The sequence below is a fragment of the Haemaphysalis longicornis genome, unplaced genomic scaffold (genome assembly GCF_048455015.1).
Source record: "Haemaphysalis longicornis isolate Haplotype H1 unplaced genomic scaffold, Haemaphysalis longicornis Haplotype H1 scaffold_796, whole genome shotgun sequence".
NCBI classification, from domain to species: Eukaryota; Metazoa; Arthropoda; class Arachnida; order Ixodida; family Ixodidae; genus Haemaphysalis; species Haemaphysalis longicornis.
Genome location: NW_027526443.1, coordinates 1 through 70700, shown reverse-complemented (window position 1 = coordinate 70700; position 70700 = coordinate 1). Strand labels below are relative to the sequence as shown.

Genomic DNA, 70700 nt, shown 5'->3' with positions numbered 1-70700 from the left:
GGACTACTCGCGCTGGATGCAGAACCTCATCGGCATTCTCCAGCTGGACATCATCCACAGCGACTCGAACCCCATGAGTGAGTTGTCACCCCTTCTATTCGGCCATGCCGGAAGCCTGGCTCGTCTGTTGCTCCCGGCTTTACTGTGTGTCTCTCCTAGCGTGGCTGCCGCGAAGTAGTGGCACCTGCATTTATGTGGCACGTTCTGTAAGATTGTGCCTTCGTAAAATAGTTGGTTTCTTTTATTTAACAGGATGTAAAGTTTATTTATTTATTTATTTTAAAAATACCTTACAGGCCCTTGTTGCAGGGCATTGTGTAAGGGGGGTAACAAAGGGTGAGTGTCGCGACAGAATTGTAAGGAAACATCAAACTTTGAATGAACTTTGACTGAACGGAACAACAAATAACACGTTAAGGCCGACCTCCATGCAGCGAAGTTTCTCGGCGAACTTGGCGCGGCGGACGCCGTGGTTTGACGCGCCGCTCAGTTTTCGTCCACCCAACCTCCATGCAACGTGACACGGCGAACGCCGCCGACGGAAGACAGGACAGGAAGTACAACGAAGTACGAGGCTGTGATTGGCTGCGGCCTCAAAATGCAGTTTGCCGCTTCCGGTCGCGTTCGCCGCCGCGCGTTCGACATCTAGCTCGCGTAGATCGCCGGCGAACAGCCGTATTTTCGACGCCGGCGGCAGAGCGGCCGCCGCCGGGCGACGTTCGCCGCCTTTTCGCCGACATTTCGCTGCATGGAGGTCGGCCTTTATATGTCACTAAAGAGAGAAAGAAGAGAATGTACAAAAAAAAGTCATTTGAAGTTACACATCAGAACATTGCTGGTGGGAAGGAATACAAAGATGCGCAATACAACTTAGTAAAAACACCTGTACACACGTTGCCAAAAATATTCTATAACAGAGCGCAAAAAGCAAATTTTTCTTGTTTTGAAAACACAGTTGCACAAGTTGGTGTTGATTCATCTTGAAAACAGGCGCGGAAAAGACGTTGACCAAGAAAAGACATACACAGGATGTGTATTACATACACAGGAAATACACAGGATGTGCATACATATCTTTTATTTTCCTGCCCAGAGCAGTTCCTGGGCAGCCCAGAACTGCTCTGTTGCGAAGGATGCCAGATTGCAGACCCGTGACCATGAAATTAACGGACGTTTATTTTCGCTACATCCTAACAAGCAAGGCCGCGGGTGTGTCGTCCAGACGGGCGTTCATGGACAACTGCTCTCTCCCACTGCCTGAAGGTGTCCCCTGGTTTTTCTCTTCTGTTGAGGTCCCTAGTCGCTCATACCACCACGGCAGCGCGGTTCCGGGAACTCGACCGTGGTCGCAGCTGAAGCCTGGCCCGCTGCCCCCCTAATTCAATTATTCACACTAAAAACAGTGCAGGGACAAGGACAGAAGAAGTGACAAACTAGAGCGCTCTAGTTTGTCTGTCACTTCTTCCGTCCTCGTCTCTGCGCTGTTTTTAGTGTGAATAATGTGTACCCAACTAGCCCAACGTCAAGCCTTAGTAACCCTATTTCAATGGCGTGCACACATGTCCCGTTTTTTAACAGCAAAACTGTTTAGCAAATAGTAATTTTTCGTGTCCGCAGTTAAAAATACCAAGAAATTGCTGAGCACGCACACATGAGCGCGGACCTCCTGGTAAACGCGCGGCAGTTAACAAAACCAAAGAAATGCCCAGCACTCATAAGTGCATGCCTCGCGACGACCACCCAGCATCCCCTTCACACGTTTGTCAAGCCAAGCATACCCACTTTTAAGGAGATTTGCCAAGATTGGCCAAAAAAACTCCAGCGTTTGCCATAATCGTATCGGCACTTGCTCGGAACAAGAAAGACCCCAGCGTTCGCCGTAGTCGTTGCAACACTTGCTCGCAACGAGAAGTGCACTTCATAGCGTACGCCCCTCCAAGGTGATGTCCAATGATTATCACTTCTAAAAGGTGAAAAAAGTTCACACTTATAGTGACAGTGATGGAGTAAAGTTCGCTGTGGCGGCGAAGGTTAAGAAAATCGGCTGCAATAGTGGACTTAAACCTTTGTGATGGTCGTGAAGGCTGCGTGCAGCTTCACTACCTTCAAGTCTTTCGTGTTAGTGTGAGCTTCCTTCTTTTTTTTTTCTTTTAAACGACCAGACGCACAGTGGGCGGTCAAAACACTCGTTGCACTTCGGCGTTGCCTCCCCACCCAATATCTCTCTCTCCGAGGTGACCAAGGCACAGAGGTTGAACATTTGGCACGCGGCCCAGTGCTTTTAAGCAGTAGTAGAGTCCCACATGCAACAGCTCCAAGCTTTCGTAGACACTCGATGGGTAAATGAAATACAGAGCTGCTCTTAACTGCTCCGAGCAGGCAAATAAAAGAGACCAGGGGCAGGCACAGTGCAAATACATACTCTGAAAGTGTCCATAACCAGAAGGGCAGGCATGCTTCTATTGCTTGGTGCCTTTGTATGCCGTGTCTTGCGTTCAGTATACTTAAACGGTAGTGCATAAGGACAAATATGCGGAGGAGGAAGAGAAGGCGGGGAGGATGGGTGCTACTTCCGTAGTCCGTAAAAGTTGCGGCAAGAATGGACAGCTCGACTTGAAAAGCTGCCGTTCTAGCTTCGAGCACGCATGTATCCCATGCCTCTACTACAGCGGGCTTGAATGGGCTAGCAACCCTTCTGTTATCTTTCATCATCATAGTTTTGCCAAAAAAAAAATATTTTTTACCTATCCAGTGGGGGAAAACTACCAGTACCCACAATAGCAAGAACAGCGTTGCATGATCTCGGGAATTCATGCTGCTGACCGTATCATTGTCCATGGTTATCGGTCATCTCTTCTGGTCAAATACATTGCGCTCTTGTGATCTTACACACCACCGAATCTCGCTTCATTGAGAACTGTGCTTTGTACGTCTCAACTAAGATTAGGCCTCAGTAGAATATAGAAAACACCTTGCTTGTTTCTCACGCAACTTTTGTAAAGCACCACATCACACTTTAAAACATGCCTTTATTGGAAATAATTAGCACCCACTTATATGTGGTTACACTATTTGTTGGAAGCCACCTACTTAAGGGGAGACGCGGGTCGAAAAGTCGCGTTTTTTTTTCAAATTTCACCTTTTCTGTTTTTTGTTGCTTTATCATCTTTATACATTATATTTTGACATCTGAAAATATCACATCGAAATTCGCATCAGAAGTCGGTGAAAAATGCGTCTGAGTGAGTGGCAGTGACGCGCGGCATCACGAAATTTATGCAAAACTTGGTGCTGTTCGCGTGCTCGCGGGGCCGCGAGAAGAGCTGTCCGCCATATTGCGGCCGCTGGCTCGTGTAGAGTTGTCCTTACTCTCCACGATCCCGGTTTCTGAAGTCTCGTACGTTCACGAAAATTCTCAAAAAAAAGCAACAAAAACAGTCTTTTCCTGCCGTTTCAAACCGCGCGCCACTGACGCGGGGCCGCCATTGGCTGACAGCGCCTGTGTGTTCTTGCCGTAGTTCGCTTCACTGTTTTCCGGAGTTATTTTCCGCTGTTTTCGAGCGATGGCAAGCCCGAAAAAGGCCATTTCCGACCACCGGAAATACAGAAGTAGGAACAAGTTCAGAGGGAAGCGGCGGAAGACGTACAACAAAGTCACCGCCGACAAGAATGTCCCCGACGGGCCAGCGGCCGCTAGGCCTAACATCGACCACGGCAACGTCGACCATGGCAACAGCGACGACGAGATCAACGCTGCAGTGAATTTTGTGAGCGCATCGGAGAAAAAGATCGCGTTTTTCGAAAACGACGTCAGGCCGAATGCCGATCGTGCCGAAAGCGTAGTGCTGTGCGAGCTGGGTGGATTGACGGCTCTCGTCGCAGGCGCGGCATGCCCCGTTTGTCACGAGCGGAAACTAGCAGTTCGGGCGCCGAATAAAAAGCGGAAAGGCCTTTCTGTGTTTCTGGAACTACACTGTGAGAATGTGGAGTGCTCGGAGAGCATCCTTTCGTCCGCGTACTCGTCGAAGCGGGTCACGTCAGATGGCGGCCACGGTGCAAGCAGAAGCTACGACAGCGGCAGTTCGCGTGACGCTTTTGCCGTGAACCTGAAAGTGGTGCTTGCAGCGCGGGCCGTCGGCATCGGGCATGAGCAACTTTCGAGATTTTGTGGAGTAGTTGGATTGCCAAACCCTATGCACCATAAGACCTTCCATGCTATCGGCAAAAAAATTCACAGTGCGGCGGTGAAGGCTGTCTGTGAAAACATGCAAAGGGCACGCAGCGTGACCAAAGAGGTGGCTGGTAATAGTGACGTGCCAGTCATGTTTGACGGCACATGGCAAAAAAGAGGCCACAAAAGCCACAATGGTGTGGGAACTGTGGTGTCTTTGGACACTGGTTTGTGCCTGGACTATGAAGTGCTTTCTAACTTCTGCCTGTCGTGCAGTTTACATGAAGACATGGGAGGCGAGGAGGAAACATGGCAGGCGTTTCATCATCCCGTTTGTGAGAAGAATTGCGACTGTTCTTCCCATGCCATGGAGGCCGAAGCTGCAGTGCGGATTTGGCAGAGGACTGCAGACTATGAGACGCCCTTGCGGTTCACCATCTTCCTAAGTGATGGAGACAGCAAGGCCTACAACGGGGTCTGTGATGCCAACGTGTACGCCGACACCTCAATTGAAAAAGAGGAGTGCACCAACCACGTGGCGAAACGTCTGGGCACCGGCCTGCGGAAGCTGCCAACGCCACTTCCACGAGGGGAGAAGCTGAAGGAGACCACCATCCAGAAGCTTCAAACCTACTTTCAGGTGGCCATTGTGAACAATCGGGGAAATGTCCGCAAAATGTACACTGCCATATGGGCCTCATATTTGCACTCGTGCTCAACAGACGGTGCCGGAAGCCACAAGTTCTGTCCTGAAGGCCCAGACTCGTGGTGCAAGCACCGACGGGCTGAGGCCCAGGGCCAGCCTGCACCCTGCCACACCCCCCTCCTGACCAAGGCCCAGGGTTTGGCAATCCTCCCCATCTACAAGCGTCTCACAGATGCGAAGCTGCTTTCCCGGTGCCTCCACGGCAAGACACAGAACGCGGCCGAGTCCCTGAACAGCAAAATATGGCTGCTGTGTCCAAAGACCCGGTTTGCTTCCCGGACTGCTGTGGAAACAGCCACAGCCATTGCAGTCCTGTGGTTCAACAGGGGCCACGCGAGCTTTGAAAAGGTGCTGGAAGAGCTTGGGGTACTTCCTTCCGAGGCCCTGGTTACCCTCAGCGACCGCCGAGACAGCATGCGCATGCACAAGATGAATGTGCGTCAGACCGCTGAGGCGAGGGCACACCGCCGCAGTGCAGCCAAGAGGGCCCGGGTGGAAGAGTCCTGCCGCACCAGCCGGGAAGGGAAAACCTACGGCGCTGGAGAGTTCTAGACGCTCAGTATTCCCTCTGGACATGTGTGTCTATATTCAGCACAAGTTTCGTGCTACTGTGTTTTTCATTTTTGTAAATACGCACTTTCAAACTTTCAAACGTGTTTTTCTCATTTCGCAATTTTGGCCGATTTGCATTTTTTGCGGGAAGTGTTTCGGGCACTTAGAATGGTCATACGACAACGAAATTTGGCACACACATTGAGGAGAGTGCGTAGAGTGCCGATATCTACTTGAATGAGCACTACCTCTCAGCCGTAAATATCTATTAATAAATTAAATTGTAGTTTAGTGGCAAAAAAACAGTACTTTGCTACGCAGATATTTTTTTCATAGTTTCAAAGTTTCAGTACAATTTCTAGCTAGATATCGGCACTGTATGGCTAATAGGGAGCAAAAGGAGCTGTTGAACAACTCTCTGCATGAACATTTAGTATGCGCGAAAGTTCCCGGAAAACTTATGAAGTTTCACCATTACTTGCAACATAACTCACAAACTATTGCACTTATGTAAAAACTGATTACAGATTTGGAATCGGGAGGAAAAACTACATCAGTGGTCTAATTTCTGAAGCTTTAAGTTGTATAACAAAAAAAAAGTGTTTTCGAGGAGCGTCTCCCCTTAACGGAAAAGAAACGGCAGAAAAAAATTTCAGCTTCAATTATTTATTTCTCAGCAAACGAGGCTTTGTTGGCCTTCTAACTAAATACGCGTACAGAATTCATGATCTTTCACTCAAAACAAGGACACTGACAACCACAAACTATGCTACAAAAACGGTTTATTGTGTAAAAATGCCTCACATCAGCACAGACACGTAATGCATCAGTTTCTTGTATTGCAGGACGCACGGAAATATCAAAACTCGTACAGAAACAGAGGTTCGTTGGACAATTTTGTGCACATCACCTTCAAATAACAAAACACTGTAAAACAATAAAGGGTAGAATACTCGCACAAATCAAATTCCACAATCAATCAGTGTAAAACTTGGTGTAAATCGCTTTTGTAGATTGGAGTTGAGTAACAGAGTGTAAAATTGCATAAAGTAGAAAATGTGTAAAAAAGACATGCAGTATACGATAACATTGCACTGAAAGAATTCGGACAGTACTCAACACTAATAGGATGCATGAAGCTGCTAAAGCTGCAAAACGCTGCAAAATAGCTGCACAAGCACGCGGCCAGGGAAACAAAATCTACATGCTTCAAACACGGCACAGTAACTACAGACAACTGGACAAGCTAGTAGCTAAAAAATGTACAGCAAACATTTTTTCACAACACTCAAAAGGGGGAAAAAAATCACAGTTCTCGTAAACGTGAACGACAAAGCCGTCGCTGATTTTTACCATTCAAAGCTGGTCTTCAAAATCCGGGAACTCGCTTTATGCCAAGACCACACTCGCCACCCACTTCAATCGCCCCACAAAACCCTTGCTTTTCTCCTTATGGGTATATGCAGGAACTAATGTTACTGTGGAACACCATGTAAACATCTCCACGTCAACCCTGACGCAAACTGTTAGCTCTGACTAAGATACTAGCAGCAACCTTCATATGTGAAAGAGTATTGTGGGCTGCAGGGCATCTGACAAGGAGAGCAACAAAAAAGGAAAGCTCCAATGTGACACGATGATTCAGTCCCTTCATGATGGCTGTATGAAGCCACCGATATTTTGGCCACTGGCTAGGAACCATTCTATTAGAATGCCCGCTATGAACACAACGTTAGAAAAACAGCACAAGATCAAACAAGAAATGCAGTGTTGTATGGCACAAAGCCTGGCAATGCAACGCAACAGACAAGTCACGCTACGCCTACGTTAGGCCTAAGGCCTAAGTTAGGCCTACGTTAGGCCTAAGGAATAAATTAAAGCCGAGTCCTACCAAGCCCGGAACTACACATACGGGCTCTGTGCCACCAACTAAAGTTCTAATCTCCACTCAAGAGAGATTTCTCCCCAACAACGTGACTTCCTAGAGCAACAAGGGAGGAATACCGTAAACATGACCAAGGCAGAAAGAATACATAATCCCTGTAGAACAGGGTTCCGTGCAGTCCCCAAACCATTGGCCACCTTTTAACGGTCACCTGGGTGGCTGTGCCAGTCGTGGTCGGGCGACCCTGATTGTCCTGAACGATTGGAAACGGAAGATATGCACGATGCAGTTGGTTCCCCTGTATGCGGAACAGTCAGTGCGGTGGCTTAGTCCAGGGCAGCCTTTTTGGCAAACTCCGTCAGGGAGGAGGACTCCGTGGGTTCTGTGGGCACTGGCTCAGTGGTGGTCAGTCGGCTAAACTCGATTTCTTCCTGGCTTGTGGAGTGATCTGGATCAGAGGTTCGGGGAAGAAAAAAAAAAAAGCAGCTGTCACTAACGCGCAAGACTTGAAGTTAGACAAGTTGTACAGAGCTTTCACGACCATCTCGAAGGTTTAAGTCCACGATTGCAGCCCATTTGCTTCTTCCTCGCTGCTGCAACGACCCTTACTCCATCATTGTTGCTGTAAGTATGACCTTCTTTCATTTTTTTGGAAGTGATAGTCATTGGACATCACCTTGAACGGCCATACACTATGATTCGTTGTTCTCGTACCGAGCAAGTGTTGCCACGATTACGGCGAACGCTGGAGTTCTTCTGACCAATCTTGGCCAACGTCCCAAAACGGGTATGCTTGGCTCGACGAACGCGCGCCAGGGATGCTGTGTGGTTGCCGTGGGGGACGCACACATCAGCACTCGGCATTTTCGTGGTTTTTTAACTGGCAGGCGGTCGCTGCAATCTTAACGAATCTCCCTAAGTGGGTATTCTTGGCTTGAAAAATGTGAGCTGGTGACGCTGGGCAGTCGTCACGAGGCACGCACACACGAGCGCTAGGCATTTTCTTGGTTTTGTTAATTGCCGGACGGTCGCCGCGAGTGTGTGTGCACTCGGCAATTTACGAGTATTTCTAACTGCAGACACAAGAAACTACAATTTGCTAAACAGGTTCGCTGTTAACGAATACGACTTGTGGCGCCACAGCCCAAGAAGCCAGATGGACTCGAGGGGTCCTGGAATGAGGACTCTTCCCCAGGGCTGACTGCCTCCTCCTCAAAAGTGCACGTGTGCACTGTGCTAAAGTGCCAACCGCGCTGCTTATTAAAGAGATGGGCTAAAGTGCCAACCATGCTGAACAACAGCTGAACCACTGCAGGCGCTCCTTTTTGTATGTCATGGAAAAATTGGACAATCCACAGCGTTTTGGTAGCACACAATGTAAACCTTGTACTGTTCTTGTCGGTAGCGTCACGCCTAATGTCCCCGGCTGAAAGACCGGAGGATACTTTTGCAACATCCCCACCTTTAATGACTCCACATCTTATTCTCTAAGTGTGGCTAAAATGCTATAACACAGCACAGATGAAATAAATAACCTGCGTTGTGGTCGAGCATGGAAGCAAGCAGTCAGGCCCAACTCACAAGGCATCTACCCGAGGCAGAAATGACTGGTGAAATTAAATCAGCGTGTAGTGCACTTCGCTAACCTTGCTCAGTAGAAGCTGTTGATGTACATGAACATGCTTTACCATCTACGCCCTTATTCCTAAGGCAACCAAATCTGGCAATTTCTATTTCACTATATGCCACCACTCACTTCATGCTCACGCATCCCACATGATGTTTCATGACTGCTAAGCTAAAGAGACAGCATAAAAGTTTGGTGTCCGTACTTTTTACAGCTTGTTGGCTACTCAGTGTTTCAATTGCTGCCAATCCTGTTCAAATAGCGACCTACCGTATTTTCGCGCGTATAACCCGCACCAAAAATGTGAAAATTTCAGTGGCAAAGTAGGGGATAATGCACAGGTTTTTCCTTTAGTGCAGCTTCACAGCAATGGGTGTTGTGCCGTGAAGCTCCTACGCAGTAACACTGACTAAGCCTTCCATGGGAGCAATTGCCCAAAACATACAAGGACAGGAAAGAAAAAAACAAGGACGAGCGCACTCTAACAACTGAATGTTATTAGTTGATTGCGATTTCCACCTTGCAGTCAGTGTGTTCTACTTGCTAGATATATGCTTTTTCTGTCTACATAGTATGTGATGTGTTGCTTGAACAGCAGCTTTGGTGCAGCCTTTCCTGTATCAAAATTGCGGGCAATACGCGAGGATTTTTTTTTTCTTTTCCGACGGGCTGAAAGTGGGGGTGCTGTTTATATGCAGGGGCGGGTTATACGCACGAAAATACGGTAACTTGCTCTCATTGTCACCTGCATTAGTGAGCAGGTGCTGGACGCATTTAACTGAGAGCTGAGTGCTCTGCACAGTCATTATGGGCTTGAAATGGGACCCCAGTCTGGACGGGTGGCACGAAAGCGGGGCAGCACTCACCAGCAGGTGTAGGGTAGTACTTGTGGGATGGGGCATACAGCACCAGCAGCATGAAGACGTAGAGGTTCCACATGCCGTAAACGCCCGTGAAGAAGGCTGAGGTGAACTCGAGCTTGATGTCATCGTCCCATTTCCAGCGGCCTTCGCTCACCTGGTGCGACAAAAACGGTGCCCCAACAGGGGGCCACACGCCAAGCTTAGAGAAAGCACTGCTCTACTACGGGAAAGGCTCGGAAAGTAGAGCAGATGTAAATTCAAATTGATTCAAGATTCAAATATCGATTCGTGTTTCAAGAAAGTGACCTAATTGTCTAGAATTGGCCAGGTCATAAGCTAAGATGGCCGCCAACTGCATGGCTCTCACCGATGCACGTGAAAAGATGTCCACCAGAGTTATTCAATACACGGAGTTTCAGAACTCTCCATTGGCCCGATGTGCTGAAAACTGCTCAATGGTTGGCCCCAGCACTGGCGGAAAACGGAGGCAGCCAGATTAGCCTGCCATCATCTCCCAGCATAAAATTCTGAGCTGCTTGTGGCTGTTCTGCTGCTGCTGCTAATCATAGAGGAAATGTCACGCGAACATAAACCCTTTCGCTGTCACTAATGTACCGGTACGTTCTCCATTGTGCATTCAAAAATTTGCGCCTTAGTCCAAAGCTGGCCTGCCTGGACTGTTCACGCCATCTGTCGAATCTTTCTAGTAGCTTGTATTTTCAATCGCTAGCTCTCAGCAATAGTATATTGAAGAGTAAGGAACGACCACGCCCACCCTTCGTTGCTGGGGGGCTTGGTCGCTCCACGCACTGTACTCTGTCGGGATGAGTGACCATGTGGCTTGCGTGCGATTACAGGTGCAAGGGTTGTGCCATCCGCAACGGATTTCTAGTTGTTTTTTTTTTATTATTCTGTTCCCGCGTCTGCTACAACGTGCCAGGTTAGCCCAGCGCACTGTTGCCTCTCCAATAGACTGAAACATGACTCAATCACGGCTTTCGCTCGCTTGCCGTGCCCTCACTTGCCGCTGTCAGCAGCAAACGAGGTTGTTGTATCAACGTTGTATCCCCTTTTTATCTCTATCTGCCATCATGATTTTAACCCGCCGCGGTGGCTCAGTGGCTAAGGCGTTGCGCTGCTGAGCACGAGGTCGCGGGTTCGATTCCCGGCCGCGGCGGCCGCTTTTCTGATGGAGGCGAAAAGCAAAAACGCCCGTGTGTACGAGATTTCGGCGCACGATAAAGATCCCCAGGTGGTCAAAATTCATCCGGAGCCCTCCACTACGGCGCGCCTCATCGCCAGCGTTGCGTCGGCGCGTTAAACCCTACAATCAATCATCAAATCAATCATCATGATTTTACAACAAGCCGTTTCTGTGCGTTCTGAGGGCTGCTGACAGTACTCCCTCCTTGTGCGCGGTTACTTTCGGATGGCTGACTGCACGACAGGAGCTTCGACTGCGCACAGCAGCGATAGTTCTTCCGATTCCGATTTGAATGCGAGCCAAGCTCGGATTCGCATTCGGAGAGTTTCTCATCCGAGGAAGGGGTACGAGTTCCACAGCGTCAGATTCTGATGTTGAAACGGTGGGGTCATCGTCCCGGAAGCATGCACGGCAAACTGAAAACATTTGGAAGAAAGGCTATTTCACCCTCGCCCTTTCCTTTCGATGCGTTACGTTCCGGACGCTATCATAGTCAAATAAACCACTATGTTCCTTCCCTGATATTCCGGAAACCAAGCCGGATCTGGGGGTGCGTCACGGCCAGAAACAACCGACAGGGAAAGGGTTAAGAAGCATTTCCGCATTTGATGTTTCCCAATTTGAAAATCAAGTATTTCTTTATTAGCTGTGTTATTAAAAGTGAATGTCCAAGCCTAGTGAGGTTTTCCTCCCCAAGATACTACGCCACTCTGCTTGCTACAAAGGGGGGTCCACGAAGCGGCCAGATTCTACAGCGGAGTTTTGCAACTGCACAGGCCACGACGACGGGCCAGACAGGCGCAGGCAGCCAGCACCCACCTGGCCGATGATGTAGGCGATGACGGTCAGGGCTGCACAGATCTGTGTGGCCAGCAGGAGGAACTTGAACCTGTAGATGATGCCCTGCGAGGGGGGGGAGGGAGGCCGGGTGAGCGGGGCCAGCCCTGTGGCCGGACAGGGGCCGAGCGCTCACCTCGTAGTACATGCGCCGCGCCTGGCTCATGCTGGGCAGGGCGCTGCGCTTGAAGCTGATGTTGCGAAGCACCCGGAACAGCAGGTACGTCAGGAAGACCAGGTACGTGCCGGCTGACAGCCCTCCGGCTATGATGAAGGCCAGCTAAGAAGGGGGAGTCAAGGCTCACAGCAGGGGTGGGGCACACATGGGGTGGCACATCTGATGACAATGCTCGTGGTCTCATCCTCCATTTCTGTCCCTCTCCTTTCTCTTTCTCTTTAACCCAATGGAAACTGTGGGGTTGTCTGACCAACCAAGCAGCTTGAAAAGCAGAGCCAGGACACGCCATTCTGAGCTCTCAGGTATACCGTATTTTCGCGCGTATACCCGCACCAAAAATGTGAAAATTTCAGTGGCAAAGTATGGGTGGGGATAATACGCAGGGTTTTTTCCCCTTAGTGCAGCTTCATAGCAATGCCCGTTGTGCCTAGAAGCTCCTACGCAGTAACACTAAGCCTTCAATGGCAGTGATTGTGCAAAACATACACGGACAAGGAAGAAAAAAACAAGGACGAGCACACTCTAACTGAATTTTATTGCAGCCAGTTCTTGCTAAATATACACTTTTTCTGTCTACATAGTATGTGATGTGTTGCTTGAGCAGTAGCTTTGGTGCAGCCTTTCCTGTATCAAATTTGCAGGCAATACGCGAGGATATTTTTTTCTTTTCCAGCGAGGTGAAAGTGGGGGTGCGCATTATATGCGCAAAAATACGGTAGTTTCCTCAATAAACAGCCAAACCATCGCGACGTCCACTTTCAAGGGTTACCTGTTGGCCAACTAAATTTACCCAGCCAGGGACATATCGAATGCATGAACCCCTCTCCAAGCTTGTCCCAAGAGAGACTGATCACCAGCTATGCGAGAGACTTTGAAGATGTGAAACACAGGAACGTACATAGTCAACGAGTGTTATAAATTGCATGAAAGAACCAGAGTCATCTATTTGTATGGACATTTCTTGGCCTTTATCAGGAAAATGAGCCCGGTAGACCAGTTCCAACCAACTAGTCCCTTGGCAGAGGTACCTCTTTGCCACCACACCACGTGGACGAATAATTCAAGCACAGTCAATACACCAATCTCCATAGCGCCGGGGGGAAAGGATACAGCAAGGTTGCTCCCAACTCGAGATGCCCAGATGCTGTAGAAAGGGTTCTTCAGCTGAATCCCCCTGAAAGAGCATGAACGAAACATTGTTGTGTCACCTGCTACGGCACTCCTCCGTTCAGGGCCTACCTTTCACACAGGTCAAAGATGAAGAGGCACACGCAGCCTGTAATCACGGCGCTCAGGTGCTTCCAGTAAGACCGCAACCGGTTACGCTCAACGTCATCCTGAAAGGCCACAGGCTGCCGTCAACCCGACCCACACATCCAAGGGAACTGGCACCACACTCAACCAAGGGGGAACAAGCCATCCTCCAAACGTTGCAATGACAGCTGCCATGCTTGGCAAGAGAGAAAGAGAGAGCTTACGTCCACAGAGCTCCACAACCTACCCTGCGGCCCTCCTGTCGGGTGAGCATGAAAGGCAAACACAGAAGCCATTGGAGACGGGACCGACAGCACTGGACACAGCATTCACGCACAGAGGCAGAGGACACAACTCGAATGCGGACAGGCAAACACAGGAGAAATCACCGTGGCACTTAGTAACACGCAGCGTAACGAAACTGACAGTTTCAAAAAAAAAAAAAAAAAAAAAAAGAGAGAGAGAGGAAGTAGTAAACCTCACAATCATGCCACACAGCCAACACAAAAAAAGTCACCATCTTGCCCTGCGAAAGTGGATGTCCAGCAAAGCTGTTGTAAAACACTACACATGGTGATGGAGGAGGGTGTGGAATGTTTCTCGTCGTCTCGGCGGTCTTGCCGCTTGCGCTCGGCTAGTGTCACTAGTTAAGGTCGGTACAGATTATCGGCCCTCTTTTCTCCTATTGTTCCGCGCCGCTGCCATGATCATTGGTCACTTCGTATTACGAGACATTTGTTTACACTACGACGGTTTCTGGGCGCTGCCGTTTTGCTTTTTGTGTTTTAGTCGGTCAACTCTGGCAGGCTTAGCTTGTCCTCCATGCTCTGCGGCTGCGCGCGACTGACGTCGGTCTGAACGCAAATAAAAGATAATGCATGTAACAGCATTTCAGCAGCAGAAGTGTGTCCAAAGATGCCGTTTTGATGCATCTTCAGTAGTGTTGCTAACAAACGACCCGGTCGAAGTCAACGGCGAGGCCGTAGATGCTGCAATCTCGCAACATTGATGAACGACAAAATGGCCACCATTGCCGACTTGCGTGTCTCAGTGGCGCTACTCTAATACCTTATCTACTGACACTTCGCTCAACCTCTCTGGCAGCAAATGCTGGGTCCTGCCTAGCCTGACGCATGCGCTCGGCGTCTTGGGCAAGAACTGCCCTCTTCAGTGACACTAGTCCTGCCTAGCCTTCACACATAATCTGCAAACATAATCTTTACCACGAACACATGGTGAGGGAGTCGCATTGTTCACAGGCACCTATCACCCATAATGCGGTTTCGATGCTTGTTTTGTGGTTTCCTTAACGGAATCCAGAGCTCTATGCTGTATGCATGACCAGCCTGGCGCATGCGCCTGGCGTCTGAGACATTGGTGCCTTGGCGTTTTTGTCCATGGATATGAAACCGTTGGGGGCAGAGGTTTTCAGCTTTGCTGTAAAAATGCAAACTCAAAAAACTTGCAATGGTTTGGCCTTCAGTAACAGTTCCCAAAGTATTACCTAATCTGCGTTAGCATGCCTAAAAACAGTGAGGCAGTTATTTTCTACAGACACAGTAAAGAACACCGTCTTCAAGTTGAACAGCTCTCTAAAGCCAGTTTGACAGAGCGATGGCTAAAAACTAGCTGCGGGAGTCAGTGCCCCAAGCGATGCCCATGGCAAGGCTTAAAAATTAAGGCCGTTCCACTCAACGTGAAAGCTTTTGGAAGTGCAGAGCAGTGACACGGCCGCTGGATGAGAGGCGCACTGACGTGCGGCCTGCCGCGTGCTCCCAAACCGGCGTGAGGGTGCCTAGTACTCATCGCTGCCGCGGCGGCGCCACCGTTCCGGGACTGGTTGCGGTGAGCGCAGCCCGCGGGACGCCGGCTTTTGGGCCGCTTATTTCGAAGTGTGGGCTTATCATCGGCGTTCCACGCTCCGCATAAGGCATTTACCAGCACTAATGTTACGCCTGTTAAAAGACAAAGACGATTAGCGGCGGCCGAGCTTAAATTGGTCAAGGTGGAAGTTAAATTCCATTCACAGCAGCAGCATTACGCGTTGATAGTGGGCCTTCTGTCTTGCATTGCTGTGTCGTTGTGTCTCACGTCGCCCGGCATGCTCTTTGTGACCTCACGCACGGCAGAGATTTACGTTTTGTCTGCAAGCTGCGACTGCAGAGAATATATTAAAATTCCCGACAAGCAGAAACAATGTTTTTGTGGCGGCGCTTGTTATTTATGAGTGCCAACACTTCTCAATGTTTAAGACGTAACCAACTTTTATGTAGGTTTTTCCTCGTGCACTAAATAAAACACCCCAATTCGTATTAATCTCACGGCACATATGACTTGATTACACGTTATTTAGTTATGAAGTAATACTAATATCATGTCGGCCCTTTTATATTTTGATAACATATATATATACAGTTGAATGAAAAGCGATTCCAGTTTCTACCTGATATTTTTACTTCTTCCCTGTAGCCTCTAAAAAAATTAAGGAGAGCAGATGGGATTTCCGGTTCGACAAAAAACTTAAAAAAAATATTTGGCGAGCTTGGCAAGCTAAATTTTTGCCCGGACACGAAAGAAAAAAGCGAAATTGTACAGAAATTCCAAAAATTGCCTAATAATGCGTAAGCATTCGAACACCGCTTTTCCACTTCACGTTTTCTTGTTTTCTTTGCTATTTTAAACCAACAATTGTACATCTTGAATATCATAATTATTAATTGTTCTAACTGCGTGAATTACACATTATTTGTGCAGATACAAGGCATTGCACTTGTTGCATTACGTAGAGATTATGCTAGGGTACTCAAAAAAGAAAGCTGACGTAATAATAACGTATGTGAAAATTTTCTTACGCTACGAAAATTAATTCGAATTGAAGCGCAGTATGTTCACAGATCAAAACTAGCGCAACGTCTTTTGAGCGCGCTAATTTGAGCGCATACTGGTGCTGCTCCAGGATCCCGGCTGTTAGCTTCAGGGATAAATGCGTATGGGTTTAAATCGGCGGTGAAATAACGGAGGATATAGCGCTTGTTCTCATCGCAAAGTTTGAAAAATGCTTAGCAACGTGGACCGCGTACGCACTGTTTCTTGAACACAGCACGGTGCATTTATTTTTCTTTCTATACAACCTCGAGCTGTAATCAAGTTTTCATAGCGCGTTTAAAGGCATTGTCGTGCCTGCGAAAAAAAAACAACAACCCAAATCTCTATGCGCGGCAAGACATGATCGGGCCAGTATAAGAGTATCAAAAAAAAAAAAAGACACGCATAGCAAAATGTCTAGTCTTTTCAAATCCTTTTTCGACCATCCTATCGCCTGTCCTCGTTTTATGAGGTGCGCATTCCGCCCGGCCAACATGTTTTTGCAAAGAAGTGTCTTTAGGCAAGCTTTAATCCGTCGCCGGCAAATATTCATCGCTCTCCCGTGTGTCGACACCGCGTTTCCCGAGAAAAGGTGACATTTTTGAAATTTCGGACGAATAAAGTCCCACCAAATACCTGCCGCTTGAACTGTAACTAATAAACTTGCGGCTTTAAACTGTGCAACGCGGTTTACGTGCTGTGTGTGAGACGCTTTGTACAAAGCTAACCGGTGGTTATTATCTTTTTGTTGAATATTATCTTTTTTTAACAATGTTGTCGAATATGGAGCATCTTTATAGATTTGTTAGATTTAAAATGTATTGCCTATATCTCATTCAAGAATTATTTTAGCTTCTGGCTGCTTCAGTCACGGCCGGGCGGCTGGATCGAGCGACAGACTGGCACACTTACATACATACGGACAGACAGTTTTCGCGGTTGAGTAGCCCAGGAAGGACAACCACATCTTTAAAACCCGTGCGCTGGATGTCTCTCTCAGTCGGTGCAAGCGCTCGCCTACGGGGACCGCCCCGCTCCGTCCCGAAACCAGTCCCCGAACGCTAGCGCCGCGAGGGAGTCAAGCGGCGGCAAACGTAACCACCGCCACTCACGCCCTCGCCCGTTGAAATCCGGGCGACGCGGCAGGCCGCACCTTGCGTGCGCTCTCATCCAGCGGCCGTGGCAGTGATTCGCCATAGTGGCCTGTAGCGCCGTTATCCGCTCACTGCTACCACCCAATGCAATTCAGATTTCCTGCCTTTGCAGTACTCGCGTGACCCCCTGCCTGAAACTGCGCCAGCGGGAGTTCTGTTCTTTTTGTGCGTGCTTTCCCTCCCACACGTGCCGGCGTTGCGCTGCCACTTTTTTTTTGCTTATTATCGTAAAAACCAACCCAACTAGCGTTCCTAACTAAATGAACGTGGGCGCTGCCGGTTATTTACGTATATTTTGCCTCAGCGGTTCCAGAGCGCCAGCGGTTCCAGAGTTTAGATGCTTGCGACTATATTAGCCTTTGAGTTACTCCGTGACGACAGAACGCCGTGTGGCTTTACTTGGGTCCAGTGAGCGAGCTACGACGACAAGGCGGGCCTCTAAAGTGCTGTGAACTTAATAAAGGCACATGCTGGTCCCTCAGGGGAAGAGAGTGGGGTTCTGCTCACCATCAGGTGCTCTCCGCAAAAGATGAGCCAGAAGCTGAGCAAGGCGGCATAGAAGATGCCCTGCCTGATGTCACTCAGAAGCAGCATGAACGGGAGCTCGAACCGGAGGGTCAGGAACTCCAGGGGCACTGCCCGCCCGGGAGAGAAACGGGGAAAGAAATACAAGAGGCCGTCAGTGACTTCAGGGCTCTCCTGCCACCAATTGGGAACCCAGTTCTCCATGCATGAGTGACCACTCGTAAAGTAACAGGCGAAGTAGACAAGATACATGCGGTTGAGTTGCACAGCGAGGAAGAGCCTTGAGAACTCTATTTACCCTTAGTTCAGGCCATGTTTTGCTCCCGTTTCGCCACAAATGCAGCCCCGGGATTCTGTCTTTGGGAGACCTGCTTTCATAAAAGACCAGCTCGCTCCCTTCCTCATGCAGGAAGCTGAGCCAACTTTGGAGCTGCTACACTGAGCACACGCTTTTGCTGACCTGATAACTGAATCCTGTGACCCATTCTATGTTGTCATACTGCGAGCTTCAAAGTGAGCTTTAAAGAGACCACGCGTGAAACACACAACTTTGCTTCGTTCAAAAGTCTGCCACATAGGGATAACAATCGTTCAAATTTCAATGCGAACGGCATTGCTTAAATACCCCGAAAAAAGGCCCGCAATCCACCACCTGCTTTCTCCACACTTCTTTCGTGATGTCAGGGCTAGGGCTGACAAAAGCAAGAGCAGATTATTAAAATGAAATTCCTTGCTTGCAGTTGGAAGCTTATTGAGGTTGAAATTCAAAACAGTGCTATTTTTTGGTGATAAGGCAGTTCACAAATGCGACAGTGCAAAGAAGCGGGGGAGATTAGATGGTATGACAGAAAAAACAACCAGTACTGTATTTACTCGCATAATGAACCCACTCACGTAATGAACCCTCCCCCCACTTTTCGTCTCGAGAATTTACTTTTTTGTCACTTCGAAAAAAAAAAAAAAAAATGCAGCGGGGATGTGTTTTTATCTCAGCATGGTCGCTGATGCTGTAGACAATCGCAGTAACTTGATATCACGCCGCAGTACACACAGAAATGCTAAAAATGCATTCCAACAAAAAAAAAATCTGAACAGTAGCTTGAGACATGAGCAGGAATGCTGTGGCTCACAATTTAAAAATCGCACGCTTGCGGTGCGCCACCTGCTGAACACAAAACAAACATTGCACCATAGAAACGTTGCGGCGTGCGAACAAAACGCAAAACACACTCCACACTCCTCTGCTCTTTGCCGTTCCGTCTGGTTTTGGCGGCGTGCGAACAAAGCACTAAACGTACTCCGCACTCCCCTGCTCTTGCTGTTCCGCGATTCGCCATGACGCTCCGTGGTGGTGGTGGTGTTCAGCTGTGTTCCGACCTTTTTTTTTGTGCTCCTGGTGCGTGCCGTACGATGGGCCAGTACATGAGCTGCACAGACGGTTTTAAACTGAAGGTGGTGGAGCATGCTCATGGAAACCACGCGGCTGGGCAGCACTTCAGTGTTGACCCACTGTGTGTACGCTGCGGGTGAAAATTTTGGTCGGTGAACGAGGACCGTCGCGTGTTTCGTGGGACCAAAAAAGGGAAGTTTCTGGGTGTGAGAAAAGAAGTTTTGGAGTGCCTTGACAGCACGGACGACGGTGCGGTGTGGGCCGACTACGAATGTGAAGCCGCAAGCAACTTCAGTGAGGAGGACAGCTCTATGGCGAGTAGGGGGCCACTGGCATGTTCAGAATAAAAAAGAAATTCCATTACATAATCCCCCAGGTGTTTTTATGAAAATGGTAAGGCTCTGATGCACTTCTTCCAGCAACTTTATTATGTGGAATTTCAATTTTTTAAAAATCTGTTGCAATTTTTTTTCGCATAATGAACCCTCCCCCCAAATACATGCCGAATTTTCTGAAAAAAAAAAAAAAAAAAAAAAAGTGGGTTCATTACGCGAGTAAATACGGTATTTAAAATTATGAATTGAAAATAGCATCAGTTGTGTAGTGCTTCAAACTGAAAGAATTATAAACTGACCTCCCTCCTTTTCCAAGGGGAGCATTGAGGATTCGGGTAGGCAAAGGTCATCCGATCCTAACAGTGTCAACATTCAAAGCAAGAATTCAAAGCCCAAGCTGCACTGGTACATGGAGAAATGAGAACTAGGTTTTAGTACTCAGTTGGTTCAGCAATGCCGAACACTCAGTTTCTACCGGACCACATGTGCTGATGTCAAGTTGGGATCAATGTACCGACTGCCCTTCTCTGACTGCTCTCCGAAGCACGTCTCAAGGCCCTTAGTACTTTGTGGAGGAAAAAGTAGTACTTTTAAAAGCAAAGTCCTCAGCTACAGCAGCAAGGTTTCCTGTCGAAAAAAATGCTGGTGAGGTATTAACTGCCCACTGTGTGAAAGTAAAGCAAAGTTGTATGCTCTCTCTCTCTCTCTCTCTCTCTCTCTCTCTCTCTCTCCTACTCTCTCTAAACCATGTGCAGTGAAAATCACACATATTTACTGCAACGCTGAAAGCCTTAATTAAGGATTATGTAGCAAGCACAAGTTTTGGCTGAGCCGTTTCAAGGTGTGAATCACACTCACAGTTTAGTAAGGTCAGTGCGATTCCCAGGGAGAGCAGCAGGCTGAAAAAACAAAACGTTGGGATGAAGCGAGGAAGAAGTAGTGGAGATGTCACATCTACAGAAGGGATCTTTTAAAGATCTTTAACGCTCTTGTTATGCCTTCAGCAGCGAGAAACAAGCCTGGCTCGTTTTAAATTTTCCGCCCTTCTTGCGGTTCAGGACAGACACGAGCTGCCACACGTGGGCATCCTCAATTTCAGTAAGGAGTGCAACTGGCACAACAAATCACCCGTCTCGTTTTAAAAACAAGCAAACAAACAAAGCTGTCGAAGTTCTGGCTCCGGCTGAAGTACCAGTGGCAAGGCACCATTTCAAACACCCACTTCAAGCACCAAAGTTCAATGAGCTGTAAAATTAGTTCCAAGCGATGCATCACAAAACTGCTTCCTTACTGCATTCACCAGGGTTCATAGAATTTGGAAATACAAAGATTACAGTTTTATGACTAACACTGCTTCGTCGATTATTCATCCAAAAATGAGTAATTATCCCTAATTATCTTGGGAACTAAATAACTGACTCAAAAAATAATGCCATATTTGAAATCAGTGGGGGAAAAGCAGCCAGACTGACAGGTTTTACAGAGCTTACTTAAAAATTAAAAGAAATTGTCTTAAGAGTCATGCCCCCTCCCCTTAACTGCGAAAAGGAAGTCCAGCCAGAGAAGGAGGTCGAAAAATGTGCGACTTGCCCCTCAATCAGGTGTGGGGGCCGTGCTAGCATCCGGATGCGCCTCCAGAACCAGATCAGGGTGGCCAGCACAATGGGGAAAAAGAAGGTCTTGAGGGAGACCCAGACCTTGGTGAAGCCCCCGTTCTGGTGGATCAGCTGCAAGAGGCGTCCGAAAGATCACAGCGCACTTAGTCCTGTGTCACAACAGACTTCCCACAGGCCGTTTCCTCGCTAATAGCTAGGAAGTGCCACAAAGGCAAATTTTAGTAAGGTCAGTACGGTGTCTGCCTTAACAAGAAAGCATAACAAGGCATTCAGTGAAAACTACGCGAGGACAAGTTCAGGAAATGGCAGCTCGTGTCACTTAGCTCCCCTATTATGTTTCTGTCTTACGTTTTATGTCTTATGTTTCTTATGTCTTAAATTTCTTATGTCTCTTACATTTCTTATGTTTCTTACATTTCTTATGTCTTATATTTCTGTATGGTAGGCCTTCATCCATGCACACCGTGGAATTTCTGTATGCCACTGCTTTGCTCCGTAACGCTTTCCACAGTGGAGCCCCTAATGGCTACTAAAGCTGTCTGTGAACCAAGCCTAGGGACAAGAAAGATCTCCCTAAAGGTCATATGGGCCATGCTGCCACCCTTGCAGAGCAGATGGAAGCACAGCTAAAGGCTGTTACAACAATAAATGAGCATTTTTGAAGGAAGAGGAGCAGGAGATGATGTCTTTATTTAGAGTTCGTATGAGTAAGTGCCTGAAAAAACTGTTTCTCCGTTTATCTAGACTGTACACTAAGGTCGTATTTTGCGGTCTATTTTGTCTAACACCACGAACGGTGACAGCACTTTCCTGCTTATTCAGAAAATGAAGGGAAATAATTTCCGCCTATGGGACAGCTGGTGGCCATTTTGGCCCAAATGACCACCTCAGAACAGCAACACCACCTGGGGTATCCAGAACAAAACACGCAATGCCGGTTCACACGGCAACGTCCTGCAGTGCACTCAGAAAGACTGACGATGTGTGGGACCACGTTGCCATTGCTATTCCTGAGAAAGACCCACCGCCAAAGTTGTCAACAATAAACAAGACTAGGAATTTGTGACTGTGTTGTGATCTATTATCAATGCACACATACCGCAAGAAACCAGAATGCAGTTTCAGAGAAAGAAAAAATTGCCCCTTTGTTTTAAGTGTAGCCGCAACGCACGAATCCAACTCACTGTTAGAATGTAGCACTAAACCTTAAAAATGCGAGCAGCAGACTGGGCGTCCTTTCCGGCTTAGCGGATTGAGCACAGATGAAAGCCAGTGCGTTGGAAAGGGGCTCACCACAAGCCAGACGTCCCTGACTTCCCTCAGCTCCCTGTTGCCAGGGTTGTTCTCTTGTATGGGCAGGCGCAGGTTGAGCAGGTAGAAGTCGTGGTGCAGGCTGCCCAGCTCAAACAGGCTCAGCACGTCGCAGTTGTACGCATGGCCATCAACTATCTGCAAGGGAAAAGGCGCAGCTTCTGTACACAGCAGCGAGAACTAAACAAGGTACAGAAATATGATGCGTTAATGCAACTCTTTTAGGGGCAAAGCCCCTAAAGGGCTGGGGCTGTTGGAGTTGATTGATTGTAGGGTTTAACGCGCCGACGCAACGCAGGCGATGAGGCGCGCCGTAGTGGAGGGCTTCGGATTAATTTTGACCACCTGGGGATCTTTATCGTGCGCCGAAATCTCGTACACACGGGCGTTTTTGCTTTTCGCCTCCATCAGAAAAGCGGCCACTGCGGCCGGGAATCGAACCCGCGACCTTGTGCTCAGCAGCGCAACGCCTGGGCTGTTGGAGTCTCCTGTCGTCGTCGTAATCGTCATCTCATGTAGTCGCGGTACTAAAACACCGGGAAACTCGTTTATGCCTCGCACCAGAACTTAACACGTACTAAAAAAAAACACCGGGGCACTCGTTTACACCTCTCGCTGGAGCACTTCACAACACGTAATAAAAAAACATTGAGACACTCGTTTATGCCTCGCGCTAGAGAACTTTGTGCTTCAAAGACAAGAGACATTTACAGCAAAACTGTATACCTCTACCCTCCAATGGTTTCATCTCCGTTGGCAAAAATGACAAGAATACACTTATTTTAGGTTTCACAAAAGTAGAGTTGGCCAGGGATTTTTTTACATAAAACACGTTTTTTTTCAAACTGTCGCTTGCCTCAAATGGCCCAAAAATACCCTTGAAAAATTCCAGATGAAAGTCGATATCAAACTCTTGTGGACATTCAATGCCAGGTCCCACCGGGGATGCTCCTTGTGAACACATACCGTGCCGTACCACGATTTCAAAAATAATGTTTGAAAGAGCCCTTCCACATGACAAAAAAGTTTCACGAAACGTGTCTCAGTAATCGAGCAATCTGAAACTTAGTTCAAAAAGTTTAGTCCACTCAATTACCTCAAGCCGGTGAAAGCGGGTGGATACGCGACCTTGGTAGGGTGGTCCTAACCAATTGCAGCGGCGGGGGGCTGTTCACAGTGGCAAGCTACACTGGCGACACCAACAATTCACGCAAAAAGGTTCGTCAATACTCAGCCTTTATTTCTGACAACTTTCTGGAAGCCGTAAAGTTTGCGAAATGATGACCAGAAAGGTTCTCTATCCCTGCACTTCAGACCTGGAAACCATGGAAGGCCATCTTTTCAAGAGTTTCCTGGTTAGTCACAGGTCGCCGAAGTATTTCCCCAGCTAAATATTCCCCAGACGCATTTACCTCGCTAAATATTCCCCAGATGCAGTTCCCAGAAAGACTAAATGCGCTACCTCTCTCCTAATTTCTCCACCAAAGAGCTGCGTCAGTGGGACTTTCAATCCAGCACTCAACTTGCTCTGCCATGTTGTGTTAAGCTGGTCTTTAAATTCTGCCACACCGTTAGAAAATTACCAGCGCTGTTCGGATTCTTCTATGAGGTCTTATGTTGGCGAAGCTTAGCATTTCAAATTGTAGATTTACCAAACTATTTTCCCCTCTCTTCAAATTTGACACACCTGGGTTTGACAGCATTGCATACGGCTGTTTTTCTTTCCGATTTGACTGATAAAAAAACATTTGTCGAGAGTTTACGTATTTATAAGGGTCCTCTCCCAAAGAATTTCTATATGCATGGAAAGACAATAGTTGCCCTCAGATGCTAATTAACAGCTGCATGAGGAGTCTGCCAGCTACTTCGTTGGCCAAGGGTGTGATATGCAGAGGATGTTTCAAATGGGGCGAAATATGAAAATCTCCCTGCATGTAGGACCTAAATGCATAAGAAAGATAGCTAGGTAGCCTAGCCTCCTATTACACCGTGTTTTACAGCCTAGGTGTAGCTTTGTTGCTTTAATTAAGTGCCAAACTGGCTGACTTATTATACTAACAGCAAACAGGTCCGAGTTTAAGCCTTAAGTAGCACTAAATTCTTTCCATGTTTTGCAAAATAGGCACAACTTTTTTTGAGTAGCCATACAAAAGTGTTTAGTCTGTTGCTACACTACAATTGACGACAATGACCAATTTCCTCGACTTGACGTCATGAACTTCCACTAACCAGGCAGTCTGAAAAATCGAGTTTGAAAGAGCACTTCCATACCACAAAACAGTTTTAAGAAAAATATTTGTGTAATCAAGCAATCTAAAACTCCCTTAGTGCGAAAAGTTTAGTCGACTCAATTTATTCCCAAAGTATCTCATACGTTGCAAGTCTTGTTGCAAAATGGTTGCCCATTCTGCTGCATTGTCATTATGCCCCCCAGCTGGGCAACACCCTAAGGCGATCTCCAAGACGATTGATTGATTGTATGGTTTAAAGCGCCGACGCAACGCAGGCGATAAGGCGCGCCATAGTGGAGGGCTCCGGATTAATTCTGACCACCTGGGGATCTTTAACGTGCGCCAAAATCTCGAACACACGGGTGCTTTTGCTTTTCGCCAATCTCCAAGACAGGGCCATACCTTGGTGCTGTTCAGATCGCACTGCAGGTGGCGCTCTTCGACGGACTTGGCCACGAGGTTCCACTTGTCCGGTGGGTCGTGCTTGTTCCTGTAGCCAAGCTTCACCTCCAGGCTAAGCACCGGGTTGGTGGCTTAAGTAGCGGCCATCGAGAACAAAGCAGAAAGACAGGGGTAAGGCCAGTATCAAGCTGATCCGCTTTAGGTGGCATAACACAACGGTGAAAAACAACCCGTTTAAAAGTAAAGGGTTGAGCACGATTTTGCCCATGTAGGTTGGAACATATAAATTTGTAGCCAGAACAAGGCTCTGCATGCCCATTATTTCAGGCTAAGCTACCCGAGTAAATTGAAAGGCAGCAGCCGCTCCCATCAAATGTAGCCAGCCAAGCTGCCCAGTCCCTGTTGGGCTTTTCTAGAGCACAGATTTCCCACCTCTGGTATTCTCTCGACTTGGTGCAAGGTAATTCAGGTACGAATGCTGCTTTGCTGCGGAGTGTGACCCAGTTGATTCCATTATGGACGTTATTTTCAACAATTTGCACTACCATTTATTTACCAGGCCTGTTTAATTGTAACCTGCTGCTCTACTTAAGTGTCGTTATAAAGCATATCACAAAGTGCCCAGAGCAAGCCATGGCCTTATTCCTCGATTTAACAGTCCTTAATCATCACAGTCTTCCTAAGTGCTTCTCTCACTGGCTTCAACTTTCATCACAAGCCGATTAGGAAGGGTGTTTTATGCCATCTTAGTATGGTAGCACCCAAGAAAAGTCTGTCGTCAAGTCTCACCCCCCAATGTTGCTGTGGGAAGTGCTGTTCTGGCAGGGCATCGCATGTTATGTTTTCTAGCTGAGGTTTTCATCTTTTAAAAAGTGCTTTGGCAGCAAAAGTTCCTGGATCCATCTATTTTACTTACATGTCCCCTCTGCCTTAGTGTTTGTTTCAGAAAAATGCATCGGCAAGCTCCACCTATCCTGTGGTTCACCATTTAAGATTGGCAATATCACAGAATGTAGTGCAGGAAAGTGTCTGGGACAGCGACACTTTTTAACATTCTGGCAGAGTCTGCATTACTAAGCAACCGTGACTCCTTTTAATTCTATATTTGCATTCACAACACGATCTTGCTGATATAGGCCAACTTTTTTGTACACTGGAGTGTCACTTTTGAGGAGCTAATACACCTATGAGAAAAGGCCTTATCACTGAATAAATACTTTCTGTCTGCAAGTGTATTTTTGTGCACATGTCTTGAGATTTTCTGTGGCAATACATATCTTTAACTTTAGAGACGCAGTTCCCTTGGGTGCATCCAGTTGGCAATGAGTGAGAAATGTGCAGCAATGGGTGTGCTGCAAAATTTTTCGGTGCCTGCCATATGAAAGCAACGTGACAGCGTATTCCCGTCACATACAGTTGGTTACCAGAAAAGTGCATTACCTATGTGTCTGCTAAATATAGTTTTCCTTTCACCAGTGAAGATGCGTATAAATGCCAACAGCATAGAGGCACAGACATAGCTTCGTGAATAGGTGGCAAGAACAGCATGATGTAAAGATTGGCTGTTGTATTCACATTTTTACTAAACATGCAGTGTCTGCTCTGTGATAACAGGGGTGAACTACTTGTGGGAGCTGATTCTGACACTGTGTTGCATCAAATTGGTACCCTTTAATATGTCTGATTATTCAGGCCATCAGGAGTGGTTCTCTTCTTCAGACAAAAAAACTAAAGCTTCCTGCATTATCCGCCTACAGCTGTAACATCCAAAAGTATACCAATAGTTTATGTAACAAATTGAATTTGTTATTTAGTTTACCGCTCTGTAATTCATGGTGGCTGCAGCTGCGCAGTGATTGTGGTTGCAGGCTGTGACTCGATAGCTAGAAGAGCTGAAATACAAAAATCATGCACTCTCCGTTTAACTAAACCCACACTGCGAGTTCGAACGTCTATTCTGGAGGCAGGCACCACTTTTCTAGAATAACCGCAGCAACTCTGGGGCATGCCCTCTGAACGCCTCACGTTTGGGTTTGGGGTCTACAGCGATTGCTGCCTGCTGCTTGCACATTGTACAGGTAGTACTTTTTCGAGTGGGTGCCAGAAGACATTAAACCTCAATATGTGACATTAGACCTAACGTCCTAAAACTTCAAATGCAACGTTAGTCCTTACGTACAGCGGCTAACAGTTTTGCGGCATGCAGAGCTGCAGAGCAATTTCATTCTCATCGTGCGTCGAGCTGTGGGCAATGGCTTTCGACGTTCACCTTGGAGCATGACGTTAGGCCTACATACGTCACGCCTTTGCGTGCTTGCGTCACTTCCTCTCTGCTGCTCAGCAACTTTCAGCGGTAGGAGCCTAACAGAGCTGTCACCAATTTTTGCAGTGTTTTAATTTTTCTAAACTTCACCCACGATCATCATTGTCCTCATAGAAAGTTAGCTTTACTGCAGTGCAGTTTCACGTATGACCGTCAGTGAGAGGATACAAGCTTCACTTTAGTAACGCCTGTGTTTCCTAGATTCAATTGCACGCTCGCAAGCCCGTGAAGGGTGTCGGAAAGTTAAAACCATTTTAAAGGAACCATCCTTAAGACAAGTGTGGTTCATTGAAAAGCCTGCTTTGTCCCGATAAAAATGCTGTCAACGTTATCGCAAACTTCGAACAGCTAATGGAGATATTAGCGAGTTTTAGCTGACCGTGTTGCACGGTCCGCTCCGCTCCGATGGCAAGCTAGCGTGCCATTGTGCATGCGGGGCGCACTTGGCCGTGAATGGCATTGGCTCTGGTTGCGCTGAGCGGGCCGCCGATACCGGAGCGGACCATCGAAAATGGTCAGCTAAAACTCTCTATTAAAGAAAGCATACGAAGCAGTGGCAACTTCCTAGCCACTTTCCGGCAACTTTTCTATGACGTCACAGGATCTTGTTTGTGCGATTGGCAGCCACCAATGGAATGGAATAAAGACTTTATTGAAGCCCTGCAACAGACACAGTGTGTACACGGCGTCCGGACGTAGCCACTCGTCGATCCCGACGTCACCCCTACTCGGACCACCCCTTCGCTACTTGGACGCCGCTGCCCCGCAAGTGTAGGCGTTGCCCCGTAGTTTTCACTCCGGTGCTGCTCTTTGAGGGTTGCCAGGACCTGATCATGTCCTTGTCATAACTGCGCACTGCTTCTTGGATCCACGGCGGTAGGTCTGTCCTGGTTGCCGCCTCGTTTGGTCGCACTTCACAGTCCCACAGCAAGTGGGCGGTCGTGGCCCTAGCATTGTCACACAACACGCACGTGTTGTCCGTGTAGAGTTCTGGCTGTACAGTCGATCCTGCATATATCGAACCCAGATATATCGAATTATTGCATTTATCGAACAGTCCAAACATCTCCTTGGAAATCCTATGCAAAAAAAAAATTTATAGGTATATTGAATTATCGATGTATCGAACTGTTTTGCACTCCCCTTAAAGTTCGATATATCCAGGATCGACTGTATGTGCTTCATGACGACCGGGGTCATCAGTGAATTCGTCTGCAGCTGTCTGAACGTGGACTCGTCCTCCCTGGTTAGGTCGGAGACAATGAGAGGAAGGGGCGAGCGACGGCACAGTGCATCCTAGAAACGTACGACCCTCCGCTTACTGAAATACATTTATTTCCCATTGTTGTGAAATGCACACACACAAATAACCTGGCAGCCATGTATTCTGATAATATCCCATTTGACGCACTGCAGAAATATTGGAATTGCGTTTTGCCATTGCTTGCGCTTTCGCCCTCATGTAGCTGCCTCAGCGAGCAATTGGGACAAGCGATTGCAGATCCCCATCGCATCGCTCGCAAAAATCATTCCATGTGGGTATATCGCTTAACACATCACTTGAATGCTAACGTTCAGTTAACACACTGAAAATTGTGTTTTTAGTGATGGCCCATGTGACGTCACTTTTTTGCCCATGACACGTCACCATAGCGCGAAATAAGAAAGTTTTTTAATACTTTTTGCGTTTTTTTCAGTTAAAAAATGTCATTCAAGGCTGGAATAGAGCTGAGTGAAATACTGAAGCCTAGCTTTTTCAAATTAAACAATGCTGTACTTTGTCTTCAAGGCAGTAACTGCTCGCGCCTGTAGTTTTAAGAGGATTGTATCATCTCAGTAACAGCACTAAATCGGCGCTGAGACTGGCTATGTTGCAGTCGAATAAAACTAATTTTTACGCGTGGGAGCCATTGGAGCTGCTTCTAACTACTGTAGAATCAATCTGGGCCGTCACAGAGAAACTATGGCCTGGGCCTTGCATGCCCCATGTGCACGGTCACCTGCCCTTCAGGAGAGGAATTAACCAACCTTTTGGCCGGGTGAGGAGCATCGCTAGGCGGATGTGACGTCACGTTTGCTCGCAGCGCTCCCGCGCGGTATGTTTACATTTTTCCGAGTGCTGCCTACACGGCGTACGTGGCGTACGTGCCGTAGCGATTCAAGCAAGTAGTCGCGTTCGACTGCGGTCGACGGTCGACGCAAGTATGCATAAACTGGCGATGGTTGTCGCCCTGTCAGTCGTCGTTCAACAGCTCCAGCGTCTTCTGGCACAACAGCTTTGCAGTTAGCTGTGGGCGTTCAACTGTCCACCATCGGCCGACCAGGTGAGCGCTCCTTTTTGGCGGGTTTGCAATCACTTCGCATATCTCCTACTGCAAAGCTTGCTTTCTGCTCGCGGCAGTTATATTAGCGACGTTTACGAAATTCTTAACGGCGCGTTCTCACCGTCTTGCATTATTGTTGCTGTTTATGCTGCTCTGTTCGCGTCTGTCGGCGATTGCGAGCTGTTGACGGTTTGTTGCACGGCGCGGAAACTTGCTCGCATGCAAACCCGTCTCGCCCGTGGCGCTTCTTTGTCTCTTCTTCAATGTGGCGTCATTAACATCGCTTGTTATCCTATACGATTTTTCTAGGCAACGTGCCTTGTGCTAACCTCTCTTAATGTTGTAACGAAGATGAACTTGCTGTGCGATCTATACGTTAGAGCGTGACAGAACGCTGTTGGCAAGGTTTTCGTGTGCGCGTGTGGTTCGTGAGGGCGTTGTAACACGCTGCTTTAGCCTCTTGCACCTCTTTCCTGCATCTAGTACTCTTGCTTGCCAGGAGTTCCTGCCAAGGGATGCTTACTTGTTATGTGTTTTCATATGTAATAGTGAACCACTCAGCGTTCTATAACTGATGCAAATGCAGGCGGAACGACCCCGATAACAACGCAGGGCAGGAGCACTGCTTGTGTGGTCTTCTCTGTCGTTTGCCCCTTTTTTTAGTCATCCTAGATTGTTTATTTACTGCTGCCTCAACGGTGTTTCATTCCTCATGTTCCATTTCTTTCTCTTGCAGCATCTCCTGACTGCAGTCACGGTGCCCCTAGCCTGCCTGCAGCACTCATCCTGCCATTCTAGTGGGAACTGATGTTCGCAGGCCACTTGTCACAACCAAACGGGTTCCCGCCCTTGCCTGGCTTGTAATTGATGGTATACTTTAGATCCACCAGTGCGTTCTCACTCCGTGTACATTTCAAGCGAGGGTTTACAGTAACACGGTAGTGGATAGCCATGAAGACAGCAGTGTGTGTACTGGAAATGCCAGTGAAAACAAAACCAAACGATCTACAGATCTATGCCAGCTTGACCATTATAAATCTTTCAGCGAGTATCAAAGCAATGGACAGCTGGGGATATCTCGTGCACTAAATTTTGTTCTTCCTTCCGTTTGTTTTCTATTTGCTGGTATAAACTTGTGAATTGATAGTGTCATGGGTTGAGTATGCACCCTTTGAAAGGAATATGGACACCGAGGGATTGGCCCCAGCCCGGACAGCTGGTGCGGTGGACAGTTGACCCGACGAGGAGAAAGAGGACGAACCATCTTGCTCTCTGGCTGCATGCCCACTTGAGACTGTGTGCTGCTGTGTTCCCCACCGTGTGACATATTTAATTACCCCGTAACAATAGTATGAGTAAGGTAGACAGCGAACAAAGTGATTGCGTTGCTCTTGGAAATGCCTTACACGAAATAAAACTGCTTCCTGCGAGTTCGCACTGCTCAGTGCGGGGAAAAAAGGTTCCGCATAACAAATAATTTGGTGCACCCAAACCCATCTGTGATGAACATATGTCTCATTGCATGGATTATTTAAGGGCATGTTATTAGCTTTGGCAAAACAAGAAAGTGACCTCTTTGTTGTGCAGAAAACTAGTTTAGTAGTAATTTTGGCTCTTATCTGTCCAGTGTCAACAGGAATAGTAGCCTTGATGCGCGACTTTGCGGACACTTTCCTGTCACCTTCCTTCAATGTCAACACAGTGGTGGTGAAGACTCCTGGGCAGTCGAAATCGCATGATGACAGGCAGTTATATTCTACCACGAGAAGCACCCTCCACAAGCCGTGAGGCCTTGCTCTGTTTTCAGCTGGGGCTCCTTAACTGCCTTGGTCTTTTTGGGTAAAGCTCCCAAAACAAGGTGGTCTTGTCCCTGTTGGAATTGTCATGTTGATCATACTTTTCACCCACAGCTTTCCAGTTCATTTCACTTGTCTAACCCAATTCTAATGTTATTAGTGTAGGGAAATCTGGTGTCCAGCAGCTTGCATTTCAGAGGGAACCGATGTAGCAACTACATCAAGCACTAGCTGATTCTGTTGCTTAGTGCACTTTGCTGTGAGCCGTCCAAAGCACCACAAGGGGAAGCAGTGCTGGTCTTGTGTAGTGTACTACTTGGGAGCTGCAAAATTACAATGCACCTTTTATGTCGTTACCTAGGGAGCCTCAATTTTTTATGCTGCAGTGGAAATCATGCGAATGCATGTTTGTAAACGTCTATTCCACCAACAAATTCACAGCATGCCTTGACAGTAGGCGCAGTTTTATGCATCTAGATAATCACCTGTACCCATTTATCACAGGCCTGCAATTTGCACATGGTCAGATTTAAGCACCCTAAATGTGGCAAGTGTAACCGACCGTAACACACAATCTTGAAAACTCTACCTTATCAACGCGAAAGCAATACGTGGCCCATTGACTAAGAAGCCACTATCCGCTGTCTGTACTAGCACAACAGCTCCTAAATCGGCCGGCAGTGCAAAGAGTGGATTGAGTTCAAAACTTTGGGAAGAGTTAAAACCCAGGACATCCCTAGTGCACGTCCAGCACCACATCCTTGACACCACTATAGCTCAGTGGGTCTAGCTGACTAAAGGTGGACCCAGGGAGTGCATTATGACCTTAAACTGAAAAAACGTCCACAGGTACAAGCAACCCGACATACAATGAGTTTGAAATTTCTTGGCAATTCTTTAGGCCACACGGTCAAGCTACAGCACATAGCCATAACATCCCCACTCAGGTGAATTGGCCAGTCACGATGATAGCTGCTGTCAGGAGCTCATGGCTGGTTCACCAATTCCCGTTTATCTTAAAACAATGCTGCTTAAATTACACACTGGCCAACTGCACCTCATCGAGTATATTTTGCGCTACTAGCATTCTGCAGTGGCCTTGTTTAGTGTTAAAGAACTACGTATTTGATCACATGTGAAGACTGCGATTTCTGTTAGAGCATTTTGTGCTTTCAACCTGAATTGGTTGACGCTTGTCAATTCAACACTGGCTGCAAACTTTGATTGTGGTGTAATAAACAGAAAACCTGGATAGGGTAAAAATACTGAAGAGTAAATTATGCTAGGCTTATTCATTGCACAGCGTAGCTGTAAACATCAAAATTCAACTTTGTAGGTTTCACGTGGAAAAGCTCAGCATAGCTTGGGCCAGCTACGAGGGGTACTGCAGTGGAAAGCCACCTATAAATCTTTGACATGCTTCGAAATCTTGGCACGCAGGCATTTTTTTTTGTTCTACCTAAACCAATGCTTTGGACTTTGGCCAAATGTTTTGTACGGGTTAAACTGCACAATGCAATTGCAAATAAGAATTGAACAAACGTACTGTTGCGTCCCTTCGAGAATCCAGTGCTTGCCTAATATCGAAAATTGCATCCAGCATTCCAGCTATCGATTCAAGAAATGTACTTGTATGTCCAAGAGACAAGCTCGAATAAAAAGTTACCCTACTTCAACTGCATTCCTTATATTTATTTATTTGAAAATATTTAGCACGAAAACAACAAAACAGTACAAACAGGCAGTGCTGTCACTTTTCGTGCTCTCTCTCTCTCTCTCTCTCTTGTGCTTTGTTGTTCTTCCACCGTTTATTATTTTTAAAAATATGCCACATTTGCCATTTTAGTTGGTTTTATTTGTTTTGATGTTATGCTGTGTTGCCAAGGAAACTTTGTAAATGTCACCTCCAAGAAAAAAATAAGAATACCTAGCATTTGTAAGTGTATGCTTCTTGATGGATAGCAACTCTCACTATATGAAAGTGAAGCCAAGAAAACACGAAAGTCTTCACAAACACTGAAGAATGTTTATTGACATGACATCGCATCATTTGCGGGACAAGCAACAAGGCACCATAATGCTGCTCACACAAGAGTGCGAAGCATGCTCCGTGGCTAAAACCACTTGATAAAAATACAAGCAGGCGCTTAGCTGCCCCAAGGTGACCCTGAATGAAAATGTGGCATGCGCAACACTGGAAATCAACAAAAGTTATTGGGTCAGGCATAAGTGAAAAGTGCGGGCAAAAGTCGAGGGCACTTTCATGTGTTGGATGACGAGACTGCTGGCACAAGACAGGAAGGATCGAAGGGTGCTAACACAGTATTGTATGGTTACAAATACGTGCAGATTGCTACTCACTGGACCAAACGTGCTTGAAGACCCTGATTTTAAAGCAAAACTTTCTATGTCTCACCAGTGGAATATGCCATGCCAAAAAGGCATTGCAGAAAAGCCAACTTTCTCTGACAATGATAATGATCGTGGGTAAAGAAGTGCAGAAAAAAAAAAAACGCTTCCTGCAGTCAGAAACAAATCAGGACCCTCGCGGTGTGAAACCAACATCTATTCCGTGACACCATTGCAACATGGTCGAAGTAGTTTGAATCTGGATAGCGGTGCATCGAGATGCAAAATTAGACAAAAATGGTGCACCTCACATTCTAATGACGACGACAGTTGAACGCGAAGCTTTCGTCAAGCAAAATCAAGCGGCGAAGTTTCAAAGCCACTGCGATCAAAAGTCCAAACAGCATGCAAGTAAAAGTGATAGCTCAAACAGGCAACGTCCAAGCTCAGATGACAATCAAGCAAGGAATCCCTTACGAGAAAACTGAGTTAAACTGAAAGACAGGTTCTCCTAGACACCCTTCCCACTAACTTACAACCAAATTCCTTAAATGATCTCTTGCGTCCCTCCTACCCACCTAATTTAGCGAAGGCAGTGTGGGACACTCTCCTGCATTTCATATACCGACCCACTATTTTTCCCTTGCTATTTCCCACCCATACCCGTCGTGAACCTTAACTTATCACTACCCTTAAGGGGGTCTGATGCACTAGCAAGAGACCGCTGGGTGTCTACACTTCAATAAACGTTAAAAAAAGCCATTATTATCCGATGCACTAGCAAGAGGCCCCCGGGTGTTTTTTTTTACATTTCAATAAACGTCAAAAAAAAAGGCCATTATTGTCGTAAGACAAAAGCGTGCACGTTTTTTTTCCTTGCAATACAGCAACTAATGAACACATGACAGAACAAGTAACAGAGAGGAACTCTCTGGATAGGAGACTGAGCAATAGAAGAGCACAGCAGCTGCGGCTGAACCTTCCCACGCAGCTGAACAGAGACGAAGAATACGGCAAATGGACAAAATTAAGGGTTGGGAGTCTTAGTAGTCACTGTACTTTCTTATCAACCAGGCGTGTGGCTGGATGGTATAGATGAGCAGCAACGTGGGAGCTAGAGGACTGCTTGCTGGCGACACTACTACCACCCAGTAGTCTGTACTCCACAGTACACAGTAGGAGGAAACAAACTTGAAGTGGGACTGCGAAGTGCCATGATGTTACAAATGAAAAAAGTGCTGCGTGGCTGTCACAAGTCAAGGTCAATCACCCTTAAGGGGAGGTGCCAAAACCCCTTAGAGAGGATGAAGACATGACATTTGAATCTAGTGGCTAAAAATGAACCATTCATGTAGCACCCCACCGTAAAAGGGGATTGATCTTCACTCATTTTCTGAAATAAAGTTTAAAAGCAGTTCATCCAGGGCAGTTGCCACCAGCACCCTAGAGTAGTATGGTGGAAACACACCACAATCTTTGCTTTTGGGAGGTCTTTTACCGGGCTGTCTACCAAAACTCAAATTTTTTTTTCTAAGGGGGCACCCTGGTCTTAAACAAAAAAAAACATGGTTTTTACAGTTAGGACGATAAAAATTGGGTGATGCATGTGGTTTTTTATTGAAATTGTAGATATGAAGTTTGCTTCTGTGTAAAACAGCTATATTCAACTTTATTTGGCTTTTATGTTTGATTTTTTGATAGCCTTTGTAAAAAAACTGCTTGAGGGATGCAGCTGAACAAGGTACCGGTGAACTGTGCACAGATCAAGGACTGACTGCCATAAGACTAACATTATCATTATATATGGTCTGTAGCAGAAGTGACAGCTGTTTGAAGTTTGGGCCAGGACGGCAACACCAGTTTTCCTGGTTCCCATTTTCTAGGCCCAAACTTCAGATGGCTGTAACTTCTGCTACAGACCAGATAGAATGATAATGCTAGTATTATTGCACTCCTTGACTTGTGCACAGTTAACTGGTACTTTAGTCAGCTGCGCCCCTCCAGCAGTTTTTTTATAAAGGCTGTTGTAAAATCAAACATAAAAATCCCAATAAATGTGAATAGAGTCGTATTACACAGAAACAAATTTCATATCTACAGTTTCAATGAAAAACCACATGCATCCCCCGATTCTTATCATCATAACTGTAAAAATAAAGTTTTTGATCAAAAACTGATGTTCCTTTCTAACTCGAAGCTTTCTGGCCAGCTCCGGCCTCGAAGGTCAGCTGCGCCTGATCAAAAGGACTGTCACCGCGGCTTGAGCTCAAGGCATCCTGGAATGAGGACACCTCTCTGAAGCATTTCGCGCATTTAATTAAAGTTTATTCTCTCTCTCTCTTGCGACTTGAGTCAAAGTCCAAAATCTAAACTGCTTCGACCATATCAGAAGGGCGCAGTCTGACAGACAATGGTTTCATAATGCAAGGGACACTGGTTCCATTATGACCATGGAAAGCGTTTCTTCTTGAGGTGCTTTTGCTTATCATCCTCATCGCTTTGTGAAACTCACTGTGTAAAGTTAGCTTTCCTGCAGTGCATTATGTAGACACATTGAATGCAATCAGTGAGGTCCTGAAAGCTTCACTTTAACAACAGGAGTTACGTGCTCGTCAAGACCCTTGTCTCACAGCAAACTTCTCTTCACCAGCAGGCACAGGCTAGAGCCCAGTCAGCAGGTGCTGCAAAGACATGATGAGAGTATTTAAGCACAAACCTCAAGATGGAAAGGAGGCGGAGCGAAGAGCAAGAAAAATGCATCAGGAGGAGACTGCAAGCTCTGGGATGAGCAAGCTAGGTGTGGTGCTGTCAGGACACTGATGTCGCAGCCCAAGCCTGGGAACAAGCAAAGCAATAGCGCAGTTGTTCCAGCCTCCTCTGGAACAGTGATTCAGCTTCTCATGACTACCATCTTAGCGACCATGACTGCTCTAAAAAATTTGTCACAATAGCAGTGAACCTTTCAGAAATACTGGACTGCAACCCAATAGATGGTATTCACTGAAAATTTCAGAGGGAGATTTCTTCACCCGACAACACTGGAAACCACCACGTCTGTGCCTGCGCATTGTGCCCACACCTCGCAGAAAAAAGAAAACCTCAGTGCATATCGTCTGCACCACTTCAACCTGATTGTCGGCCTTAAGTAGTAAGAGAAGACCTATTAATTGCACTCAAATTACGTGGTGGTGCTCTCCTTGCCCTCAAGAACTTTGCATCACTGTAGAGTGAAACTGCGGCTATGAACGAAAGCGACACGGCATGCCAGAGGCAACGCCGCAGTCGCCTGCGACTGCCGATGTTGACACAAGTGTCGTTTAATGCACAGTTGAAAACAAAAACCAAATATTGCTTTCGAAGAAATGCTTTATGCACACGCCGATTTATATTTATATTCTATATTTATATTAAATGAATCCAGTGCATGTGATGCCATCTCCCGAGTTGTGCCATGCTTGCACCGCTCACCCCTTGCTGGTAGCCATGTGCTCGTACCGTGGTCAACCTCAAGTCTTCACCCCTTTTCTTTGAAATCCTTTGTGTGCACGCACAACTCACCACATGCTGTCGAGAAAGAAGAAATAAAAACGTGCATCACTAGAAAGCATAGCTGCTACCCCAGCAACAAGTGGAGGGGGCACCCTTTTGTTTGTTTTGCCCGAGACGACTGCCTAGAATGGCGGATTACCAGCCCGCGCATGTGCAGGTTGCTAATAGAAAAAGGTCCATTACCGCAATCTCATGGAGTCCGACGTATCACAGAAGCTGCGGCACATACATGGCGGTGCACACACAGGGTCGCCCACTTGTGGGCCACACCAGTGAATACAACCTATGAAGTGCTATACCCACCACCGATATAGCATTATCTAGGTGCAGTCAGAAACACTTTTTTATATGTTTACACGTACTTTCAAGCGTTCGGAGGGTCAACATGGCTGCTTGTCACTGCTTCTGACCGATCATCCATGGGCCGATCCCACCAATCTGGCTGCCACAAATCACAGTAATAACGCGGAAGTCTTCAATTGTGGGCCGGACTGACACACACGATTCGCGCCAGGGCTGTCAAGCTGGCGTGGCAACTTTCTGATCGCGGCATTAACACGCCACAGTGGTTCGAACACTTGCCCAGTACGAAGGTAGCTATTTCTGTCGTCGTTGGTTTGTCGCATAATGCACGCTTTACTGATGTTAAATTTAAGTGCAAGACCTGGCAAGCTTCCCTAGCTCGCCCAGAATTTCTCGATACGCAACTCTGAGCTGACGTGTGAGCACGTCTGTTTGTCGTGTGGTTCCTTGTTAATGAGCCAGACCATGCAACTGAATGGTGCGAATGCAGATTTGATGCTTTCAGAGCGTTTCACTTCTTTCTTCGATCATCAAGAGAGAAACTGTCAGTAATGCTCGTAGAAAGACGGGGCGAGTCAGAAATGCTGCTTGGACACTTCCTAGTACTATATAAATAGTGTACTTAATCTTCCCGAGAGCCAAAGCATCATTTTAGGTTGTAGTGAAACAGACCAGAAAACACCCCTGCCCTTTTTCTTGTCCTTTCTCTTTGAAGCACTCCTTTGTTTATCTATTGAAAACCAATTTGTGCAGCGGCACACTTCATTAGTTATTTGTGTATATGGCTAATTTTTTACATTTTAACATTTATATGTTCTCATTGTAGTATGATACTAATCTTGATCAGTGCATTTTTGAAGCAGAGGTGGTTTTCTTCAGGTGGCAGTTCCTTTTCTCTACAAAAAAGTGCTTACTGTAAACAGGATCAAACAACAAAAAAGGAAATCTGTTTTAAGTAAGGAGGAAAAAGGTTCACGTCAATTTATAAGGCTGAGACAAAGATTATGGCACTCACTACACGTGCTGCGGTTCCCGTAGGGCTAACAAGCGATTTGCAAAAAACTGGACAGCACTTCCCATGGTGCGGAAACCGAAGATGTACTCCTGCAATTAAAACACCGAATTGTCGCTGCCCCTTCAAAGGTAGATAAGTGAGCCATTTTGGCACTTGATCTTTAGAAAGCTTTGATCGTGTATCACGCCAGGCTATTTTGTGTAACATTGCCACTTTCACTCCGGGTCGCCGCACATACAACTATATCCATAACTTCCTTTCGAACCGCACGGCTGTTATTCAGCTCGGTGACCTACAATCCGACACTATCCATTTCCCAACCATTGGCACGCCTCAAGGCGCAGTATTATCCCCACTCCTATTTAACATTGCCCTAATCCACCTTCCCAGTAAGCTCGCCGCGATCCCTCGCTTACTCCGCAGCATATACGCCGATAATATTACGCTGTGGACCACCAGAGGAAGCGACTTTCAGATCGAGGAGGTTCTCTAACAGGGAGCTGACTTAGTTACCGCCGCCGTGCAAGTTGGGCTTGGATGCTCACCTGAAAAATCTGAGCTTTTAATCCTCCACGCCAAATCAACCGGCAACCCAGCCCAGACACCCACCATTGAGGTCCGGATTGATGGTAGGGATGTTCCCCAAGTGGAAGTCCTGAAAATGCTTAGGCTCTGCATACAGCGCAATTGCGCAAACATCAAGTACCTAGCACAGCTGAATTCTCCGGTGAATCAGACGATCGGCTTCATCCGCAGGATTGCTGCCCGCAACAAGGGGCTCAAAGAAACGGAGCGTATCCGGCTGATACAGGCATTTGGGCTCAGCCTTCTCACTTACTCCCTCCCATATCTCTTGCCCTCACGTACCGAACTCTCTAAAGTCAACTGCCTCATTCGAAGACATAAAAAACGGCGCTACAAATCCCTCAGAGCACTACCACTGCCAGACTCGAGAAACTTGGCATTTACAATACTGCGGAGGAACTCATTGAAGCCCACCTTATCGGTAAGCTAAATAGGCTCTCATCCACCCCCACCGGTCACACTCTCCTTGTTACTCTTAACCTTAAAGCCCCTATCCTCTGTGATGACAGGCTCCCGGTACCAGCCGACATTCATGGCTCCCTCACTATCCACCCTTTACCGCGCAATATCACCCTGTTTTCAACAAGCAGCGTAGGGAACTACGAGCACAAGCACTTACAGAGAAATACCCCGTCCACCCCACTACGGTTTACGTGGACGCAGCTTGCTATCGATGGCAGGATGCATACGCTGTCGCAGTAGTAATCAACCATCCCAACACTCCTCCTCTTAAATCCCTAACAGACCGCACCAACTGACCCGCTGAGGCGGCAATAGGTGACCGGTAAAAAGCGCAAATGCTCATGGGTGCATTGTCTGCTCCCGCGGAGTTCTGTTACTTCCGGTTCGAGAGCTCTCCTCGCCTCCCATACGCCAACGGCTTTCACGCGCGCTTGTGCTTGTTGTTTATCTGTTTCCACTGAAAAAAAAAAAACGCTCATGCATCGCACATTTAAAGGGGTCCTGAAATGCCTTCCGCCGATGCATGGATGTACATGTAACCAAATAAAGCAATGTATTAGTAATCTCCTCCTGCAAGAATTTTGTTAAAGCGATCAGTATTAGCTGAGAAATCGTAAATCAAAAACCGCGCATTATCGTCGCGCCGTATTTCCTCCTCCTTTCAACTGTTTCTTCGCTGTTGGCCTCCCCTCCCATGATGCTCCGCTCCTCAGCGGTGACGAACTTCCGCTATTGCGCTCCCACAGACTGCCGTCTGCTACGGGCCAGCTCTTTCGGCTTTTTCATCTTTGTTGCCCCCATGGACACTCCTCTAAAGGCTGGAAAAGTGAACGAAGGACCTGACCGCATGTGTGCGGCCTGGCCTTGCCCTTTCGCGGTGTACGTAGCTGCCGTTGGTATCGGCGGCGAATTCGCAGCCGCGCGGGGAGAATCGTGCGCTCGTTCCCTTTGGTGCACCGCGCACTGTTTATCCAAAAAGCGCGGTCTCAGATGTGACCCCGCTGGTGCCGGGTGTTATTTTGCGGCGGTTGTAATTCCTACTACCGGCGGCATGTGAAAAAGGACATTTTAAACCGACACAGAACCCGTGCACAAAACGCGCCGGATTGGATCGCTTTATCAGCGGCGATGAACGGGAAGGCGCAGAGCAAACCAACGCCGCACTCGATCAGCGAGAACCCGTGTTCTGACAAGCTGCACCCATGTGTTGCATTCAACACTGACGGGAAAGCGTATGTTTGCACTTGTTTGAATAGTCGTAAAATCTCCAAACACTCCGGCACTCCGATAGCAGATGAGCCGGCGAGACATTTCGGAAAACATTTGACAGATGGCGCCGTATGCATTAGTGTGTCGCTACGCAAAACTGATTATACGCTCTACCGCTCTACTAAAACTCCCCTCGCAGTGTTTACGTAGCGGGATGCAAAAATTTAGCGTTTAGCGTATGCAAAGGCCACAAACGCTGTACTAAAACTCTATTAGCAGCAAAATAGCGTGCGTATGTGAGGCCGCTTGCGTTTACAAAGCTGCACGCCGAGCGCGTACGTTTCAAACCTAGTGACTGGCAAGCACAGTGTAACGTAGTCAGATATAAACCGTATGCTCAGGCGATAAGCAAGAGCTTGTTTTATGTGATTGCGCATAAAGGCTCGTTCGCACTTGCGACGAAAGCGAGTGAAAGCGGCAGGAATTCCGTCGCTTTGTCGCGCGACGATCGTTTTTGTCGAATGGTCGGGACAAATTTTCGTCACGCGACAGAATTTCCGTCGCATTCGCTCGCTTTCGTCGCAAGCGGGAATGGAAAGTTCTGCCGCTGCCGTCTGCGCCGCAGCTCGGAGGTAACCACGCGATCTGCTCGGGCCGAACGAACGCGCACACTCCCGCACGGCAGCGCCCCAAGCTGCAGCCGGCCGCGTACATCGCTGCCGGCGCCCGCCTTTGAGCCCGCCCTCGGCACACTAGCCAGTATATTTCAGGCATTGTAATGGAGGACATATTTTTTGCTTCCGATTAACCTAGTTCTTTGCCCCTGTGTTTTTAAATACGTGAATTGGTTAGCACGTCGTCCTCACGCAGCTCTGTATCGTCGTAGCATCGCTGATTGTCCGAACGAAGCTTGCAGCTAAGCCAATGCAGTGGCCGAAGCTGTGTGTGTGTGTGCATCGCCTCCTGTGTGTTGTGGACGCGTTCGTTTCGCGATGAAATGCGACATTGTACTTCTGCGGGTGGATAGTGCTTCCCATGGTCTGGATTATCTTTCTCGAACGACGTACGACTCAACCTAGCATGGGGTATGTGTAGTGTGCCTGGCTAAAAGCCTTCTCGCTTGCGCGCCAGAGTTGTGACTTGCTGTTCGTCCACGCGAACCGGGTGTGAGGTGAGTGCCGAATTTACGACGGGCAGGAGGAGGCAACCCATCGTCTGTCAATCGCGGTTCAGACTTGCAACGCATGTTGTGACGTTGCGTTCGTTCGAAACGCATCTCTGGATTGTTTTGAAGTTGAATAAAATGTACGCGTCAAACCCTGGCATTCGGCTCAGGGCGTTCTCTGCGATTGCACCAAATAAGTGTCACGGGGCTTTCTTTATGGTACGTACTCATGTAACATAAAATCCCATACCTGCCAGATTTGGCCGGGATGGCATTAGGGAGATCTTACCGGAGGGGGGGGGGCAACAACAGAATGGGTAACTTTACACACATTTTTTATTTACTTACAAGATAGCAAGAAATGAACTGTTGCTTCGCCCAAACTACCAACAAGGTACACCACTTAAATGTTCGACATTGCTAACGCCGCCCTTTTCAGAAAGTCCTGGAAATAGTACATACTGCAAGCGCAATACAAAACAGCAGGAACTGAACTGTTTTGTTGTTTCGTGTAAACTAACAAGCTACACCACTGGAGACTTGCTAAACCTTCAGAATGGTCGTGCTCGTGCTTAAATGAAAGTTGCGGCGGCGCTGCGTTTCTATAAACAGTAAACTAACAATGGGACGAACAGGTTCACCGCCTGCACATGGCCGACTACACTTTTTAAGCACTTCACTGATAACGATGCCAAATGGTGTCGGGTTGGATTGTCAGGTATACCTCCGGCGCATTGGGGCCATACTGGGAAAAGGATTAAGCCGAAGACGGGTGCATTTTCGGGAGATTTTTGTTTCGGTCGTACAATCGTACAAAACCATGAAAATTCGGGAGTCTCCCGGAAAATTCGGAAAACCTGGCAGGTATGAAATCCATGTCGTGCTATGGCCGTGTTGCATTCAATACAAACGGTTAAGCGTTTGTTTACACTTGTTTCGTTTGTCGTAAAATGTCCAACACTCCGGCACTCCGCTGGCAGATCAGCGGGCGAGCCGATGCTGAGCAGACGACTCATCTCTTTGCCGGAAGTGCGTGAAAAAGCCGCCCAATAGCAGGATGTCTAGCTCATGACGAACATATGGGAATCGATGATGTAGACATGTGAAGATGGCGGCGTCCAAAAACACGAAGGGAAGGGTGAGAAAAAAGCGACAAACTTTGCAACAAAAGTGTGAGCTTTCCGCTGCGCGTAAAAGAGTAATACTTGGCACAGATGATGTTGACGACCCTATCTAACGATTGCGCTACTTCATTTAGTGTGCTCAAAATGCCTTTCAGGGCCCCTTTAATGTGTAACAACAATGAATTCTACTCGGGGCTTCTCTGAAAGGTTAGCACTCTGACAAATAAACAACACGCACACACGCGCGTGAAAGCCGCCGGCGTACGGGAGGCCAGGCGAGATCTCGAACCGGAAGTGGCTGGAGCAGACAACGTACCCATGAGCCTTTGCGCTTTTTACCGGTCACCTATCGCGCTAGCCCTTACACATAGGCCGCCCCCTATCACTATCATCTCGGATTCGAAAACGGCCATTCGAAATTATGCCAGAGGCATGATCTCGCCCCTGGCGCTCGGAATTCTCTTCAAAAATCCTCCTACCATACAAATAAAACTGATCTGGACTCCGGCCCACATGGGCGTGAGGGGAAATGAGGCAGCACATAGGGCCGCTCGAGAGCTCACCGTCCGAGCAGGCCCTAGCCTCGAACCCTTTCACGGAGCCCTATCAGCTCGGGACAGTCTCTTGACCTTCCAAGACATTACGGCACATTACCGCCTCTCACGCCGCCAGCTCCCCCCCGCACACCCGGATTTATCCAACAGGGAAGAACGGCTATGGCGACTGGTGCAAACCCATACCCTCCCATGTCGCCACCACCTCCACCGTATTTATCCTTCCGTCTACCCCTCCACCAACTGCACGGCCTGTGGAGCAGTGGAAACACTGGACCATCTTCTTTGGAACTGTCCCCACAACCCCTATCCTCTCTTAGCAGACGGTGGGCACTGGGCTGAGGCACTGGGCAGCTCCGACCTGTCTACCCAACGGGTGGTCACGGCGAGGGCTGCTGCGGACACCGGCACGCCGGTCACCACGTCCCCTAAGGGGCCTTTAAAGGCTCAATAAAATGTTTGTCCTCCTCCTCCCATGGTGCGGTCACATGCGGTTCTGCACAGATGGCATCTGGCCCCATTTTGTCTGACTGGCAATGAAAACTGCCTGCTTCAAAATAACAGACATCTTTTAGCCACATTTATATTCAGACAAAAAGTGTTGTGCAGCCATTGCATGTAATGTTGCCTAGTATGAAAAATTGTGCTCAACAGGTTTCTCAGGAACGCTGGTTTCAAAATTGCATTGTGCCATAGGACAAAACAAAATTAACTATAAATGAAAAACATCACAACAAAAGTCCTGAGTTTTGCCATGCATATTTTTGTGCTCCTCTTGTATCATGTTTACAACCAACATAGCCATACTGTTAATTACATTGCACCTTTGGTCTCATAGGTCACCCAGAAAGGAAAACAACTGAAGTCGAGGAAGTAGTGTAAGGAAAATTCACTTTATATTGTAAAACAACAACAGTGTTAATGTATTCTTGAAAGCGTAAGAAACAACAGCCTCGCCTGGACCTTTTGCAAATGTAAAATAGTTTCTTCTTGTCTTCTTTTTATTTTATGGTGAAGGAATGGGGCTGCTTCTTTTCCTGCAGCTTGTTAAGTTGGCCATTTTTTATGTGATCAGGTATTTAAGCATTCAGGAGTAGACGTGTCCTGATCAGGTATATCTTGAGTCCAACTGAGTAAAGCGTATTCTGATTTTTATCATGCTAAGGGTCATATTCCGAATGCTCCCCATGAGCACAAACGAGTTGCAGTGAATGAATGAAGATAGCACGGAATTCTTTTATCAACACGTAAATGCCTAAGACTAGTTCACATACTTGAGCAAATCACAAGCACGACATAAACTTAATGCGGTTGCCCAGCAGTTGGGCAACACGCCACTATTTAAACTAAATGCATATGCTACTTGATAGTTTCCCTCCAGCTTAGAGACTGCCTTTTCCATGTATTTTTTAGTTCATAAATATACGATAGAATGCTTGGCTGCAGCAGCTCTCATAAATTACAAAAGGACAAGAATAAGATGGGCATTGCTTCTACAGGTGATCCCTTTGTGTCATTCCTGACATGAAATAGCCAAGTGAATCTTTGGACCCTGGTAACAAACTGTTTCAAAGCACAGTGCAAACCGTGATGAACAAACAGCATTGCGTCAGGTGCATAGCCTGCGACACTGTGCAGCTGAAAATATCTATATGTCTTTCTGCTTCATTTTCCTATGTCTACATATGCAAAGTGCCTTTATTAACAATAAAAGCAGGGCGGTAGGAGGGGTGTAAAACGTTTAAAGAGCGCACTGCAAAATAATGTGACACGCTTTTTTTAAACATTATGTATGAGCTGCCTCACGTAAGAGGCATTTCTTACAACATTCTTAGCCCTGTATGGCTTTCTCACACAGCTTAGATGTCGTGCGAAAAAGGCAACTTAGCCTAACAGCTCAAGGCGAGGTAGGTGCACCTTCTCCCGTTTGCACTCAAGAGTTTACATGAGAAGGCATTAAGTAATTGCATCATAATCGAGTAAACTGAGGTCACTTCGCACTATGAGGCACAGGGCAGTGTGTTAGACCTCTCACTCAAGGATCTTTAGCGTAAACCAAGACATCGTGTACAGAAGGTTAATTTTTTTGGCTTTATAAATTCAATGCAGCCCCGGCAGCCAAGAATCGAACCCAAGACATTGTACATCCCTGCAGCCATAGGAAACCATGTGAGATCTGAGCAATCTGGCACCTGAGAAATCTCATTACGATGAATAAAGCTACCGTGCGATATTACTTAGTGTTTACAAAAACCAAGGATAGACAGCATAGGGGCACTAGATACATCCTTGCTTACACAAAACTCAAAAGTAAAATTAAAAAATATATATATATGACGCAGGCATCCGAGGCACGGCATATCTATGGTGTTGACTAACACCATGTACTGTGCCCTGGCCGACCACGTAATTTATGTTCCTGCCTCCACTGGAAGCTGGAAAGCACTGTAAACGGCCCTGTGGTCAGCCATAACCCATTACACGCCCAAGACTACAGTGCAAACTTTGTCGTGACGGAAACCACGTACGGTGCTCTTTGCACGAAGGTCACGCCAGCCCACCTCATAGATTGTGATATATCGGTAGTGCATATAGTAACAATTTCTGGTGGGACTTCACTAGGTGGCATCATCCATAAATTTTCAACAGTAAAAAAATGAAGGTAGTAATTAAGCAGTGCATGAGCTATCCCTACCTCTTCATTGTTTCACTAGTTACTGAAAGACTTGTATTTGAAAATGTCAGGCTGGAATGGATGCATAGACCAGGTTGGTTTTTTGACATTGGCATAAATAACTAAACTTGATTTTTAGTACACACGCTGCTGTCTTCATGGCTATCCACTACCGTGTTACTGTAAACCCTCGCTTGAAATGTACACGGAGTGAGAACGCACTGGTGGATCTAAAGTATACCATCAAATAGAAGCCAGGAAAAGTCGGGAACCCGTTTGGTTGTGACAAGTGGCCTGCACTAGAATGGCAGCCCCCACTAGAATGGAAGGATGAGTGCTGCAGGCAGGCTAGGGGCACCGTGACTGCAGTCAGGAGATGCTGCAAGAGAAAGAAACGGAACATGAGGAATGAAGCACCGTTGAGGCAGTAGTAAATAAACAATCTAGGATGACTAAAAAAAGGGCAAACGAAAGCGAAGACCACACAAGCAGTGCTCTTGCCCGCCCTGCGTTATCCGGGTCGTTCCCGCTGAATTTCCATCGGTTATTGAACGCCGATTGGGCCCACTATTAAAGATGAAAACACATAACGAAGTAAGCATCCCTTGTCAGGCACTCCTGGCAGCAAAAGTGCTGGATGCAGCAACGAGTGCAACAGGCTAAAGTAGCGTGTTACAACGCCCTCACGAACCACACGCACACACGAAAACCTTGCCAACAGGGTCCTGTCACGCTCCTAACTTCACCAACAGATCGTACTGCAAGTTCATTTTCGTTACAATATTAAGATCGATTAGCACAAGGCACGTTGTCTAGAAAAAGCGTCGAGGAAAACAAGTGATGTTAATGACGCCACATTAAAGAGACAAGGAAACGTCATGGGCGAGACGGGTTTGCAATGCGAGCGAGTTTCCGCGCCGTGCAACAAACCGTTAACAGCTCGCGATCGCCGACAGACGCGAACAGAGCAGCATAAACAGCGACAATAATGCAAGACGGTGAGAACGCGCCGTTAAGAATTTCGTAAACGTCGCTAATATAACTGCCGCGAGCAGAAAGCAAGCTTTGCAGTAGGAGATATGCGAACTGATTGCAAACCCGCCAAAAAACACTCACCTGGTCGGCCGATGGTGGACAGTTGAACGCCCACAGATAACTGCAAAGCTGTAGTGCCAGAAGACGCTGGAGCTGCTGAACGACGACTGACAGGGCGACAACCATCGCCAGTTTATGAATTCTTGCGTCGACCGCATAAATCGAACGCGACTACTTGAATCGCTACGGCACGTACGCCGTGTAGGCAGCACTCGGAAAAATGTAAACATACCGCGCGGGAGCGCTGCGAGCAAACGTGACGTCACATCCGCCTAGCGATGCTCCTCACCCGGCCAAAAGGTTGGTTAATTCCTCTCCTGAAGGGCAGGTGTGCACGGTCATGGTGGTCATGGCACGGTGCACCCCTCTTTGTAGTAAACAAAAAGTAAGCGGATTGGTCAGACTTAAATACCCAATGTATTCAATAAAACTTGAAATTTAAATAAAATTGACATTATTTACAGCTTTTATTAACAAAAACAGTCATTGTCGACAGACGGCAGGAAGTTTACTATTTTATACTGAATAAACTATGGTGCCAAAATTTGCTCTCGCACAAAAGTATTTGTATCTTACTGAGCCAAATTATATGCCAAAATATTCTCACCGCCAATCTGTAAGCTATCCAACTTGTAAGCAATCCAATACAATCTCAGGCTAAGCCATGTTGAGCCGTTACGAGCGCGTCGCTAAGAGCGTCGCCGCGTCGCTTTCTACTGCTTTCTACGGAGTGCTAACCGGCGAAGTTTGTCGCGACTTTTGTTTTTGTCGCATCATCTAACGTCGCTCTGATGTGTTGACCCCGGCGGACAAGGTTCTAAAGTAGCAGCCCAAAATGCCTCGTGAGCGAAAGGGGGCGAACAAATTCAAGGACGCCGACCTCGATGGCTCCGGCGTCGGGGCGGGCGACATGAAGCTGCAGCCGGAGAGCCCGTCGACCAAGAAGCGTCGGACACCGGCACAGGCGAGTCCATCCATCCCCGACCTGGTGCCGCCGCCTCCGATGACGGGATACGGAGAGACGATAGTCGCTTCGAACCCGTTCGACGACACCGTCACCTCTCAGCAGAGCCACCTGCATCGGCGGCCCCCGCAGCACGCCATGCTCCACCAGCCGCCGAACGTCGCTCAGCCCCAAATGCCGTCGGGTCCCGTGATGCCTCCGTCCGGGATGCACCCGAAACCGATGCCCATGTCGTCCGGAAAGGTCTACCCTCCCGACCAGCCCATGGTGTTCAATCCTCAGAACCCCAACGCGCCTCCCATCTACCCGTGCGGCGTGTGCCACAAAGAGGTTCACGACAACGACCAGGCCATTTTGTGCGAGAGCGGCTGCAACTTCTGGTTCCACAGGATCTGCACGGGACTCACGGATGCGGCGTTCCACCTGCTCACGCAGGAGGTTTACGCCGAGTGGGTCTGCGACCGCTGCCTGTCGTCCAAAAGCATACCGCTGGTCAAGTTCAAGCCGTGATCTCGCCCTACGTGAACGTTGGCGCATTTCTTCCCCGTCAAGACGACTTGCCAGCCACCGCTTTGCTAGCAGTGCGAACAAAAAAAGACGAACCAGGCTGAACAAAACGAAGGAGTGGCAGAGCAAGCAAACAGGGAAAAGCGTGCGTGTTGGATTGACCATAGCTTCGACAACAAGCTAAAGCAAACTAATCCACTCGCAGCATCACATGGGATTACCGTAAAGGACGCCGTGAAGCAATCTCTGAAGTTGAAAACTGGATGAAGGGAAACAGAAAGGTCAGAGTGGCCGACCAACACTGCGTCGGTTCGATTCACCCTGTACCTCTTGCACCAGGTCACAGCAGTGCAGTACCAGTTCCGCCATCCTGCGTGATCAGTGGAACGAGACCTGCGCTTTTTTTGGCTGCTGCTTCCTCGGCGGGGAGTGCAGGCAAAGCCATGAACTCGTCTTGCACCTGTCGGCACCACTGGTGAATCGAACGGTGCAGTGCGGGTGCACCACTGAAACGAATTGCGGTTTTTATTGGTTGACTGATTGTAGGGTTTAGCGCACCGATGCAACGCAGGCGATGAGGTTCACCGTAGTGGAGGGCTCCGGATTAATTTTGACCACCTGGGGATCTTAACGTGTGCCGAAATCTCGTACACGAGCATTTTTGTTTTTCACCCTCACCAGAATGACTAATACCCCTGTTACACGGCAAATCTAATGTCATTCGAACTGAATGACATTAGCTGTAAATGACGTTCGGCTCGGCCGTGCGGTTCCACACGGCGGAACAAATGTCATTTGATTGTGATAGCGGTGATGATTATCGAGCTCGCAAAACCGCAAAATTACATTTCAAGCGCATCTAGAATGTTTTCACACGTAATATTTAAAAAAAAAACGTAACAAAGGAGAATTTTTAAAATAAAAACAAGAAAACCACCAATTTAGGTGACATCAGTAGACATCACAAGCTGAGACAAGTCTGCAAAAAATGCGGATTAGGGCAGCGCGCGCACTGGGGACGAGATTTTCTTTTTTGTTAGTACTTGCTGGTCTTTCTTATTAGAACAACAATACAAAAAAGAAAATATAAGCTTACTGACAGTTTTTAGAAACAGTATTCTTTGGTTTGTTACTGAATTTTGTTGTCTAGGGACGCGCTACTGCTGCCGAGGCTACTCATTTGGCCACTAACTGAGGTACGGGACCTCAGTTAGCCGCTAAATGTCATTCGCTTCAAATGTCATTTGGTATTCTCGTGTAGCGCCGAACTAATGACATTTAGAGTGAATGACATTTGCTGTAAATGTCATTAGATCTGCCGTGTGACAGGAGTATAAGTGCTGCACCACCTGAACTGGTTCACGTGGTGCAGGTGAATCAGATGGACCCATCAGCTTGAGTGAACTACGCTGCCGAAAGAAAGAAGAAAAAGACCCGTTTCGTTACCAGCCATAGCCAAGGCAGGTTTTTGAAAAAAAAGAAAGCCATTGAAATTTTGCAACTGTACTCACCCATCCACTGGGCAGTGGGCTGATCATTGTAGCTTGGAAACAAATAGTTTTGGAACTCTTGAAGCAAAGACGAATGTAGATCTCCATTGGTGTATCTTTACCATTGAACTTTTACAGATCTGGAAGCCCTGGTGTTTACTGGCCCTTTCTGTTTTTTGAAACATAAGCACTAGCTGTTTGAAAAACTCTTCTGACCCGTTGACTTTGATCTCAGGGTGCAGCTAATTGCTACACCCTTGGATGACCTCCCCCCGGTCTGTCCAAAATGCATCTTAGGGCTGCTGCTGCTGAGTTCAAGCTTGTTAGCCCTCATTCCCACAGCCATTTTTCACCCTGTCACCGTCTTCCGTCATGGGCGCCGTTTTTCGACTGATTTCTCGCCGAAAACGGTGCGACGGTGACGGGAGGCCGACGTCAACGTGACGGAACCATGGCCCGCGCTAAACCAGCTAATCAGAAAACAAATTTTTACGGCTAAATTTAGTGAAAAGTGAGCACAAACCATTTTATTTACTGTTCGGATTAAATACGCTCAATTCCAGGCTAAACTGATCACTAGGCAGACGACCTTGTAATCTGACAGAAAGCTCCCGTGTAGATCCAGTCTGAACACTTCTCCGTTCCGTCAACGTCGCTTTTTGTTGACGTGACGGTACCGTGACAGAGAAGGTGACGGCTGTGTGAAGGAGGGCTTAGGGTGACTTGCCCTGCTTCGTGTTTGAAAAGTCATTACTGCTTTAATTTAATAGACCATTTCATTGTGGCATTTCAAAGTTAGTGCTTGAGGTGAAAGTTAGCGCTTGTCCTGTCTCCTTTCTTGTGTATTGTCTTTGGTTTTTTGCGCTGAACATATTTAAGAATCATAAACCAAGTAGCCCCCAAAAAAGTTTTGTTGAATCACCGTACATTGGACATCAAAATAACTCGGAGGGAAGTAGGCACATACAGAGACCGGTGAATTGCTACCAAGGGCAAACCACAGACTCCACTATTCGAGGTGTACAATCTGTTTTGAAATGCAAAGAACATTCGGTGGTCATTGTTCATTTTTCTGTGTGCTGGTAGCCCTCATTGACCCCCTTTAGATTGCTCTCAAAATAGAGCTTAGCATCCCACTGCAACCAAATCTTCCCATCAAATACTTTCCTTTGATTTTAAGAGCGTCTTTAAAAGTGACTTAGCCTGTTCAAATCAGGGAACAAACCGTGATTCCAAGGCTTGGCACACTTTGAATGAAAGGGACCCTGCAACACCTTTTTCAACTTTTTTTTGAAATCTTAAATGCTTGCAGAATGTAGTCACCCAACACACCCAGTACTTCGATTAGGGATTCGCACAGTACCTCAGCCAGAAATTACTGCTCTATGCCCATCAGATAATTTGGACACTCGCTCAAAAGATTTTTCTCCCTTTCCCGGTCTTGACGTTCTTCGATGGCCCAAATAATTACGTCACTAGCGGCTGTTGGCCAGTGGTCCTTCAGTTGCAGCAGTGAACGCTTTTTGATAGCAACTTCAAAAATCAAGCCACAAAAAGAAAGCAGAAACGGAAGGTGTATCTGGTGCGACGGGCAAATCACGCAGTGCCGCTCCATGCTGGCAATAACTGTAGCTTTCACACTGCTTGCAGACACAAAGGAAAGAGTGGAAGCGTTTATTGAAAGTGTTGCAGGGTCCCTTTCAAATTGGAACAACCAGCCTGGTGCTGCGCATTTTGCTCGAAAAGCAAGATGGCTTGGTGCTTCAACCGATGGGCAAGCAAAGTATTGATGGGGACGCATTACTATTTTTTAAGGAACCGCCAAACGCGTCATCCCACTGATCTGTTCACAATAAGTTGCATTGCCTGTTTCATTTAAATTTGGCCAAACCGCTGCTTTCATGTCACTGTGGTAACATTTTTTGGGTAAAATGGAATGCGTATATCACTTGTTATTCTTTTTTGTGTGTGTGTCTGGGCCATGTCTGATCACCGCCTACGTGAAGGAGGACTTGAGAGCGAAACTGTTTCATAACCAAATGGAACTCTGTGAGGCTCCAGGGAAAAATTTGCCCCTGCATATGTATCCATATGTTCACTCCATATGCCAACTGTAGTGGCCTAGTGGCCACAGGTAAAAGCAGAGCAAGCTGTTGATGGGCATTTAAGTTAAACATTTCCTATAAATGCTGTCTGTGCTATCTGTATATGATAGTTGTCTGATAAGTATGGTAAAAGTACAGGTTAACCACCTTTTTTTTTTGCTAGCACTTCTTTTTTCTCAGCACAGTCTTCTTTGCTGAGTGCTTTATGTTTTCTCCCCCAGAGCTTACAATTTGTTGATCTCGCCGCAGAAGTAAGAATTGTCAAGTGTGGGGAAGTGCACATTATGGATTTTGGTGGCGCCATTTTCATTTGTCTTTTTCTCCCTCCACGTGAGGTTTTGAAATACCAATGCGTGCTATGCTGCTGCAGTTTGGTGTCATTTCGGTGGCCCAGTGACATCTGATATGGTTGCAAACGCTTCAAATGAGTTGCAGGCATGGAGAGGGAAAATGAGGGCAGCCACCATGGGCAGTTCACATTTTTGTTAATCTTGCCTAGTTGTGAACAAGGTTTCCATATAGGAGCTGAAATATCTCTTTTTTGTTGCTTTTAGAGTAATTTCTTTTGGTTGGTGTCCCCATTTTATTGCAAAATTATCTCCCGACCAGCCGGGCTTCTGCAAGACCCTCAACTTCAAAGTGCAGTATTATGCCTTTACATTTGCTTTTTTTTTTTTGTGAACAGGCTCTTAAACATTTCTTTAAAGGAGCCATGAAGACAAAATACAAGTTTAGTTTATTATAAAGACTGCTTAGTCCCGATAAAAATGACACCAATATCATCGCAATCTTCGAACAAATAACGGAGATATGAAAGAAAACTTGTGAAGCAGTCGCGACCGCCTAGTCATTTCCCACAACTTTTTTATGACCTCACGGAACCTTGCTTGTGCGATTGGCGGCTGCCTAACTGACCTGTCGCAACGGCACATGAGTGGACGTCTGTAATGGGGCCTCTAGTTCCATTTGACCGCATCACTTGAATGCTAACGTGCAGTTAACGCACTGAAAATTATGTTTTATTGTTGGCCCGTATGACATCATTCTTGCTCATAACACGTCACTGTGGCACAAAATTTGAAAGTTTTTAAATACTACTTGCTTTTTTTTTCGTTAAAAAAACATCTTTTCTGGCTGTAATGGAGCTGAGTGATATACTGAATCCTAGTTTTTTCAAATTAAACGAAGTTGTATTTTCTTTTTATGGCTCCTTTAATGACAAAAATACGAGGGCATGTGGATAATTTAGTTACTGTCCATGCATGTAGTGTAAAACCTGGTGTTCACTGGTACCTTTACAATGTAAGTAGAGGTTTATTACTAGTAATGCCTGGTATAATTATTTGTTTTGCATATGTATTAGGGGACACATGCAAGACAGAAAAGTCCTTAACAAGATGATTTTTTTTGTTATGATGTGTTGTAAGCAAAATTTAGACAACTTTTTGTGCATAGCTTATGTACACTATGCGTACACTCCCCTTGCATTTAGCTGGATCGCAAAAAAAGTAAACGTGGCTGTTTTAATCTATCTAACCATTCTGAAATGAACGTTGACACAGTGATTGGGAAGTGCTGGCTACGCCATAAAGTGCAATAACGCTGAAACGTTAGTTGGTGACAATTCATGACTCGCTTTTTTGTGCGCTCAAATTACAGTTCAAAGGGTTCAACAGTAATCGTAAGCTACGCCATAAAGTGCAATAACGCTGAAACGTTAGTTGGTGACAATTCATGACTCGCTTTTTTGTGCGCTCAAATGACAGTTCAAGGGGTTCAACAGTAATCTTAAGTTTCAAATCCATGTTGCTCGGTGGTCTGTACTTTTTCATGTTTGTATTTATGCGTTATATCATCCTATTTATAACTCGGCCCCTCGTTGAACTTGGGTGGCATCTAATGCTCTTATTGTACGCCTAAAAGTGTTTTATTTACTTCTGAATAATTGGGCACAGGCCTATGCTTATGGTGACCTTTTGGACCCTTCTTTGTGTACATAAAACAGGTGCCTGCTCCCAGACTTGGTGCTTTCACAATCGAGTTTATAGGTTGCATCGTCTGTGCTACCCAGCTGCGAGTGTGTGCAATAATTATGCACCAAACCCCTAACGAGTATTAAATTGCTGATGATGGCATTGCATTGCGGCAGCTGTCACGCAGTGATGAAATTGGCACAATTATTTGTGGGCATTGTTTCTTATCTTTGTTATCGTCCTACCCCCTGCTTCATTACCTCTGTTAGACAATGAATTTCGGCCATGATAAGATAAGTCTGACAGCGGCATGCTTTCTTTTACAAGAGGCACACTTAGGCCTGCTCGCTTGAAGGATGAAGCTGTTCACATTAGCAGCCACATTTTTCTGCTGTGGTAGGTGGCTTTTCAATTTTTTGACAGGCAGTAACTTTTGAATGCCAAGGCTACATCATGGGTTAAAATTGTTATTTCCATGAGGACTTTTACAGAGTGCGAGTGAAAAATTTGTGTTAATGACGTGCCCTTAGCATTGATGTCTTTGAAAGTAATGCGTATGTTTTACTGAGTGGGATTATGTGTGTTTTTGACAGATGATGATGTTCCTTGCAGAATAACCCCCAGTACACGCATAAATGAGCGTTTTTGATGGACTGGGTTGCATAACGTTCCTTACTTGTTTCTTTGATGTTTTTATTGAGGATGTTAGCCTGCCAAACCCCAAGGGCTATGATTCGCCAGTAAGTCCCGAATGTGACGCTGTTGTTTATTGTTAATAAGATCATGGCTGTGAGTCCTATCATATGTAGACCTTAACCGCTATGGGTATTTTGAAATATCTCTGACATTCTGGTGTGCAGATGTTGAACCATGCTCGCAATGTGGCCAAGTTTGATTTGCTTGCAGGCCATTTTATAAAGGACCATTTTAAGGACTTATTGTGTAACATATTTATGTCTGTGTCTCTTGGTTGGTATTTTATGACCATTTTGCATTGTATTTTAGTTCCGTGCTTCTTGTCTTATTTAAAGAAACGCAGCAAAATGCTCCTGGAACTTTTGCTCAGACCTAAATTGGCTCGCATAATTTGTGAAGGAGTACTGGCACGAAATTTTCGTGTTAGGTTTTTTTCGCTGCTGTGGATGCCTACCAGCCCACTAATCATGAAATGGCACATTAGACGGCCGATCTCAGCGTAAACAATCATTTGCGGCGTCGTTTATTAGTGTTAGTTTCGGTTTCGACAAAACGAACGCCGAGCGACCGCCATGACAGGAGGGTGCACCTGACGTCACCATTCTTGTCGCACTGCTGCCGGTCTGGACGCGCGCGCCCAGACCGGCCGAGGTCTTCACCATCCCCACGCTAACCCACGCGCCCAGGCATCATGACGTCAGTCCCAAAACCATGACGTGTACACATGGCGTAGCAGCGCGCGCCAACCACAGCCGGCGTGTCGGCTGTCACGGGAGCCCCGACGTCGGCAGTTTGGAGCAAGGAGCAGATGTCATGCTGGCCCGCTCTGGGCTTTCTCGTGCAGGCACAGATTAGAATGGATTTAAAATATGTTATACTAAACGGTTACTGTTGAAACTTGCTGGGTGATATCTCCTGATAAAAGGGAAGCATTTTACATAGGTATCTAATCTATGAAATTTTGTGTCGCTACTCCTTCAAGTGTCCTTTACATAATTCTCCAACCTCACTGCCCCCCGACTTTGTTATTTTTCTAGCGGGCCATGTCATCTCCCGCAGCCTGAACCTTCCCGCCATTGCCGACTCTGATACGGCTTGCAAGGGTGCGCTAAGACCCGAGGTCGTTGACAGTGACCCGACGTACGTTATCAGCCCAAACTTCGATGGAATCACCAGGTATCCCGCAGGGACGCTTTGCGTGTGGACTCTGCGTACTCCTCCCGGAAAGGTACACATCCGTAAGGCTACGCGGATGAGAAGACGCGGACCCAGCGGAACGCACAGCTGTCGTAAAGTTCGGACACCAGTGATAAATGTTGCAGACTTCAACGTTCAGCTTGCGGTCACTTTAAGAAACGCAACGAATCCGGTTAGCGCTCGGATTCTCAGCAGAAAAAAACGTAGTTGACAGAAGGGACCCAAAAATGGCCTAATAGTCACGAGCCCTAAACCACGCAGTGCTGCATGGCCAAGCATGTTTCGGCGCGTTCAAATTTCAATTTTAAACTTCAAAGGGGAAAAACGGAATTCAGGATGCTTTATGACTCATAAAGGGCCCCGTAAGTAAAAGTTTACGCACAGAGCGATGTCTATTAGGTAATAAAGTTAAATGCATACCTGTCGCAGTTGCTATTGTGCTTCTGAGCCCAAGTACGCAAGTTAGTTTCCGGCCGCGGCGGCCATTTTTCTGCAAGTGGTCGTTGTTAATCCAGAGCCCTCCGTATCCCTGCTTTGGTGCGTAAAACCAGGTTTAAAATGTTAAATGCGTCAGACATTCGACGCCACGTGGTAGGCCTCGCAGAACTACTGCCAAGATCAAGGCCGTTACAGCCGGCCTGATGCAGCCTATGATAACATTTAACGGTAAATTACACAAAGACAGGCCTACGGTAAATCACCCGTGGAATAATTGCTTGCAGATAACGTTGTGCTAGGCTCGTTGATATATAATCTGGCATATGCCCAATTGCTGCGGTACTGGCAAACTTGACACATCGCTGCTTTGTACTTATAATGCGCCTTATCTGTGTTTGGGGTAGATTTTTGAAGCGAAAGCTGCGTATGAGTGTCGCCGTCTGTGCGCATATGTTCGTGGCGGCAGACTGAAAGCGCACTGCGCAAGGCCCAACATCGTAGCAGCCGCTAAACTTGAATTAAAGCCAGCAAGCCCCTGGTGGAAGTGGTGGCGTGAATACAGGGTATTGCATCGATAAATGCCTGTCTTGAAAAATTGTTTCCTGAGTGAACCATCCTTTCGCGCTAAAACTTTACATGAAGGACGCACTTTGTGGTCTATTTTGTTTCACACCAAGAACAGGAACGGCACCTACCTGCTTATTTAGAAAACAAAGAACGATTGTGGCCTATGGGAAACCTGAAGGCCATCTTGGCGATTCTCACCGTCGCTGGAGACGGGTGGCGCTACTCTCGGCAAAACACGAGATGCCCCGCGAACCATCATCGCGGGTTTTGTTCTGTAGCCGCCCTAACATGCTGAGGAATCCGTAAGAGCAGGTAGTTTACGGAAATGATATTTAGCGCAGCATAGACAAAGACGGCGAACGGACAGGACGGTTGCTGATTCTTATTTTATTTTATCCTTATTTCCGCAATATGAACCAACCCGCCCGACAACACGTCTTAATGAGGTAATTTACCCTAAGTTCTGATTCTCCCCATTAAGGATTAGTCAGGGGAAAACCCTGTAAAACAGCAGTTTCAGTTGGGAAAAGGCTTCTTGGCATTGAGCGGCGTATCAGGGTAAAATTCTTAAATTTGCTGTGCGCATTTGTCCACGTTAAAGTTCTATTGGCAAAAACCGATTCGATAACGGCCAAACCGATCCAATAACGGCCGAACTAGTGTCAATAAATAAGGTGGGGCCGAACATATACCGAGGGATCCGTAGAAGCACCCACTCTACTGGAGAATCCAGATTCGCCCCACAGGTGTTGGTTAGCAAAACTGTGAAACTACTTTTGAGACATTAGTACGAGTTGCATATAACAGCAGAACTTAGTTCTACACCTCAACGGCCAAGCGAGGTAATCGGGAATTTGTGAAAACACAGGGCCGGGGGTAATGTCCAAAACTACAGCGATATGCTTCAGGCATGTTTGAAGCAAAATGTAAGTACATAACCGAGGATACCAGCTACAGTTAAACCCGGACAGAGCGAATTGCGCTACATATCGAACAAAAGCAAATCTGCTACGAAAATGCATGAGAAGCATATTGCTTATAACGAAGTTCACATCGGATATATCGAACTCGGCGCGCGTAGCTACAATTGCCACCGAAACGCGTGGTCTCGGAGCAGCGATTAAGATGTTGAGCTTCGCATAGACCGACGTGACGCCCCACACCACGGCCGCTCGACCTAGTTTCCATCGAGCGGCCGTGCCCACACCTTCCGTAACTGTTCCCGGCGCACGGGATTCACGACGAAGTCCATCCAGCCAGCGAGGCAGACGACATCATCGGCGAACTGCGCCTAGAACTCGCTAACGTTTCAGATGCTGTGCCGAAAGGAGTGTTCTCAGAGGATTTACTGAGTGTTGACGACGATGGTGCCGTCACTATGAGCCCCTCGAGCGCACACACCGTCGCCGATGTCATGGCAGCTGGTGCTGCTGAAAGCACTGAAGAGACTGGGGATATCACAACGTAAAGCCGTCCGACGCTTTATGAAGCGCTTTTGCCTGCTGATCTTCTCCGCCAATATTGCTTCGATATTGAAGGACACGGACTTGAACTGGTGCAAACGTGTAGAGAATGCGGTGCTAGTTGGTGCCGCCAAAACGAAAGTGAAAACAAAATTGCCCCTTTCTTGCGAATTGTAGGCAGTTAAGGCGGGAAGTAGCTTTATTGCATGCAATAAATGGATTGTTTTGTGTATGGTAATGGCATACTTTATGTGTTCGTTTCGTTATGTGGGAATGGCAGGGTGGGTCCCGCGTATTGCGAACTCGTAACAAAAAAAATTCGTTATAGACGGGTTCGGCTATATCGAATTATTGGATATATCGAACTAATCGCGGCGCATATTACAGTTCGCTATAGTCGGGTTTGACTGTACTTTGGATTGGTTGTTATGACAGCAAAAAAAAAAAAAAAAAGAATTCCCCCGCATTTCCCCGAGGGGGAGAATGTGAAAGTGCGAATACACGGTTGTCGGCCCGCTTGCGGCGCTTGCGCTCGGCCCCCGCAGCCCACCGCCTCGCCTCCTTCTCTTCCATCTCTTCCATCGGGTTTGTAGTATCACGTGTACACCACGCAGTTATCAAGCCGCTATAACGCCGCTGAGTCGCCAACGCACGCCGCTGACGACGTAGTTTGAATGCGTTAAAGATATAAGGCGCGTCAACACTGATATCACCGTCGCGTCCGTGGCTTGATCGGTAGAGCGTCGCGCTGCGGCCGCAAAGTCCGCGGATCGAAACCTGGCGCCGGATGCTGTTTTTCTTTATAGAGGAGCACTGCGGACGCCGCCGCCGCCAACGCCGGCGGTGGATGGTTTGGGGTCGCTTATTCACACTTAAAAAAGTTACAGCCGTTCCACTCTACGTGAAAACTGTTGGAAATGCAGAGCACTGATTCGCCATAATGGGCTGTAGCGCCGTTATCCGCTCACTGCTACCACCCGACGCATTTCAAATTTCCCGTCTTCGCAGTGCTCGCGCGCCCCCTGCCTGAAACTGCGCCAGCAGGAGTTCTGTTCTTTTTGTGCTTGTTTTCCCTCCCGCATCGCCGCCCGACGTTCACGAATGGCTGCGGCTTCTCGCTGGCGAAGTTCGGCGTCGGCGGCTCGCTTGCGGCGCTTGCGCTCAGCATCCGCAGCACGCCGCCGCGCCGCCTTCTCTTCCCGCGTAGACATTGTCGATGAAGTCGATGGTGAAACGTGAAACGTGCCGTGAACCCCCTGCCGCGGCTATGACGCACGGTGGAGCGGCTATGACGCAACGTGGCGCAGCTATGACGCAACACAATCCAACACAATCCACTTTAATCCAATCCAAACCAATCCAAGCCAAGCCAAGCCAAGCCAATCCAATCCAAGCCAGTCCAATCCAATCGAATCCAATCCAATGCCAGACCGACGGGGAGCGATGCGGACTACGGACGCCAACGCGGGTGACATCGTGAGTTACTGAAATGCTCTGCATTTAAAAATGCGGAGGGCATGCGCGCTTGTATCTGGAGAGCATAGACATCGGCGTTAACGTCTTGCGTGTCAGTTCGCGTCTCCATGCATTTTGGCGACGCGCAACGCGGGGCGACGTCGACGCGTCAAAACGCGAAAAATACACTGCATGTGGTTGCGGCATGTAAGCGCAAAGCTTACATACGTGGCTGCAGGGTGTTGCTGTGGTGGCTCAGCGTGAGGGCCGTTGAGGGGAAGGGTGTGGGGAGGAGAGGCCGAGCGAGAGTCCAGGACGCCACGAGGCGCTCGATTTTTCCATGTGCTATTATTCCAATGGAACAGCAGTCCTAGAACTTCCAAGTCCCAGCGGGCTATCTGCAGGAACAATAGACGCGGGAAATTCGTAACGTAACTGAAAAGAAAAAAAATCACGCCATATCCACGGAATGAATGATGATAAGTGGGGCGAAGCTCGAGAGGGGGAGATCATCGGTAACCGTAACTCTCCCGTGAAAGTTCGCCCATTACATCATTAAGAAAGACGTAAGACTGTGTGCGTACATTGTACAAATCAACTTTTATTTTCGGAGTCAATGCTCCCAGGCCCAGACCTGGTGAAAGACTCCGCGCCATCGAGGACTACCCCGCACCTCCACCACAATTTGTCACGTAGGATGGGACACAACGGTAAAGAAAGAACTTTTATTTAGGGCGAACTTGTGCCCGAACAAGACGAGAGGAAACGAGCAAAGGTCCTTGCGTCTCGTTCGATCTCCGAGAACGACTGCCTGCGTTCGTGGCGTGATCTCTTGCGTGATCTCCCCCTCGCAGTGCACGTGCGCTCGCGCCTCCGTTGGCGAACACAGACAAGCTCGCGCTCCCGGTGCCGAGTTTGCGCTGCCGGTTGCAGCCGGTTCTTGCGCGTGCAACGCGGCCCACTTTGCGACATCTCCGAAAGCATGCGGCGGTCACGTACCACGAGACACAAGGGATGGATAGACCCATGGCTTTAGGAGCTTCGCCCCTAAAAAAAAAACGCTATTTGCTGGGTTTATGAATAGGCCCCTTTTAGTTCGTTTCCACTGATTTTTGAAGGTTAACTTTTCGCTACTTCCTTAGATGAGTGTCAGTTCTGGTAAAAGAAGCACTCGCTACAATAAACTGTTCTGCAAACTTACCCCGTGCAGGCGTTCTATTAAAAGCTATTTTATTTTCTTTCTGTGTTGTTGAAAGCAACACTTGATTAAAACAATGAGAAGAGCCGCGAATATTTTTAGAAAAAGTATTGTGTGAAAGCCATAAATCTCTTTTAAAGTGATTTAATTAGAATAAGTGTCAGTGAAGCCACCGGCGCACCTGTCTGTGCTCCATCTGGTGGCGTCAAAATGGCAGACATTTGGGGGCATACTTACCTGGTGTCGAAGTTGCGCTGATCCGGACGGGTGCGCTCCCAGGGCGAGGCACGTGCATTGCACTCCGCTCGTGTTGACCCCTGCCACTTCCCCAAACTGGGGTAGATGGGGCATGCAATTTTTGGTAGTGGGGGGACTGCGTGCGCGCTCTCCCCCCTTCCTTATGCAAATCCAAAGTAAGATACAATGGCAGTGTTGTGCATGACGTGTGGTGGTGCACGATGCGCGTCGCGTCACTCTGCGCTGTTCACTGCAGTTAATAGAGCGTTTTAACAGTCCGTCCGTACCGTCGTGAACGTTGTTACCGGGTTGACCGGGACCCGTCTGGGCACTTGGGCATTCGTCGCGGTAGGGGGATTAGTTCCGCGGGCCTGCCTTCACCATGTCCGCGCCTCCTCGCCCTTCCGAGCGCGCAGGCGCAGACGGGCCCCGGTAAACCCGGTAACAACGTACATGACGGAACGGACTGTTTCAGCAGTCCGTCACGTACGTTGCTACCGGGTTGACAGAACCCGTCTGCGCCTGCGCGCGCGGAAGGGCGAGGAGGCGCGGACATGGCGAAGGCAGGCCAGCGGAACTAATCCCCCTACCGTGACGAATGCCCAAGTGCCCAGACGGGTCCCAGTCAACACGCTAACTACGTACCGGATGGAACGGACGGACTGCTAAAACTCTCTAGTCTAATTTCAGAAGCTGCGCGCAACACGGTTATAGTGAACTAGAATACAACACGGTGGAGGATAAACTGTTGCCAACAGTCTGCCCACTGAGGGCGCGTAACTCACCGTGAAATTTCGCCGCGAGATCGGCATATAGGTGGCGACAGCGTCGCGCTGCTAGTGTGGATGCTCCGCTGAGCGGTAGCAGGCGGAAGCACGCGGGGTGCGCACTTCGGGTCTATTTCGCGCCGTATGCGCGCATGAAACTTGTAGACATGGCATGCTGCATTTCTGTTCCTTTATGTGCAGTGGCTTGAAAGTGACAGTGTAAATTAGCTTTAATTGCTACGCTAAAAAAGCGGCGACCCACCGGGAATCCCTGAACGGCCGAAATAATGACACGGAAGCTGTATGCCGTGGTTTGTAGCAAGCTTTTCTCCGATTATGGATTTGGACATTGGGTAAAAAACAGAAATAGGGAAATGTCAGGAAGCCCCAGTTTCGGGAATGCAGTTGACGTAAGCAGTTTCAGCTGTTCTCATTTGTGACATGACACGCAATGGCATTTGTGGGAAGCCAAAAAGGTAACAGCGTTTCACTGCTCCAACATTATTTACGAGAGCTTGCGATACTCTTTATTTTAAATGCGGAACATTTCAGTAACTCACGATGTCACCCGCGTTGACGTCCGTAGTCCGCACCGTCGTTGTCCCTACTATATAAAAAAAAAATGCTATCCGGCGCCCGGTTTCGATCCCTCGACCCTGCGGGCGGAACGCAATGTACATGGTGCTCTACCCACTGCGCCACAAAGCCGACACAGAATGGGACGCTACGAACGCGCCTTATATCGTTGACTCATTCAAATTACTGCTGACGAGCGCTCTCTCGTCAGCAGTTGCCACAAGTGCAACAACATTAACGTAACGCAAACTACTTAACGTCGTGCGCCCCCGGAAATGCTCTGCATTTGATCGTGCCCCTCGCGAGGGGGATGTTTTTCATTCCGAATACAATATAAAGTTGCTTAAATTTAACCAGCGCAGTGATATAAATATTAACACTCAAACGAATCTTTTACGTGTAGCTATAGTTAGGCCAAATTTTAGCGACATTGAAGGCAGGTTTGATGAAAAAAAGCTGTCGCGTCAGCCTTCGTCGCAAGCGAGATTTTCGCAATGTGATTGGCAGGATTACAGTGTTGTAAACGAAGCTTCTAGGACGCTCACCTAGCAGTGAGCGCAAATTTTTCGTTACGGCTGCGCAGTTGACCATTTGTGTTTCTCTTTAAATATAAAAGCGTTCTTCAAAATGGTTTTCTAAGCCGGCAGTGGGGGAGAAAAAAAAATCTAGAGAAGTTCGATGGACAAGTCCTGCACACATGCGTGCAACAACGTATACATCATAAAAAAATAGGCAGTAGCTATTTTGCCGGCTGCCGGCAGATTAGCCTGGGAGAAAAGTTGCCAGCAGTTCCTTCCCATTGGCTGGTCCAGGCCACGTGATTATTCTGCCGACACATTTTCACAGTTGCTATTTTGCCGGCAGCCGGCAGATTTTCGCGGGTCTTATCTTGCCGGCAGTACCCCGGCAATGCTGCCCCTGGGCGCCAATGCTGCCGCAGCCGGAGATGTCAACTTTAACGTTGGGGACATGTTTTTGCGCTTTGCCGAGCTCGAGGAGTAGATTGATTGGTACTGTTCAGTTAATTACGTCAAGTTATAGAAAAAACGAGTCGGCAAGATTGCGGCGGGCGTGTCGAACTTTGACACTTTGATTACAGACAGTGGCTAGTGGGTGAGGGTGCTGCAAAAGGCGACTGCCGACAACAATGTAACCTCTACAGTGTTGGGGGCCTATTCTCGACTGCATAAATTCACGGTGAATTCGCCGTGTTTTTTGCGTAAGCAGTCAGTGACGTCATGCACGTATAGCTATGACGACATGCAGTGTAATTTGACGCTATCAACCAAGCTATCAAATATTGCGCATAAAAGATATAAAAACACTTGGCATGTATTATAAAAATTAGGAATGAAGCTGAGGCTGGCAAAGGAAACACATTTCTGCAAGTCAAAATCGGTGTCAACACCACAAGGCGATCAAGTAACGTCGATCCAAAAGTGAGCGATAGGCGGGTGTTCACCTAAGAACACCACACACTCTTTTTTGTCGTATCTGTTTATTTCTTTAAATCATTTTTAGTAACACAGTTGAGCGCTCTGCTTGAATGCAAGCTTTGTTGCGTTATCACCTTCCCGGCCGTCACGGCTGCCACGCTGTGGTCTGCTGATATGTTACAAGTTTATGCATTAGCGCACCCAAAGTTTTTAAATTTTGACAGCACATATAAGATGTAATAATACACAGATATAAAAATATTTTCACGTAGCCAAAGACGACGCAGCTGTCTTGAAGGAAAAAATTCCCCGCATTTCCCCGAGGGGAAGAATGTGAATTAAAGTGCGAATGCACGAGTTGAATTTGCGCGGTTCGGTAATGTTCGCGAAAGAGAGATCTCACACACACACACAACTACAAAGAAAGAAAGATGCATTTATTCACAGACACCTATTTGTGTTGTCGTTGCACTTGATTGCTAGAGCGGATCTCAGCTTTGAAATTTCGTGTCAGTACTCCTTTAAGCAGGTGCATTAGCCCTTCTCACGCCCGATTCTTGGCCAATCCCCCACGTGGGTATGTGCCATGTCAGCGGCCAGGCAGTGCGCGCCCATCTCCCCCCGTTGCCAAGGAAGACGAGGAGATTCCTGGCCAATCCCCCACGTGGGTATGTGCTATGTCAGCGGCCAGGCTGCGCGCGCCCATCTCCACGTGCGCGGACACCGCCGGTGGACGCAGGTTCAGGGTCGCTTAAGATGTGCATTGCACTTAAAACAAGTTTATTGGAGCGAACTTGGGCTCCCCTAACAACTCAAAGAATACACAGGCGTCGAAACAGCAGTCAACAAAGTAACGTGCGCAGACTGGTGTCGGCGAATCGAATACCGCGGAAATTGCTCTGCAGGCTTTGTATCTCTCGGCGCGCGTGGTTCTCTGACCGTTGATTTACATCCAGAACATTGTAGATCAAAGAAGATTATTTTAGGTTAGTGACGTAAGGGCGAAACAGTCTGCTTATCTGAATGAGATAGCCCGTGCGGCGTAAATATAAACAATGGAACACGCACTTCGCATGGGACACAGATAACAGAGCCTAGCGCATCCAAGCACCAAGCAGTAAAAACAAACAATAAATAGACAAACCCATACATGGTTCGCGGCAATATAAAAGAGCAAATATCATGACAAATGTAAGTAGCATTACAAATAAATATAAAAAATAAATGCCTTTTGCCATTGCCCGAAGCCTTGGACCCAAATTTGGAAGTAGAATGGGAAGGAAGGGATGATGGGAAGTCACGGTGGGAAGGATATACAATTAAAGCATTCCTGAATGCCTTCTTCGCTGATGAAATCAAGCAAAGCATAAAGCACGTGCAGTCTCCTCTTGATCTTTATTTTCGCAAAAATTCAGAGAAAAAAATGGCTTGTGATTACGATACCCCCTAATGCGATATTTGGGCGCAGCAGCAGTGCGCTGAGGCAGCACTCACTCGTGGGTTCTCTCGACGGCAGCGATGATGAGCCACTGCGTCGGCGGCGCGAAGTGCGTCTCAGGAAGCGAACGCACATTATCGTCACGCGACGGCCCCCCTCCCGTTTTCCTCGAGCGTCGCGCCGTCGAGCGCCTCGTGCGGGCACAGAATATTGACCCCTTCCCTCCCCCACCGCACACTTATCGTAGAGCGCTGGCTCGCGCCGCCACGGCGAACCGCCCTCCCCTCCCAATTCCGCAACGCTCTCCTCCTTTGCTTTCTTTCATCGTTCGCTTTTCCTTTCATTCGTCCGTCTTGCCATCGTTCACTCGGTAACGACGACGGCGACGCGGCTCAGCCCAGAGAAGGGCGACAAAGGGCTGCGTCCGAAAAGAAAAACGGTTCATAACGCGGGGCATAGAGTTAATACTACTGACTCTAGAGGAAAAGCTGCCCGGCCAGCACTTGCATTGAAACCGTGCTACACCCGGGCGCTGACATGATGCCACCCTCACAGCGTTGTCCGCTGCCTTTTTGCCTACTAGAGTTGGCGGCAGTAGTCGGTATTCACCTAGTAACCAACGCATTCCATCATGGCAGCCACCGTTGCTGTGAGTGCGCCGTGAAAACTTTGCTGTGCAGAAACGTTGTGTGAAGTTTTTCCTGTGGTAGGTAGCGAACTTTTGTGGCATGCTGCCGCGTTAGATGCAGTTTTGCATTCTCCGCAACTGAGAAGGGTAGCGCGTAGAGTAGCAGGTACTTCGTACGCTCGGAGAGGTAGCTTTTGCGGGTGCGTCAGGGGAGTTCGGTCGTCGCTTCGGAGTTGAGCGGACCAACGTATCTATAAACGTTGGAGCGGACGTGTTTTTTCGTGCTCCCGTGCTTCGGAGGGGCTTCATTTCGTTGCAAGTGCGGGCCGTTGGACGTCGCCCGGCTTTCGCTCTGCTGGTGTGAGCGGTCGAGTGCCAGCTCCCCCCCCCCCCCCCCCCCCCCCCCCCCCCGCACCCGTCTCCAAAGCGGTCGGGACCGCCGCAGACTTCGCTCTTCGTCGCACCATGCTCGCCTCCGCGCTTCACTGTTCCCTTCGAGGTTTCTCATCTCCCGGACGCAGCATTACGCCAGCCAACAGTGTTCGTGGTGTGTTGTGTGCGACGGAATCGACCACAGCGGTACTCTTCTCTACTCTTTCCTCGCCTTTCTAATCTTTACTTTTCTTTCTCCTATCCTATTTCCTCAACTATTCCCGCTTCCGGACTGTGTTAAATGCAGGTGAGCTCCCATGAGAGCTTAATAATATCCCCAGTCCATTTATTTTCCTGCTTCCTTTGAAAAGAAGTCACTTCCCCCTGATTGCTTTTTTCCCCTGATTTTTTTCCTGGTGGCTTCCCCTGTATTCGCGCATGCGCTGTTTCTGTATATATCATTTTGTGTGGGCTAAAAGAGTTCAGTGGATATGCAGCGCTAGTCCTGTGTGGTCTTTTCTTTGTTGTCCCGTCTGTACAGCGCTATTTTAACATGTCTCAACGCCTGCCCCCCCCCCCCCCCCCCTGTATGCGTCAGCTGATTGTTTTCGCAATCTATTGAGGTGCTCTTTACAACTACTTGCTTTTCTAGCGAATGGAAGTTCGAGCTGAACAACGCTTCCAAGAATTGCATGTAAATGGAAATCGTATTTGTGAATGCACTTTATGCTAAACAAACATCCTTTCTGTGCCTGTTCCTGTGCCTGTCTACGAGGCCCCTGCAGCACGTGTGTCAACTTTTTTCTCCACTTGAAATGCTTTTAGGTAGTGGCCCTTGCATTAGCTTAGATTCAATAACCGTGAAATACCCAAGCCTAATATTACTAAGTTATGTGCATCAAGAAACTCTCTCAAGAGATTTTCCGTTTTTCTGGGTACGCTTAGAAAATTTGTCATTGATTGTATGCTTGGGGACCTCACACAAGGTACATGATTAATGTTGTCAGGTTACATTAGGTCGCAATAATTCTATTTAATAGCAGCTTAAACAAAATCTCGACAAAAGCAAACCAGAGACTAGAAGATATCATGTAGAACGCGCATTTCCATTCTGGGTTTGTGGAACTATAGCTTTCAGTACTCCCAACTACAAAGAAAGTAGTGCAAGTGTTCATTAGTCGCTGCAGGGCTCTTTACCTTTTAAAATTTCATGCCCCCTCTCTCAGAATAAAGAAAGAGGAAAATTGTGTGAGGAACTATTTCCAGCAAAGCTATAGCAGGTTTAAAGCCAATAAACAGACACGGTTAAAAGCCAAAAAACCTTTTTGAAGAAAAAACAATTTCATGATAAAAAACCTAAGCACTGGAGAAGAGGAGAAGAACGAAATAGACAAATACAAGCAGAGGCAGCATAAAAGAGCAAAAAATGAACCAAGCAAATGCAATTCTACGAGGCAGTTAGTCACGAAAGCTTCACGAAGGAGCGGACACTTCAGGAGAAATTTTTAAAAATTCGAAATTATGTACCCTATTTACATTATGTACACAGAAAATCAGACATATTACAGTGGTTTTAGACAAGATGAAGCTGAAGTAGCCAAATCAGTTCTTGCCTTGAAGAAGCATCCTTCGTTTGCCCATTTTGTCATTTTGCCTGCTTCTTTTATGCCTATTTTTTTTTTCGCCCATGGTGCTGTCTTTGTACTGGCCATTTCCACGCCATGTTTTTTTTTTCTCCAGAATTTTTTATCCTTTATTTTATGCCAGTCCTTTCCTTTCCTTTCAAGTTTCCTGTTCCCATTTCCGCATGTAGCACAGCCAGCTGGACAGTTCTTCTTTCCTTGGTTAACCTCCCTAGCTTTCTTATAATGTTTCTTCCTTTCTTTGAAGTCGCACATTAGGTCATCTTAGCCTTGCTCTTACCATCACAAACTTCCCTAGAGGTCTGGTGGTATTACTGGTGGTGAAATAAAATTTGTTGGATAAGAAATCTTGTACATATGACCCTCTTGCTTTTTCTGTGTTTATTTTTGCTTCTGATACACGGACTGATGGCATTGCGGTTGCCCATTATTTTTGATGAAAATAAGAATGCTGATGACCACAATCTGAATGAGCATTAGCCAGAACTTTCATAATCAGCTACAACATTACTGGAACCCAGCTTCGGTAATGCAACTTCGTCATCATCCTTGTTGCTGTGAGCACGCTGGAATGGAAGCGTGGAAATTCTACAAGGTCTGGTGTGGCACCTTTGTGGCCACCGGTTTGATGTTGGCATAAATGAGAAGGCTGTGCTACACATATCGAATTCCTTCGTTCTATCGCATTCGCATATCGCATTACTTCCTTTTATCTAGTGTATACAGCTGAAGAACGTCTCCAGATGGCCCTGGCTGAACCGATACGTGCAGATGTAACTGTCACAAATAATAAAATTGAGAGTTCAATTTATTGTCGGCTTTCTTAATGACTGCCATATGCAATGCACATTAAGTGTCTGAATACTCTATATTAGCGATTGATAGTCTCATGCTAGGCAGTCTGATTCACCTGCTATAGTTATGTTTGGCAGCTGTTTCAAAATTAACCGCGATGATTGAACTAATGAGCGGCAATAACAATTTATAGGTGCACTCAAATTAATTTTTCTTTTCAAGGGAGACGTATATCCTTCGTCGACTTCGCCTTCTACAAAATACATGACGGTCCCATCGCGACCCAAGAAAGCGCATGTGTGTTACCTCAACATGCTTCCTAGGCGGTTTTTGTTGACAGACAGATTTCCGGCCGAACCCGCAGGCATTTCAGGCAAAACCGCCTGCAGGCGGGGTGGTCCTGATAATTGGGCGTGAACAGCATGGCCGTTTCCGTTCATTGGCGAAGGCACCCAGGGAAGGACAGAATAATTTTTCTTAACGCCCCACCACACGGGTGCCCATCTCACATGAACGAAGTTTACTCCTCCCCCCACCTCCTCTGTGCAGGTATATATATACATGGGCCATATGAGAGCAGAGGTGCAAGTATACGTAATTAAACAACGTCGCTGATCCGCCGAATTTAAGAAATGTGTCATGCAAAGCATCAAATATATTCTCGAAAATTTCAGATTGCGTGTTTCAGCGATCGAAGGAGCATGCACCAATCGCACACACCCACACAGGAGATTTCTGCACCTACATTCGGGATTACCTTTCGGCTTCGCCTTGTCCTCCTCTAGAAAACCACCTTATCGTGCAAATAAAGTTACCATTATTATTATTAGTTGGCGGTTGTTTTATCTCTGACTCAAGTAAAACACCGTTCAGTGAAAGTATAACAGCACCCGTAAACAAGAGCCTAGTTATACGCTATGCATGGTAAAATGGTTCGTACATTTGTTTTTAATTTACGAATCATATACGATTAAAAGGAGCCGATCTGCCCAGACATGTTTCGCGTAACATGATATGACCGGCTGACGGCGAGTTCAAATCGGCACATGTAGAGAAGGTGTCCTTGAAGATAGGCGGCGGCGGCTTTATTCCGTATCGTCGGCAATCTTCGCAAGATTGTCT

The 70700-nt window shown here is 47.3% G+C and overlaps 4 protein-coding genes and 1 non-coding gene across 6 annotated transcripts; 3 read left to right on the top strand and 2 right to left on the bottom strand.

The window, feature by feature from the left end:
• Positions 1 to 3094: 3094 nt before the first annotated feature.
• On the top strand, positions 3095 to 6049 carry LOC144148156 (uncharacterized). Its single transcript, XM_077679738.1, has one exon. The coding sequence runs from the start codon at positions 3564 to 3566 to the stop codon at positions 5427 to 5429; it is 1866 nt and encodes a 621-aa protein (XP_077535864.1). The 5' UTR covers positions 3095 to 3563; the 3' UTR covers positions 5430 to 6049.
• A 142-nt stretch (positions 6050 to 6191) lies between these two features.
• LOC144148157 (protein wntless-like) lies at positions 6192 to 22590 on the bottom strand. The gene is made up of 10 exons (XM_077679739.1): positions 22456 to 22590; positions 21137 to 21273; positions 20405 to 20445; positions 17804 to 17931; positions 13263 to 13360; positions 13134 to 13197; positions 11982 to 12125; positions 11828 to 11911; positions 9808 to 9958; positions 6192 to 7762 (listed from the first exon to the last, which is right to left on the bottom strand). The coding sequence occupies exons 2-10, from the start codon at positions 21166 to 21168 to the stop codon at positions 7641 to 7643; spliced, it is 864 nt and encodes a 287-aa protein (XP_077535865.1). The 5' UTR covers positions 21169 to 21273; positions 22456 to 22590; the 3' UTR covers positions 6192 to 7640.
• An 11090-nt stretch (positions 22591 to 33680) lies between these two features.
• LOC144148154 (uncharacterized) lies at positions 33681 to 47824 on the bottom strand. 2 transcript variants are annotated; one of them, XM_077679736.1, is made up of 4 exons: positions 47655 to 47824; positions 46780 to 46917; positions 37367 to 37462; positions 33681 to 36579 (listed from the first exon to the last, which is right to left on the bottom strand). In XM_077679736.1, exons 1-4 carry the CDS (start codon positions 47757 to 47759, stop codon positions 36559 to 36561), a joined length of 360 nt encoding a protein of 119 aa, XP_077535862.1. In that variant the 5' UTR covers positions 47760 to 47824; the 3' UTR covers positions 33681 to 36558. The 2 variants fall into 2 exon arrangements, with proteins under 2 accessions (XP_077535862.1, XP_077535863.1); XM_077679737.1 differs by lacking the exon at positions 37367 to 37462.
• Positions 47825 to 48330: 506 nt separating this feature from the next.
• LOC144148153 (uncharacterized) lies at positions 48331 to 55606 on the top strand. The gene has a single exon (XM_077679735.1). The coding sequence runs from the start codon at positions 48469 to 48471 to the stop codon at positions 49105 to 49107; it is 639 nt and encodes a 212-aa protein (XP_077535861.1). The 5' UTR covers positions 48331 to 48468; the 3' UTR covers positions 49108 to 55606.
• Positions 55607 to 61915: 6309 nt separating this feature from the next.
• LOC144148158 (U1 spliceosomal RNA) lies at positions 61916 to 62080 on the top strand. Its single transcript, XR_013317982.1, has one exon. It is a non-coding gene; the product is annotated as a U1 spliceosomal RNA (small nuclear RNA).
• The last annotated feature ends 8620 nt before the right edge of the window (positions 62081 to 70700 follow it).

Excerpts from the sequence above, each read along its gene's own strand:
- LOC144148156 (XM_077679738.1), top strand. The coding sequence starts at position 3,564 with ATGGCAAGCCCGAAAAAGGCCATTTCCGACCACCGGAAATACAGAAGT.
- LOC144148157 (XM_077679739.1), bottom strand. The coding sequence starts at position 21,168 with ATGCTAGCACGGCCCCCACACCTGATTGAGGG. Across the intron at positions 20,446-21,136 it reads CCCCCACACCTGATTGAGGG|CCTGCTGCTCTCCCTGGGAA; the intron begins GCAAGTCGCACA and ends TTGTTTTTTCAG. Across the intron at positions 13,361-17,803 it reads TTTGCGGAGAGCACCTGATG|GATGACGTTGAGCGTAACCG; the intron begins GTGAGCAGAACC and ends GTGGCCTTTCAG.
- LOC144148154 (XM_077679736.1), bottom strand. The coding sequence starts at position 47,759 with ATGGTTGTCGCCCTGTCAGTCGTCGTTCAGCAGCTCCAGCGTCTTCTG. Across the intron at positions 46,918-47,654 it reads GTCCACCATCGGCCGACCAG|CATCTCCTGACTGCAGTCAC; the intron begins GTGAGTGTTTTT and ends TTTCTCTTGCAG. Across the intron at positions 37,463-46,779 it reads TTCCTGGCTTCTATTTGATG|CATGTGGTGAGTTGTGCGTG; the intron begins GTATACTTTAGA and ends CTTTCTCGACAG.
- LOC144148153 (XM_077679735.1), top strand. The coding sequence starts at position 48,469 with ATGCCTCGTGAGCGAAAGGGGGCGAACAAATTCAAGGACGCCGACCTC.